General features: G+C 33.8%; 2 protein-coding genes and 1 non-coding gene across 4 annotated transcripts in view; 1 reads left to right on the top strand and 2 right to left on the bottom strand.

The window, feature by feature from the left end:
- Positions 1-35,993: 35,993 nt before the first annotated feature.
- On the bottom strand, positions 35,994-39,182 carry LOC105781400 (uncharacterized). The gene is made up of 3 exons (XM_012605941.1): positions 38,585-39,182; positions 36,237-36,532; positions 35,994-36,065 (listed from the first exon to the last, which is right to left on the bottom strand). Exons 1-3 carry the CDS (start codon positions 39,180-39,182, stop codon positions 35,994-35,996), a joined length of 966 nt encoding a protein of 321 aa, XP_012461395.1.
- Positions 39,183-40,298: 1,116 nt separating this feature from the next.
- On the top strand, positions 40,299-40,405 carry LOC128036248 (small nucleolar RNA R71). Its single transcript, XR_008193046.1, has one exon. It is a non-coding gene; the product is annotated as a small nucleolar RNA R71 (small nucleolar RNA).
- A 31,401-nt stretch (positions 40,406-71,806) lies between these two features.
- Positions 71,807-72,089, bottom strand: part of LOC105783455 (PLASMODESMATA CALLOSE-BINDING PROTEIN 3) — a 1,954-nt gene continuing 1,671 nt past the window's right edge. For both annotated transcript variants that reach the window (XM_052626817.1, XM_012608930.2), the window contains exon 4: positions 71,807-72,089. This exon is cut by the window's right edge. The gene's annotated coding sequence lies outside the window, so the exon portion shown is untranslated.

Below are 72,089 nucleotides of genomic sequence, written 5' to 3'. Positions count from 1 at the left end.
AGCCTCTCCATTTTTACTTTTTCATTTTCATTTTATCATTTTTCATTTTCATTTTTTTGACTCAAAGTGTCCTTTGCGGGTTTTCACCTCGGTCCTTTCTTCTTCTTTAAACGAAGTATTTCTTGATTGGATCCGAGTTTATAGGATTAACGATCTCGCTCAGGATCAGTGCTCCTCTGAAAAAGGTCTTCTTTACAACATAGGGACATTCTCGGTTTGGCATTCATTTCCCTCTAGAATCCTTTCGTTGAGGAAGGATCTTTTTCAACATCTAACCCTCTCGCAGAATTCTCTGGGATGACCTTGTTTATTATGGGCTCGTATCATTTGTTTCTGGTACATCCGACCCTGATGAATAGCTTTTAACCCTTTTCCTAGGTCCAACTGATCACATCGCGATTAGATCCCTCCAACTCTAGCTCAACTAATACCTAGAAAGAGGGGTGTTCAATAGGTAAAACTACCTCAATCCCGTAAACCAAAGAGAAAGGTGTTGTCCCAGTCGAAGTCTCGATAACCGTTCGAAAAACAAGGAGGGCAAATGGTAATTTCACATGCCAGCTCTTGTAAGTCTCAATTATTTTCCTAACTCATTTGTGGGCGATACAGCGACGAACCGTGGTGTCTGGTCTTAAATTGATTACAGACCTCAGCTATCGTGCTATCATTCAAGTTCAATGCATTTTCCAATACCATCTTTTCTGGAATTTTATATCAGCATATGGTGACATTGGCGTATAAAATAGCCTTTACCCGTTTGCTAAAGTAATTAATGATCTCAACAGTGAAGCAATGCCCATTAGAAGCCTCCGATAATGATGTCCAAGGCCCATTTGCTCAAAATTTGAGTCGCCCTTTTCGGGTTTTTAACTCAAAACCACATTTGGTCACAAAGCGCCCTTTGCGGGTTTTTGCCTTGGCCTCTCATTTTCTGCTTTTTTCTTTTCTTTTTCTTTTTATCATTTTTATATTTTTTATTTTAACTTTGATTTTTCCCTTTTTGTTTTTGTTCTCTTTTTTTTTTGAATTGGATCTGAACTCTTGGGATTAGGCAAGTCCTTGTTATCCTTTTCGAAGAATCTTTTTTGATATCAGATTTCTTCCATAGAGCCTTCTGGGGCGAAGCTACGATAGAAAACTTTTGATCTTCCTCTTCAATCAGGATAAAATCCAACAAAACTTAAAGAGATGGAAACTCGACTTCCAATGGGCAAAGCTATACTGAGTCAACAAGAAAGGCATTGCCCCGGGCAAGAATTTTCATTGCATCATTCCTATTGTTAATCTTGAACATACTACAAATTTCTGGCGTCGTGCTGTTGTTCAGATTATAATATCAGTGTTTAACCCGGGCATAGCCTGGTATGATCATACAAAGACATATTTGAACTCTAGAGGTAACTCAACAAGGTCTTGCGTTGTCTTTGCGGTCATGTCAATTTGAATCTTCACCCAGCTCATAATTTCTAATGACTCCTGGTGAGGTAGGATATGTCTGTTCTCTTGTCCTACCATCCTCAACAAGTCCGGAGATAGGCTACAATCCATGTTATTTTGAAAGTCATGGGATCCCTCTAAAAACATATGTCGCTCAAAAAGAGATTCAAAGTTTGCAGCAGTGTCACTCATGTCGTTGATATCTGGGGACTCATAATAAGTACCAAAGATTATACAAAAGAATGTATAAATTTATGGATAATTATTTGTACAATATGATTATGAATGAATGAATAACGTGGAAGAAAATCCAAAAGAATGAAATAATCAAAAATAATTATTCAAAAAGAATGAAAGAACATTGACTCAAAAGTGATCGCAAAGATGTATTTCATTAGAATAATAACGTTTAGACATTAGCCTATTTCACAAAGGAATTTCTATCACTTTTGGGCTAAAAACAACAAAAATGTTTTGAACATTACTCTAAATAAACTCTAAAAACTACAGGGATTTCTTTTGTAGTCCAATTGCTTTGAACACTCTCAAATTTATAAGGGCGGATATCTAACGAGGATCCTTTTCAGTTGTCTCCATGCACGGCATTGATGTGAACGCTTCCTAACACTTCTTGATACATTGCATTCACCTCATCATCAATGTAATTGGGTAGCGGATTTTCTGCACTGTATGAATCATCGAATTTGACAACGCCTACATTGATGAGTCTTTCAACTAGCTTTTTGAAGGCAATGCAATTCTCTACTAAGTGCCCCGTGATTCCCACGTGATAATCACATTGTGTGTTTATATCATACCATTTAGGGTACGGAGGTTGTAGGGATTTTGAGTAGAAAGGGGAAACAATATGCGCATCGAATAAGCTTTGATATAGCTCCTTATACGACATCGGAATTGGTGTGAACTGGAGCTTCTCAGTACCTGGTTTCACTCCAAATTCTTACTTTAAAGGGCTCTGATGGCTAATGATTTTTGACTTCGGCCTGCCCACAGTGATTGGTTTTAAGTGGCCCTTGTTATATCCGTCTGCATTATCTTTTTTATTCCCCTTCTTCCTTGGGGCCTTTATAGTATCTGGGTACTCTGCCATCGACTGTTTCATTTCTGCTGGTTTAACAAGAGCAACAGGAAAATTGTTCCTCAAATTGGATCTTAGGTCTGTTAGGCAATTCACTGGTGTCGATGTACCAGTCTGATAACGTTGGGATCTGACAGTAAAGAGTGCCCCTTGTGGACGTCCATCTGGCTAGACCTAGACACTTATCAGAGTACAATCTAAGGAATAAACCATATCCTTATTATCAACCCCAAAGTGGACTACCGAGCCTTCCACTTCTTCTAACTCTCCAACTAGTAATCGGTTGAACTGGCTCATCATGGTTCTCTATAATTCTAGCATCTAATGTCTCATTTCCTGTTGAAATTTGGTCAGTTGCTCTTGTATTTGTATTTGCATTCGCTCTAATTTCTCTAACCTTTATTCCATTTCTCTAATCTTTGCTTGGATACCGTAAGGGTGTTGGTGTTCCAAATTAACTGAAATAAATTTACTCCATTAGACTCTTTCAATGGATTTTAATACATATGATGTCGTGTAATGCAGATGCATGAAATGAATGCCTAAAGAGACATTGATTCTAATTCAATTACATTTAGGAAACTTTTCTAGAAAGCAAATCCCTTTACATAAAGCAGATGCATGTACGGCCTCACCCTTATATTTCAAGAGACAACATCGATCTTTCCTTCATCCGCATGCTGGAGATAATCTCACCAATTTCCAATAGATGCTAGCTCCTTTTCTTGATCTTGGTCACGGTCCATCATCTGTCCATCCTCATAAGGCTCGTCAGCTTCTTTAAGGGAGTTGGAACGTCGAAGGCTCTTAGACAATCGCCTTGAATCCTCAGGCCACGAAGTAAGGTCACGAATTCTTTCATCACTCTTCTTGTGTTTCTCGGAATATATTCAGGCAGCTATATTGTTTTCCAATTTATCAAGGAATCCGTATTCCATGACAAGCTTTCTAACTTAGTAATTGGACTTGAATCAATATCTCTTTCCTAAGATGCAAATGCAATGCAATCACAATCAAAACACAACGAGAGGGGTTAGTACAAAACAGAAGTAAACAAGGAAAACAAAAGTACCTAATCAGGTAACCACTAGGGATTTGAAGTGGCTCTACCTAAGATGGGTTCCTAGGTCTTCTATATGTGGTTTGGATCTAAAGTTAAGGTACCCGAACCAGCATATTCCTCGATCTTCACCCTTTATAGGCTCATACAGACCGAGTTCGGTTCAGGGGGATACATTTCCCTATGGCTGCACAGAGATGAAAATCTCACGAAGACATAGGTACGGATGTATCCCGAAAGTGATCTACTATCCTGCACGAAGGTGAAAACCTCACGAAGGAGTAGCTTCTCACTCCCACTTAAAAGGGTAAGACTAAATAGTCTTTATGCAATATAATGCCAATGAATAAAAACACAATCTATAATAATCATACAAACATATGCAATGAGAGGATCGTAATTTTTCAAATCAAATTTTCAATTTTCGATTATAAGACAGGAAACAATCATTTTACGGCTTGACTCTTTTAAGTCCCCAACGGAGTCGCCAAGCTGTTGGCACCATTTTTTTGATAAAACGGGTCAACTTGGGTTTTGAAAATGAAAACAGAAATAGGAGTCGCCACCAATCTTTTTTGATAAGGTGTGATTGGGCCACCTTGAAAAGTGGTTGTTTTTAATAAACAATTTAATTTTATTAAAACAACAATTTTGGTCTACGAAATTCAGAAAAACGGGTTCGGGAGTCGATTACGTACGAGGAAGGGTTAGCACCCTCGTAACGCCCAAAATTGGTACCTAGTTGATTAGTTGATGTCTTAATGTCGAAAATTAAAAATTTTGAAGAATTTTAAAAATACGGTCCTTATATTAAAATGTTGAAAATTTTTGGGAAACGAAGCATATCACGTTAATCGAAAAAAATCACATCCAGTAAGTTAGGACACCATGCCTCGAATTCTCGATACGCGAATGAATGCTAAAAATTTACTTATTTAAAAAGATATTTAATTATCTCGAGTTTAAAAAAGAGATCATGCCCAGTAAGTTAGGACACAACCTTTTCTTAATTCCCGAGATCGTTTAAAACTTGAGTTTGAAAGGATTCGTGTATTTAGATTTATTGTGAAAATCGAGACCCAGTAAGTTAGGGTACGACCTTCTCAAATCTAAACACGAGATTTTGCTTATTCAAAAATCGTAATTTATGCATTGAAATAAATTAATCTAACATGAAATAATAGAAATAAAACACGATGTTAATATTCGTAACAAGGCGATATTGAATACAATAGTGCAAAAATAATACGAGCAATTGCAACAAAAATAAGATAAATAAAAAGTACAAATCAATAACATACAAAATAGCAATGTATACAAGCAAATAAAATTAAAACATTCATTCAAATCAATAACGAAAATGAAATAAATAAATAAATGAAGAAAATGAACAAAATTATAAAATGTAAAGTATGGATATATATATGTGTGTATTAAAAAATGTACGTAGATATATATAAATAGGCATATATAAATTATAAAATAAAAAATGTATATAAACATACATATATATATGTATATAAAATTATAAAATATAATATCAAAGATATGTACGTATACATATATAATTAAACCTAAAATTAAAAAGGTGTAAAAGAGTAAATAACAATAATAATAATAAGATTAAAAGATATTTAAAGTTAGATAAACAAATAAAATAGAAATATGATAGCAATAATAATGTAAAAATCATAACATAATATAATAATATAATAGTGAGAAATAAATAAATAAATTTAAAAAAACTGAGTTAATCAATAAAATAACAAAATAACAGAGAAAAGGACTAATTTGAATTCTAAGACAAAGATTCAGGGCAAAATCGAAAGTAAAATAAAATGGGAGGACCAAATGGGCAAAATGAACAAATTCGGACACGTGTCCACCTTCCAGTACGTCAGCGGGTCAAAGACCCAATCGAAAACCAAACAAAATTATGGGGGGCCAAATTTATAAAAATGAATAAATAAGCAACAGGACCAAATCAAAATAAATTGAAAATGCGGAAGGACCTGGGTCGCAAATAACCCATTTCGCGAAAATGCGCAGATCCTCCCTGGAGCAGGTCGGGTCGTGCGCGGGTCTAAGGGAAAATGGCACCGTTTTGGCTATTGGTGCTCAAGCCCAAAACGTCGTCATTTCATGGGCCCTATTTAAGTTAATTTTTTTAAAAAAAATTCATTCTTCATCCACTCCTAAAAAAAAGCTCTCTAAACTCTCTTAAGTCCTCTCCCCCTTTTGAAAATCCGGCCAGGAGTCCGGTCATCAGCCGTCGCTCTGGCCGCCGGCGACGGCGCCGCCGTCCGCGGTGGCTGAGAAAACAAAAATAATCCCTTTCGAAGCCCTTTACACATGGAGCGAGGATCTGAGGCCAAAACCCCCGTAAACCCGGCGAAGCAACGAAGAAACATGACGTTTCTTCTCCTTTTCCGGTGAGGCCATCGACGACGAGTGGATCAGCCGACGCAGATGAGTTTCTTTTCCTCTTCTTTTTTTTCCTTGTTTTCGTTTACAAAATAAAAAATAAAAAAATAGAAAGACTAAAATAAAAAAACAAAGAAATCACCTTTAAGTTTTTGTTTTCTTTTTTTTTCTAATATGTCTGTAAAGAGGAAGAAGCCGTTACAATCCATTTGAATGGCCTCTATATAGCCATTTTTACACAATTTTTATTTTATTATTGCTTCTACTGTCTTGTCCTTCTTTGCTTGCGTGTTCTCCTTTATTTCGCAGGTGGAGTAGGTGGTGCAAGTGGCGGTGGCAAAGGGAAGGTGGCTGCGGCGGCAGAGGGCCAAAGGTCAAAAGATGCGGCGCTAGGGTTTCAGAAAGTCTGAAACCCTAGTTTGATTAAACTTTCTGGGTCTGATTTGATTTTTGGGCCATACGAGTTTTTGGCCATTGTAAGGGTTATTTGGGTTAGTTTTAGGTGGGTTTGGCATTTGGGCTTGTAATGGACTGGACTTTAGCTTATTTTGGTTTTATTTATTTTTGGTTTAATTGGGCCTGGGCAAATTTGGGCTTCTACACTTGAGATTTACGTTTAATCATATAAACCCAGGTAAACCGACTACACATGTCAATAAACGAAACATAATACAGATTACCCCCACAGTCAACAAAAGCTGGTCCCCACAAATCAAAGACAACCAATTCAAATAATTCCATATATTCATTAGTAGAGTGTGAAAAGGGCAATTTACGTGATTTCCCTTTCTGGTAGGCAACACAAACATTATCAAGACATTTTTTATTGGAAACAATTCGACACTTGTCAAGAACAAGTTTAACAATCGTAAGAGAAGGGTGACTAAGCTTTTTATGCCACAGTGTAAAGACATCATCATCCAAATGACAATCTTGGATCCCAGTGTTGTTAATAGAGGGAATTGTATTAGAAAGGATAGATGAACCGACCGAAAATTGATAGTGACCATCACGAACTTGGCCTTGCAGTAAAATTTTCTGTGTCTAAATGTCCTTAATAACACAATAAGAGGGGTGAAATTCAAAAAAATACATTGTTATCAATAGCAAATTGAGAGACAGACATAAGATTTTTTTGGATGCTTGGCACGCACAAAACATTAGAAAGATGTAATAACTTCTTCTTTGTTGGTAGAACAGTATTCCCAATAGATGAAATTTTAGTGGGAGCCTCATTTCCCATTAAAAGAGAAGAAATACCGATATATGGAGTGGAGGCATTTAAACTAGATGCATTCTGATAGACATGATGAGTGGCCCCTGAATCTGGATACCATGATGAGGTTCCTATCGGCACAGGAACATATGAGTTAGTATTATCAAAGTTGGAATCATACTACTTGGCATTCGTAAAATTAGACGCATGAAAATCAGGGATTCAGGGTAGCTGAACACACTGTGAGGAGTCAAAATCAAATACACGTGCTCGTGGTTTAGTCCGTCACGAAACTTCAGGATCATTATTTTGCATATAGCCTTCAAGATCAACATAATTAGTATTAGCCCCAAGTGAACTCAGTCCAAATTTTTTTGCTAGCATTGGCCTGCCCACTATTCGGCCCACTAAACTGTCCACTAGCAGGCCCAAGAGACTAGCCTACATTCGGCCCAACATACTGCCCACTATTCTGTCCGCTAGTAGGCCCAAGAGACTGACCTGCATCCAGTCCAAGGTACTACCCACTATTATGCCCACTATTGTGCACCACAACAGATGGGCCAACACGGTGCTGGCCCAAATCACGCCCTAGCTCATGTCCCACATCACACTACATGTCATGTCCTATGGATGGTCTAGCATATGGACCATAAACATCAGGTGGGCCACTAGCAGACCCAAACCAAGCATTTTTGATCCACCGTAAGCCCAATTCCATGACCAGTTTCATTAGGGTAAGAATAGTAAAAAGGAGTAGCCCTAGCTTGCGGCAAATAATAACCACGATTTTGAAAGTGTGGCCAGCCTCTCCAAAAATTACCACCAAATCCAGAACCACCAAAAAAACTAGAACGGCCAGAGAACTCATCACCTTGTATCCCTTGTCCATCATGCGCAGAAGAAAATCGCGTCATGGTGGAAGCATTCGGGCCACCGTAGTTGCGATTGAAACGATAGAAGCAGCGCTGCGCCAAATGACTGAATCAGTTGCATATTTGACACTGTATTCGTGGCTGAAATCCATGCCCACGTGAACCTACCTAAGAATGCTCGCCACGTACATCGCATGAAACTGAGTCGACCACCGCAACAACCAAAGGTTTTTCAATTAGATGGGCATGCATTGGAACCTCACACGCTGCTCGCATCTGTCGACTTTCAAACTCCATGAGGATGTCGACTAATTACTGGAAGGGAAGAGGCTTCATCGAGAACGAGGCCAAGGTCAACACTGCGTCAAAATCCGACGAGAGGCTAGCAAAAGTAACTTCCACCTTTTCGACTTCTGAAACCGCCGATCCTGAAGTTGCAAGTAACGCACAAATAATTTCTATTTTTGCGATATATTCTTTTACAGTTAAATCACCCTTCTTTGTAGAGTGCATGTCATGTTTAATACGGGAGACTTTCACACCAATTGAAGTAGCGAAAAGATGATATGCTGTGATCCATATTTCGCATTCAGATTTAACAGATGTAAAGCATGATAAAAGATATGAACTAATTGTAGAGAGGAGCCAAGAGAATAACAACTTATCTTGTTGATTAAACAAAGAAACATCTGGAAAATGATGGACTCGTATGATCAGCAGAGGTAGAATCGGTTGATGGTGCCATAATGCGGAAGTGGAAGCATGTACCAGGACTAGGCAAGTGATACCATGTTAGATACTATGCAAAAAATGTATGAATCGAAAGATAAACTACAAAGTAATTCTTTAATCAATATTCCTTATCTATTGAATGAACACATTGATAAAGTTTATATACTCATATGGGAATAACTGCTCCTAACCAACTAATTAACAGGTTTGATAACAGACTAACAATCTTAACAATCTTTATGCTATTGTTTAACACTCTAGGAGGTAGGGAGGTCTTCATTAAATCGATACTTCAAGCCATACCTCTTTATGCGATGTTGAAATCTTTTTGTGGAGAGTTAGAGGCGGTAATTAGCAAGTTTTGGTGGCAAAATTCTTATGATAAAAGAGGGATTTATTGGTGCTCTTGATCGAAATTATGCGCGCTTAAAGATGATGGGTGTATGGTGCAAAGATCTTGCAAAGTTTAATTTTGTGTTATTGGCAAAACAAGTTTGGAGGCTTGTTAGTAATGCTGGTTCGTTGGTGAGTTGAGTATTGAACGCTAAGTATTATCCCAATACAAATTTTATCAGAGTTGAGTTAGGTTTACAACCTTCTCTTAATTGGCGCAGCATTTGGAGTGCTCGTGATCTTTTGGAAACCGGTCTTCGTTGGCAAGTTGGTACGGGCAGCAACATTTCTATCTGGAAGGACAGATGGATCCCGCATGATAAGCCCTACAGAGTGCAATCAACCATGGTAAGTGATGTGTCTTGGGTGTCTGACTTGATAGGAGTCATGAACATGGAAGATGGATGTGCTAAGTCACTTTTTTAGTAGTTAGGAGATGAATTGTATTTGTTGTATTCCTATTTCGAGATCACCGCTTGAGGATATCTTTTGGTATGAGGCATGGAGAACACGGGGCAGAATAGTGTTAGGAGTGGGTATAATCCCCTAATGCAAGGGATTGGCAGCAGTGAGTATAATGGCAGCCCTAGGATTTCGAATGATGGGAGGCGGCTAAGCAAATGTGGGAATGCACAGTGCCTGCTAAAGTGCGAATCACAGTGTGGAGATTTTACAGAATTTTGTTCCGAGTAAACTTAATTTGCTGATTATATGACTTATATCGGACGCTGTTTGCCCAAGGTGTCAATGTGCTGTTGAGGATTTGCTACATGTTGTGCAAGATTGTCGTGTTGCGAGTCAACTTTGGAGTAAACTAGAGGTGATTTGGCCAACAGATGATTCAGGGAACGATATGCAGGAGTGGCTGGGGTCTGTCTTCACAAAATTCACACTATCGGAAATGCAAAATGTAATCCTGGTATCAATCTGGGCACTTTGGTTCGACAGAAACAAACTTTTACATGAAGGAGACGATCAGTCGATGACTTTTATACCTTTATTAAGGGATAGTGTCAGGACTTGAATCGGATCCAAAAGGAATGACGGTTTTTGAATGCCGAAGCCAAACTCGTTGGGTGGTGTCGTCATCTCAGTACGTAAAAGTGAATTCTGATACAAGCTACAAGGGCGAGAACCAAAGATCAGTTTCTGGGATAGTTTTTTTTTTTTTGACCTATAAAATACATATTTGTAGTTATTCGCAACTTTGAGGGACTAATAATGGGAGCTCGCCAACAATTATATATCTAGCTCTTTTGCAGCTGAGGCTGTTGCAGCATTGCAAGCGCTTAATTTGGCTCGGGACTTGGGTTTTTCAAATATAATGCTGGAAGGAGACTCCTTGTCTATGATTACAAAGCTTAGAACAAAGGAGGATGACACATAGTAAGTGTGTATATCAGAGATGCAAAACTTGTTGCCCAAAATTTTCAACAATGTCAGTATAGTCTCGTACCGAGGCAAGGGAATATGGCAGCTCATGTTCTGGACAATGGAGGATGACCAACAACAATTTGATCTATCCAACTCTAATCACCATGCTGTTCCAATTTCGTATGTTTTACCTTTAATACAAATTTTATTAAAAAAATCAATTTTAGTTTAATGAATCCTTTTTGTCTTTAATTTAATATCTTCCAATTTTTAAGGACAACCTTCCTCAAAGAAAAGGTAATATAAAACTTACAATCTTAATACTAATATTTTGAAATTTTCATTTCAATTTTTGTTATTAACTTTGATTGAAAAAAAATCTGTTGATTCACTTTGCAATTTGCATTGTAGTTAATTCAATTCTGGAAATAAAATTAACTATTAATATTTAGTGCTTGATCACTAAAGACTATACAAATAAACTCGAAAAATATGTTGATGTCAGAAACAAATGGGATAATGAAACTAAATTTTTTTCCCGCAGAATAAATATTATTTGTGTAATAAATCATAGATATCATGTATATAATATATATATATATATATATATAAGAAGGAACACAAACATAACGGAAACATTAAGTTTTGAGTTAATTTTTAAGTTTGAAAATATTTCCTATTTTTAATTATATTAAAATTGAGTCCCATTTCTAAATTAACTTTTGAGTATGATTAAGTGAGTCCTATTTTAATATTTTTAATATATATATATTAATTATATTTAAAATTTGAAATTATGTTTTAAATATTATTATATGGGTCCCATTTTTAATATATATTTATAACATAAAAAGGAATAAAAATATGTATGTAAACATTAAGTTTTAGGTTAGTTTTTAATACTTCTTTTAGTTATATTTAAAGTGATTCTACTTTTAATAATAAACTATATTAATCATATATATAATAAACCAAATATTAGTTTTTTTGCATTATTCGTGTTCATTTTACAGTTTATATTTGAGGTTTGTAATAATGTTGTCTCTAAAGTTCGAACAGACGTTTTCGCTTAGGACTATAATGTGCCTCACCATTGACATTTTTTAAAACAAGAAAATATATTATTATACATCATTTTAGCTTAGAAAAAAATAATGTATAATCTTGAGTAAAAATAGAATCTGTTGCGTGTCAATTTCATTTTAATAATTTACAAGATTAAAATAATAAAACATATAAATTTATATTATTATCTATTTAATTTTGTAATTAATGGCGTTTCAATATAAATTTACAATATTAATATACATCCGTTCTCATATATATTTTAATCAATTAAATTTATGAATTTATGGAATAAAAATAACATCATCTTTGTTTATTTAGATTATAATTTTTTATCCATTTCATGTTGCAGTAATACTTTTGACTTTTTATGAACTAGAATTTATATTTTGTTTTTAAATCATTTTAATATTATATATCCAAGGAAACAGACCATTTATGTTATTATATCTTTTTAAATTTTAAGCAAAATGCTACAATTTAAAAATATTTTAATTAATCAACATTGGTATAAAATAAGGTACGGGAGCATATATGGAAATATTGAGTACTTGATTAGTTCATTGAGTTTCAAAGTATTTTCTTTTTAGTTATATTTAAAGTAGGTCTCGTTTTTATAATTAAGTTTTAAATATGATTTTCTTGCCATTTTAATTAGAACTTATTTGCAATTTTTGTGATTGTGTATAATTATATTAATGAGAAGTTTAAATATATCAATTTTAAACCTATAATTCTCTTTACTTTTATTAACGCATTAAACAACACCTCAATCGATAATAATAATTAATTTTTCTTTATTGATAATATATGAAAGGCTTAAATATAAAAGTGGTACCTGAATTTGTCCACTTCTCCTAAATTGGTACCCGAATTTTTTTCCTTCAACTAAATTGGTACCCGCCTCTAATGTTGTTAGTTTTTTTGATGACGTGGTAGCGCTAGCCAATCGCGCATTGCCACGTGGTGTCTTATTTGGCAACTGACGGGACCTTTTTAAAATCTCATTAATTAAATTTGCCTTTAAAAAATCCCTTAAAAAATTTTCCATTTAATTTCTTTCCTTTCTCCAGATTTCTTAACATTCAAACATTTCCATAAACTTCTTCCTTTTCCATCTGTTCATCCTTTTCATTAACATTCTCTTAGGGTTTATCTTTATAAAATACATATTTCCATAGCTAGAGTTCAAGAACCAAAGAAGGGAAAATATCTTCATTAACTAATAGAAAATTTAAAATAAGAAGCGTTTTGTATTGCCATTGCGGGTTAAGGGTTCTAGTTTGCAAGGCGAATACTCCACGGAACAAAGGGAGAAAATTCTTTGGGTGTGCTAACTTTAAGGAGGTAAAAGTTTGAATTTTAATTCCGGGTTGAAGGAAAATTCTCTGGGTTGTGTATTATCATTGTTGGGTGTGTGAAAAACAAAGGGTTTTGTGATTTTAGTTGAAGATTTTGTACATTTTATGGTTAACGACATGTTTTGGAAATGGGTTTGAAATATTTTGCTTTGAAATTGGAAATATATAAATTTTACCTTAATTACAAGTATATATTCTATTTTTTTGTTCTATTAGTGATGATCGGCGATTGTGATTTTTTTCGGTGGGTTGAAGGTAACAGTGACAACACGAATTCAACTGGAGAAGAACAACGATGCAAAATTGATGAAATAATGCTTCAAAATAAGATGTTATGAATAGAGAAAAAGTGATAAAGAGTTGAGAAAAATGAACTCAATATTGACTAAATGCAAAGAATGTGTCTGAAGGTAACTTGTTTGGAAGAGAAGATCATATTCTACAAGACTAAAATGTCAAGGAGTAACAAAGTAATATTTTCTTATAAGATGTTGTTAATTGTATCATGGATGGTGTTTTTGGGTTATCTTGCTTATGGATGGTGATTTTTGTCTATGTAGGAAGTTTGTTTTTCCTATTTGAAATAAACCACTACAACTCAATAAGGGTTCTACCTTCCTTTCCTTTAAATAGATGACACTAGTAGAGCTATTAACACAACTTGAAGAGATTGCTACTCTGCCGAAAAATAAAGAGAACTTATTCTCAACTATCAAATATATTTTTCCAGAATAACAATTCTACCAGTTTCTATTAAGAAGAGATTTTTCACTTTTACCCTAAATAAGAGTGTGACAACTTTTTATAATTCTGTGTTTCGATTCAATTGGTTCAAGCCCACACTCAAAGAAATTTATGGTACGAGAATAGCAGAGAAGATCATTTGGTTAAAAGCTAGGAACAACAAACGTCTGCTAGCCAAAAACAAATGTGTGAATTCAATTGGGATTTATTGCTATAAATATCATAAATCAGGTCAGTTTTCAAAATTTTAATTTTCCGCCATGCAAGAAAGTAGTTTTCAAACCGGGTTTTTTTCCAACAGTTTCCTAATACAAGATGGTAAAGTAGTTACATATGAGTCTCGATAGTAAAAAATGCATGAATGTAATTATTCAATGCATGAGTTAGAGATGACCACTGTGGTCTTTGCTTGAAGGATCTAAAAGCATTATTCTTATGGTGAGAAGTGTCATATCTATACAGATCACGAGAGTCTCAAATACCTTCTCTCCTAAAAGGAGTTGAATCTAAGATAATGTCGTTAGATTAAGATGCTGAAAGATTATGATTGTATAATTAATTACCATCCTGAGAAATCAAATGTTTTAGTTGATGCTTTAAGTAGAAAGATAGGAATTGAATTGCGAGCAAGGTTTGCTCATATCAACATTTGTGTTGAGGTTTAAGCATGTGTTGTTTGAATGAATAAAAGAGGTGCAGTTTGTCGATGCTAAGTTACTTGAGAAAAAGAAGCTTGTTCTGTAATCGGATCTGTGTTCTTGATGATGCTGAATTAAAAGAATTGATTTTGCATGAGGCTTATGATGGTTCCTTTGCTATGCATCCTAGTGTTGTAAAAATGTACCGTGACCTACGAGAATAGTATTCGTGGCCCAAAATGAAAAGGGAGTTTGTCAAATATGTCGGTAAATGTTTGAACTGTTAGTAGGTGAAGGTTAAGTACCAAGTTTCTACTGGGTTGTTACAGCCTACATCTATTCCGAAATTGAGATGAGAACGAATTGCAATGGACTTTGTAGCTGGTCTGCCAACTTCGCTAAACAAAAGAAATACGATTTGGGTGATAGTGGAAATGGTTGACAAAATCTATTCATTTTTTGGCGGTTAGAACTTATTGGTCACTCTCAAAGCTGGATGAAGTGTATATTCGAGAGATAGTTAGACTCCACGGCGTGCCTATGTCTATTATCTTTGAGCAAGACCTTCGTTTTACCTCGAGATTCTGAAAACAGTTGCACTAATGTTTAGGTACGAGGTTAAATTTTAGCATAGCTTCCCATCCTCAACTGATGGCCAATTAGAATGAGTTATTCAGGTGTTGGAAGATATGCTGCAAGCCTATGTTACTGGTCCTGAATATGGCTGGGAATGCTATTTACTGCTGGTGGAATTTGTGTATAACAATAATTTTTAATGGTGTTGAAAATAGTGATTTTGAGATCACAATTTTGACGCATGATTCTATAAATATTATTTAATTAATATTTACGAGGTTATTAGAGTGTCGTATTAAATTTTGGTCTAATAATTTTGATGTTTGAATTGTTAATTAAAGAAAAGGATTAAATTGTGAAAAATGGTGAAAGTCAATTGTTATGGATTTTATTTAGTTAAAATAGTTACATGGTTAAAGTGGAAGGATTAACATGGTAATTAGACCATAAGGAGTGGTAATGGACGATTATGACCTATGAATTAGTCAAATTAAAGTTTTAACTTAAGGTTAATTTGGTAATTAAGAAATTCTGTTAACTTTAACAAAAAGATACAAGCATCATCATCTTCACTTTGCTTTCTTTATCACCGAAAACTCTATTGTTGATTAAGGGAGAATCGACCAAGCTTTATTTCTCATGCATGGTATGTAAATTGAGCATGCTTCTTGTAATTTTTACGTTTTTGAGATCGCTATAGCTTAATCTAACTAGTGTAGGGACTATTTTGAAATACTGTTAAAGTTTTGAAAAGTCACCAATAATGTTCTTGAAGCTTTTTAGATGTTAATGGTTAAGTTTGAAGCTTGGTGATGAAACAGGACTATATTGTAAAGTGATTTTGTAACGCCCCAAAATTTTTAATTTCGTTATTGTGAAAATATGACACAAATATCTGTCAGCTTTAGTGGTTATGTGTTCTGGGAGTGTTTGGGAGGTCTCAAGTTCAAGCCTTCGCTTGGGCAAATTTTGGTATTTTGAATGAATTAGGCCTTACTCTTGTTTAGTAGGCTTTTATTTGATTGTTGGGTAAATTATATCAGAATGGGTCTGCTGGTCTGGTGGTTTAATGGTGTGTTATTATGGTGTAGGTCTTGTGTTCGAATCCCTATGCAGGCAAGAATATTATTTTTTTTGCTCAGATTTTGGGATAGAGTTGTGTAATAGGGGGATTCTGAGTAGTGGATGTGTAGTAAGAATTAGGGGAGAAGATTAAGAGATTTTGGGGGTTATCAGGATTTTATTTTATTTTTTCCTATAACCAAATTTTGACTCTCTTTTCTAAAAAAAATTCTACCATCTATTCTTCTCCCTCTCCTCTTGCCGAAATTCTCTGAGTTTTTCCATCTTTCTCTTTTTTTTCTTCTTCTTGATTTTTCCCTAATCCATTTATTTTCCTTTGTTTTCACACGCGGTTAGTGCTCGTTTAGTTTTAGTAAGTGTTTCTCCTTGTTTCTGTCATGAACCTCTTAATGACTGAAGTGGTAATGTTTTTTCTCTACAATTTGGGCGTAGGGGGAGGCTGGGACTGGTGAATTCAGTGTTCTCGTCTTAATAATAGTTAAACAGAGGGTTATCGTTGGTGGTAAGTTGGGTTTCTATTCATTCTTGGTTGCCAATTCACTTGTAAATCCATTAAATTGATGTTGAGTATCTTTATTATAGGCTTTGGAGTGCTCGAGGATTGTTTTAGCATCAAACAAAACTAGGTGTGTACCCGAAATGCAAGAAAAAGGGATTCGGCGAAAAGCCAAAATTGTTTGCTGTTTGGATAGCAGCAGTAGGCTAAATTTGAAAAATCATCATTAATTGTGGAAATCGAATTAGAGAATGAAGAAATTATAGAATTAAAGCTTATTGAGTCTACTTTCTCATTGAAAAAATGGTGTAAGTAATGGAATTGTAAATCGTGAAGTATAATAAACTTTGTGAGACAAAGTTAGATTGAACTTGGGTTCCCATGTTCTGACTTTTGAAAATCATCAAAAATTGGAGAAAAATAATTAGGGGTTAAAATTTATATGTTTAAATTATTAATGAGTATATTTTCTATAGAAACAAATTATATACTAAGAGATAATTAATATTTAGCAAAGAAGGGAAGAAGCTGTCAGACAGCAAAACAAAGGTAAGTTTGAAGATTTTACTATACTTATTGGCTGAACCAAAAATTTTGAAAATTTTATAGTAGAAAGGTATTTGAGTTTAGTTTCAAAGACATCAAACGGATCTTAATTCGAAATTCTGTAGCTCAGGATATAAATAATTTAGTAACAGTGACACAAGTAGACAACTTTGAAGGAACATATAAGTAAATAGTGAAAACATATATGAATAATTAACTAGCACGGGTTACATTAAAAATGGATCACGTGGCCAAGGAAAATTTGGGCCGAGTGGGCCACATGGGCGTGTGAGCCCATTTTTCTGAAAAGTTCTGTAAGGTTGCACGAGTCGCCAAAGTCGACTGTGGACCTATTGTAGGGTCAGTAAGCTTTACTTAGACCCCTATATGTGTGATCTGTCTGTCTAATTTCTATACCGAGCATGACTTATGATATCTGAATGTATGTACTATTAATTGCATAATGGCATGACATATTTTGTATGTTGCATTACATTGGGGTGGGTTGATGATATTTGGTGGAAGTGTCTGAAAGGCTATTAAGCCTGTTATCTAGCAGCTCAGCTGCAACCTTTTGATTATGTGCCGCATTTCGGTACAGGATGGTGTGTAGGGTTGGACGGAGATGGTGTGTAAAGACTGGTGGGTAGGATTATGATTTACTGTATCTGCATTTTGTATTTGATGTGGGCCATGGCCCTAATGTATTTCTAAGACTGTATCTGAATGAGCTAAGGATTAAACTGATTCTATGATGGGCACGGGCCCCAGACTGTATCTAACTAAATTTTGTTAATTATCTGTATGCATGTTTTCTGTAGGGATTACACACTAAGTTTGTGAAAACTCACCCTTTTTCTGTTTAATCTGTACAGGTAATCCCCAGACTTGACGAGTCGGTGCAGCGGAGTACTTAACGGTGGCCACACGTAAATTTTAGACTGTTTTTCGTTAATGCCTAGAATTTATTACTTATTTGGGGTTTTTGATGTATCTTCTGGACTATGGACTTGTTGGCTTTAAATTTGAGACTTTATACTATTTTTTATGGATTTTTTTAAAACTGCAACTCCACAAAACATGGCTTGTTTTAAAAAACTAAGGTTTTTCGTAAATAGAAATGATTTTCCCTAAATTAATTGGTTACAAAAGCTTCCGCTAAGAGACAAGTTTTAAAGCAAATCAACTAGTTTTTTTTGAATTAAATAAAAGCTAACTTACTGTAACGGTTTTTATACTCGACAATCTTGTCTTCAAATCCCTTTCCATGTGACATCGCCAGATTCGACCATAACATCTAGGCCGATTTTGGGGTACTACAAATTTTGATTAGTTTTGAGTTTAGGGACTAAAGTGATAAAATGTTGAAATTGGCTTGGTTTTCTTGTAAAATTTCAGTTCTTGAAGGTTGTGTAGGGATGTTAATGAATTTGGCACTATGATTTAAGGTTAAATTGTGAAAATAAGGGTAACACGCCAAACCAGACCCTATGATAAGATCCAATTTTGATATGTCACTACTCAAAATGTGACTAGCTTATAGCAAAACAAAATGGTGGAAGCTTTATAAAATAATTACAAAGTTATACATATAATGTAATAGCTCGATTTTCAGTGGTGTCGAAAATAGTAGTTCGAGACCACCAAATCCGGCGAGTAAGCTCGTAAATTTTATTATTTAATATTTATGAATCAAATATGGTTTTAAAAATATTTTTGAATTAATAATTTATGTCTTATAGTGAATTATTAGATGCGAGTGATAAAACCCTAGTTCAAGTGGTTTTGAAAAATGAGGTATTAGGACCTCGTTTCTATAAACTGAACCGTAAATATTTTTATAAATATTTATGGAGTGTCAATAAGGTGGTATTAAAGTTTTGTTGAAAATTTTTAACGTTTCGATAGTTAATTAATTAAAAGAACTACATTGAAAAATGTGCAAAACTTGCTAATTATAATATTTAAGAGATTAAATGGCTTGATTAATAAAAGATGAAGGACTTAAGAAGAAAATATACCTAAACTAAAATGATGAGACGACATAAGCATGGAAAATAATAAAATAAAAAGAAATAATGGTGAAATTGTAATTTAATGGAAATTAAAATGAAACAAATTTAATTTAAAGCTTTCTAGACACTTTCTTCTCAAAGTTTCGGTTAAAAATAGACATGGGAGAGAGTTTAAGCTGGTTTTCATAGTTTTGTTGCAGGTAAGTTCAATTTAGCCCCGTTTTCAATAATTTTTATGTTTTTGAGATCGTTACAATTAGGTCTATCTAACCCGTACCTTCAGTTTTGAAACTGTTAAAGATTTTGAATGTTGCCATTGATGAATCTATATTATTTGTCATGTTAAATGATGAATTTGAGATATTAGTTGTTAATTAAAAGTATTTTGTTAAGTAATTTTAATGAATTTCCCGATTAGGGACGAAATTGTTGAAATAGTAAAAACACGAGTTTCTTGAGAAAATTATTGCAAAACTGGGCTGTATTGGATGCCATGAATATTTGGATAACTTTAATTTGTATTAAATATGGTTAATTTGCATGTTTTGAGTTCAGGGACTAAATTTAATAAAAGTAAAACTTTAAGGGTAATTTTGTAAAAATTTCAAAATACCAAATTACAGGAAATGAATTTTTTTTTATTTTATAAACTAATAAATTGAATGAAATTATTAATTTAGATGAAGATTGGGTGGAAAATCGAGGAAAATGGAAAATTACCAAAATGCCCCTGAATCTTAGTATTTCTGCAATTTAGCCAGGTAAGTTCGTGTAACTGAATTGTGTATATTTATATGTTTGAATTGAATGTTGTATATGTAAATTATATAAATGACATATGTATGAAATTGATCACATATCCTATAATACCCGATAAATAATAAGTCTCGTTTGAATAAATAAAATTCGATTGGATATAGGGTTCCCGAAATGGTTGTGATTCCTGCGTATGTTGCGGACACACCATAGCTCTTACGAGAATCCTGTTATAAGCCCTCTCGAGCTTCTTTTTATATGGTTCCTACTAGCATCCCGATCGGTATTGATCTTGCATGTGTTGCGGACATACCGCAGCTCTTTGTGAGCGTCCTGTTATATGATCGGTATTGATCCTGCATGTATTACAGACATACCGTAGCTCTTAATGAGCGTCCCGATATTTGTCTCTTCATGATCTACCTGTTATGGCTCGCTTAAACTTCCTGGTATATGACTATCCGAAGCTTTCTGATAATAGCTCTTCGGAGTTACCCGTTAAGCTCACATGAGCTTTCTGTTTTAAGCTCTTTTGAGCTTCCTGTTATTAAGCCCGGATAAGCTTCCTGTTACATGGCTCACATGAGCTTCCTGTTATATGGCTCGAGAGAGGACTTCCCGATTATGAATTAACGGATTATGGATTCGTACACTTCATGTGTATTACCGTATATCCATCGATATTTCAAATGGTTTAACGGACAAAGTTCTGATATAAGTTAAGATGAATTCTGAATGAGATACTACCTGTATACACCTGAAATACATCGAAATGATATTTATTTGATATATTGAAACATGACGTGGAAAATACATGTATATGAAACTTGCCCGATAATTATGTATATTCATGGTTATGAACTGTTATCGGAATAAATATACATGAAAATCATGAAAATGATGGTACATGAAATATTGATATAATGAAATGAATGATATATGTTTATGAAGAAACGACAAGAGAATGATATTTATCATGACATGTAAATATTTGACTATCTTTGATATGTTGATACAAATAAATTATGTATGTTGAGATGAGTAATAAACTCAAGTGTGAATGTTGAGAAAATAAGTTTATTAATGTTGAATTTATATGTAATATGTGCAAGTACGCTAACCAGTGTTGTTGCTTGATACTTAGGCAAGTGCCAAGCTATTGGTTGAATGGTAATATGTTTATTTATATGATGCATTGAATTGGTAAGTATTTAAGTGAAAATATGCTATTGCTCATGAAAGAGTGGTAAGGTTTAAATTATGCAATTTCTTATGAAATGACTTATCATGTGATCAATTCGAAAAAGGCTTTGGTTAAATGCACTAGCTTGTGACCATGGTTGAATGATATGTTTATGACTTGTGTGTCATGCATATGGAATAAGTGTGGAAAGTAAAGAAAAACAAATAAAAATAAATAAATTTGGAAGAGTTAAAGTTATATAAAATCCTACTAAGCTTGGGATAATATGTAGAAGTGATGCTGTGGATTTATTCACCTTATGAGTTGATGAATATAACTTTATGAATATTGTGGTATTAATATTGGATTATTCTTGATATGTACAGATTTCATATTTGAAATGAATTAATATGATTAAAGATTACACGAGCTTACTAAGCATTCATTGCTTACATATTTGTTTATATTTACCCTACAGATTATCAGAAGCTCGAATGGGATGGAAGCTTGTCGGAGTTATATCACACTATCCGTTGGTTCTATCGGTAATTTTGGATGATTTGAATCTGGTTGTAATGGCATTCATAAGTTAATTTGGCCAATGTTGGCTTATTAATGTTTTGTTATATCTAGCCGTAGGGATGGCTTGTGATGAACATGTTTTGATGTGCATATGAGAGGCTAGATCATGTTAGATGTGAGTGTTTGGTATAGTTGATTGATGATAATCTTATAGGTATATTATTTTTTGTATTTTGATAACATTTTATTAAATTTTGTATATTGTGAATGTGAATGAAAGTTTGGAAGTTACAATTGGTACAAGGTGAGAAAAATGGACTGAAATAGGAATTATTATACTGGTATATGTATCGTGCCCGAATGAATATAGGATAGGATACAATTGGCATGCCAATAGGTTATTTTGTGCACTGTATGAGATTGGTACGTGATGAAATGATGATATATGAATTGTTATTATATACTGAATATACCAGAGTCCAACATTTATTGCGTATTACTGAGTTATATTCACATTGATTCTGGCATGTTCCTGAGGGTGGATGTAACGCCTACGAGTTTGGCACTTGGTGCTCAGACATTCTTTTGGAGGGATGTTAGCCTACGGGCTAGACACTTGGTGCCCAAGCGTGTTCTTGGTTGGATTAGCTCGGTTGAGCATTCTGGCGTGTTTTGGGTGGATAATCACATATTCGTATCTGTTTATATAGTTCATCGGGCTGGATGTTGATGGTTTAATGATACAATGATGTGTATCTGAAACTTAGAAATAATGCTTTGGTGAATGATTCGTAAATTTTTTCACATTTTTTAATTTTATATCGTGACTTGGTATTGAATGATCTTGTACTGTTTGAATAGTTTTATAATTGGCGCATATAAAGATCTCACTCGTTAACATGGTTGTGATGACTTGATTTTGTTAAATTATTAATGTGATCATAAGGTATGTATACTATTTTCGACCTATTAACTTACTAAGCTCAATTGAAGCTTATTCATGTCGTTTTCCTATTTCTTTGTAGATATCATTTTGTAGAATCGGGCAATTGGATCATCTTGAAGATCACACTATCCAGCCACCCTTTTGGTAGGCTTTGAAACCATTATAATTCGATTTTGTGGCATGTAATAGGAGTGTTTTATATATGTACATATGTGTTTATAAAAGTATATATGTTTTGATTGATAAATGGTAAGGTTTTTCATACTCTATAAATGAAAACTTGAATGCAAATTATGTCTGGTATATGATAGAATTAGATGAAATGTTGATATGTGGAAATTTTTGATAGAAGGAATGATTAATGATAGCTTCGTTGGATGTTGTGGTAATATGGTTGGATATAGAATTTGAATGTCATGAATATGATATTTGCATTGGCTCTTTTGTTGGTAAATCAATTAGTGAATGTGATTTGGTTCATGGATATTAGTTGATGAAAGAAATTGTGGCATTTGACACTTCACATGACATTGTTTAGGCAAGCTTGAATTTGATAGAAAATGGAATTGAGTTTTAGGTTTGAATGTTGTATGTGATGGTGCCTTATGGCATATTGGTTAGAACTAGACAAATGACATACTGTGGTATGATGTTGATGTGTTTTGAGTTGATTTAATGAATGGCTATTGGTATGCTTGGGACTTAAGTAAACCATTGGAGCATGTTTTGCATTTCAAGGTACAATTTAGCACACATGGGCTTCACACGAGCTGTTACACAGTCGTGTGTCACATATGGGTAAGTGACACAACTGTGTGCTCTTTTTGATTTTGGTGACTTTAGGTACACACGATCACAGTCTATTACATATCCTAGTGACACGATCATGTAACCCTTTTATACATGGCATCAGTCTGTTGCACGATTTGGGGACACAACTATGTGATATTGCATCACACGGTTGTGTGACCCTTGTTTTCTATTTTTACCTTGCTTTTATGTTATATTTTGAATTTGTCCCTACTTGTTCATGAATTGATCCTACAACTTCGTATGCTCAATTTAAGCCTTATTTTTGTATGAATAACATGAACATTAAAAGATTATTTGTTTATAATTGTTTCAAAAGTAGATTTTGAATTGAAATTGTATGTTCTTGTCCTGTTAATTCTTGCAGCATCCTGTAACCCTAATCTGACGATGGCGACGGATGAAAGGTGTTACACGAGTATTCAGACGGCTCCATATGAAGCATTATATGGATGATGATGTAGAACGCTTTGTGTTTATTTGAAATTGAGTGAAAAAAAGGTTGTAGGGCCAGAATTAATTAAAGAAGCGAAAGATGTAGTTACGTTGACAAGGAATAGATTGAAAGCGACTTTAGATAAGCATAAATCATATGTTGATATGAAACGAATGGATATTGGCTATGTTGTGGGTGATGAGGTATTCTTGAAGGTTTCTCCATTGGAAAAGATCTTGCACTTTGGTCACAAGGGAAAGTTGAGTCCCAAGTATATTGGGCTTTATGAAATTATTGAGAAAGTGGACCAGATGCTTATCATCTAGCTTTATCGTTAGAATTGTAAAAAAATCATGAAGTATTCCATGTGTCTATTCTCCGATGATATCGGTTCGATCCATCTCATATTATATCAATTGAGGCAATTAAGATTCAGTCTAATTTGTCGTCCGAAGAAGAATCGGTAGAAATTTTAGCTTGAGAAGTGAAAGGGTTGAGAAATAAGTGCATACCATTGGTGAAAGTCTTGTGGCACAGTCATAGCATTGGAGAAGCAACCTGGGAACAAAAAGAGACAATGAAATCCTAGTATCCTCACCTCTTTCAAGGACGAAATTTCATAAGGGGGAGAAGTGTAATGACCTAGTTTCCTATAGTGTTAAAAAATGTAGTTTTGGAGCCCCATTTTTATAAACAGAGTATGTAAATATTAAATAAGGATATTTATGGAGTTGGTATATAAATTAATTGAAATTCAATTAAGTAATTCAGTTGAAATTGTGGTTAATTAAGGCTTAGGGACTAAATTGTAAAATGTTAATGATTCTAGATTTTTAATTAGATAAAAGCTTGGGGACTTAAATAACAATCATCTAAAGGGCTAAAATGGTTAATAAAGCATCTTAAAATGGAAGTTAGTGCAAGATGATGATAAATACCATTAATTTAGTTTAATTATAATTAAATTTAATTAAAACATGATTAATTAGGTAAATTAAGCTTAATTAAATTATAATCCTAATATGTATATGAAATTAGTGGAAGGATAGATGCAATTTAATCTGTTCCAACTGGCCAAAACAAAGAAACAAAAGAGAGGACGCCATTTTTGGGTTTTAAACTAGTTGGTCATTAATTCAAGTCCCTAACCATTGTTCTTTGATTTTTATGGAAATTGAATCATGGCAGCTTGATTTAGCTACCCCATGTACTAATTTGCGAAAATGTTAAATTTTTAGAAAGTTTCCATTGTTGATTTATTGAATAATTAGGTGCGGAATTGATAGAAATTAAGCTTAGTTGATGAAAAAAGCTAAATTGTAAAACTTAATCGTTAGTCTCATACATTAGGGACCAAATTAAATGAAATGAAAAATGTTATGAAATTTTGATAGGAGCAGAAAGTAGTAGGTCCCTAATGAATATATGTGAAATCATATTTTAATCTAAAGCTCTAGATTGAAAGTTAAGCTTGTTCTAGTGTTAGGGACTAAATTGAATAAATTGTAAAATATGCTTGATATTGTATTTGATTGTGATTTGAATGGAAATTAATGGTGTTATATGTTTGTGATTATATTTAGCTAATGTCAACGCGAAACCTTTAAGAGGGAAAGGAAAAATAAAAGTTGTCGGCAAGTGACTCGAAAATTTAGTTTGTATTTCTATGATTTAACATCTATTTAATTATTGTATATTCATGAAATTTTGCATTATATGGTGTTGGGGTGTGTTTTTAATGGTTATTTGAACTAAACTGTTATGATTGAGATTAAATATCGAGATAAGGACTAAATTGAATACAATAGGAAGTAGTATGTTTTAATTGATATATGCTATTTGGTATAAAATTTTGTTGAACATTTTATATGATGTGTTGAAATGATGATAAACCAAGAATGGAGGAATTTGAATTGAACTATATGTAATGAATTGATAATTTGGTTACCTTATTAGTAGTTCGGACCGTGTCGGATATAATTGGCATGTCATAGGGTCAGGTTATTGATTGAAAATCATCGTTGTCGGGCAACCTAGGGTGGTAGATTGTGTAACACCCTTACTCGAGCTAAAATCTAAATATGGGTATGGAGTGTTACAATTGACCAAATTGGTCCTAACCACCAATTTCAAACCTAGCTATTTAAAATAGCATACTTCCTTACTTAATAATAACTAGTCCTACATCAGAAGCCTTAAATTAAAATTAAAATTTATATCTCTAATTTCAAACTCTAAGGAAAATGTTAATTACATTATATTCGACCCCTAGGCGAAGTCTCTAAAGGTACCCCTTCCTATGTGCATGACACCAAACTAATGATTGCTCATTGATCTATCTCAGCCTGGCTTGGTCCCTCCTCAAGATCCTCAATCAACCAACGATTCTATAACCATAGGTCAACATTTTGTAAGTTCGTAAGAACTAAGTGAGTTTCTTTTTTGCAATACTTAAAAATAGACCTCGTCTTATAGGAGTAGTAAATGAAAAGAGACTAGGAACATTTAAATCATTGATCATTTAAGGGCGACTTCTCTAATTTGGAATTGCGAAATCTGATATCCTTTTCGAGGTTATCTATTGATAGATGTACTGTCAGGTAATCTGCACCTGGTCCTTTCTTTAACCATTCAACTAGCTTTGGTAGTTCCTTAAGTGTCTTCCCTAACCGTGATCTTTGTTCTTTCCTTACATACATTCTTCCTCTATTTATCCTCTGTCCAGGATATCCGTCTACTCGTAGCATATAGCCCTTAATCACATAATTTGGTGGTTGGTTACCAATGTGGATTCTCTTTTGCAATATAACTTATGAGGTAGTTCCTCCTGCCTACCATCCTAAGGACTCTTTTATTATGCCTCCCTTGGCAATCATCGCAAGTTTGAAAAGTCTTCGACGGACTTTATTTTCTTACTTCAATCTTGTATGTCTTGCTTACATCCCACTAGTAGGTTTTGCTAAATGAGGACACACGCCACTCTGGTAGACTAGATCCCATTTCACACTTCATTTATGTTGCAAAGTTGTTTGGGTTACTCCATTGTGAATAACTTTAATGGTGATACCTTGCTTTTAAGTCGCATGTCTTTTTGTTATGGACAACTTTGGTCTACAGTGATTCCACAAATTGTCATTTAAGTGACCATTCGAGTTTACTATTACTCTCATATTTTGGGTACCTATAGAACTAGCCCTTCGGCAGATATTTTCTTAATAGTTTCCCCTAAAGAGGAATAGTCTTTACAGACATATATGTCACTCAGTTATACCTTCTTAGTACCTCTTTTCTGTCATTGGATTCTAACAAATCCCTCTTTACCAGTTAGTCGATCTGGGGTACATACGATTACAGCTCCCCACGCCAACCATAGGTTCAACAAGCCTTATATTGGGAAAATAACTCCCAATAACCTTCCAAGGTTCTCCTTTAAAATATAGAGCTTCTTTGAACCCTACTTGGCAGATCCTTACCCGCGATCTATGAATAGATCCCCTTCCATTGCTTATTTACAAGGTATTTATGACATATCTTTTCCCCAATAGATCTTAGTTGGGTTACCACCATACACCATACTGGCTCTCATGTTTACCATTGGGTGGAATTTTCCAATTTTTATTACTTTTGTTCCTTTCTGGCAATTTTTCTTAAATCTGTTGGTTAGCCATTGCCTATAATTACTTGCAATTCTTTTCGTTCACATGACTTTTCGTATTCATAGTCTTGGTGGACTACCTGTGTTTATCGTCCTAGCAGACTATCCCATGTTTAATATCCTGGTGAACTCTCTATGTTGTCATAGTCGAGCCATGGTCTTACAGAATATATCTCATATTTAATGTCCAGTAGACGTCTCCGTGTTTACTATCCCGGTAAAATACCATGTGTTTACTGTTTTGACGGACTATACTGGTTGCCATAGCTGAGCTATGGTCTTACACTTTACACCTCTTTTAAGGCGTCGCCCCATAGGACCTTACCATTGTTGCGGTGTCACCCTATAAAGCTTGCGAACTGCCATTGTAGTGGTTCTCTATCGAACCTAATTACCATCGTCACAATGTCACCTTGAAGGACCTATTTCATATTTCAGTAGATATATGAGCATGAAAACATAATACCATGGAGCACAACAAACTTATCTATGTGTTACTTCAACCATTTTATGCATACCGACACACTTGCAAATACTCAATTACCTATTCAACTATGTGCATACATAGCACTCTCAAACAACAAAGATCATATAACTCATTCTGGACTCGACTTAGATTCATGCCAGTCATGCAACATCCCAGAAATGGAGTTTAGAAACTTACCTGATTCTTTTTTTCCTTCTTAGCTTAGCTTTTCCGATTGTCAGAGCTTCCGTACTCTTGGTAGCTAAGCATTACAACCAAGGTCATAGTTAAACACAACATTTTCAACTTAAAACTCAGTTTTCCAAAACATGTAGAACCTCTAAAAGGGTTCCTAAAAATCCTTAACTTCATTTTCTAAATCTTACGTATATCCAAGGATTTGGAGCCTTACTAGCTTACTAGATTCTTTACTTTTCCAGACTCAAACCTCATGATCATCGTTCCATGCAGAGCTTCCCATGAATGTCTATCCTTTGGAGCAACCAAAGAAGAATATGAAGAAGAGAAGAGAATGATATATAATTGAAAGGATTTCACTTGAGCTCATGCACAATCTTCAACTTTATAAAAACTATCCATTGCTAATCATTTTGTCTCCCACTAAAGAACCAATTGGTTTTAATCCAACCGAACTAGTGTTGTATTTCAACCATGTCCAAACCAGTTACTAACTTTTCTTGATTTTTCAGTAGAGGCTGCCAACTTACGACTTTTTTCAATTTAACCCCCAGTTGTTCCTAATTTTAAGACTTAAAGGAAACTGGGTGTGCCAACTCTTCCCCCTTAAAAAATTTCATTAGAAATTTCCTTTTACGCTTTGCCTTGGAGGCGAACTTAGGAAAGCCCTTCCCAACTTTGCCCTCGCAGGGTTCCACAGAAGTGATCACTTTTCATTCTTACTGAGACCTTCAACTTGGTTACCTTTTTGTATATTCTCTTTATACCTACTTTATCTAGCTTGCGAATCCCTCAACACTTAATGAAATATAAGTATTGTCTTGTTGGTGAGTATTTGGCCTTTTTGTTTTTAGATACGCTCCAATCCATAGATTCTTCTTACAATCTTAATTTGTTAACACTCTAAGGCGAACATCGCTTGACTGATAGCTTCTTTATTTTAATCCTGGTGGATAATTCTACAAATCCTAGATTTATTCACATGTTAACTTAGCCTTTTTAGCGGGCCAATTTCCTTCTCGTTCTGAGTCAGCTATGTTCGCCCAAAAAATATTTTTACTACTATCTAAGCGGAGTACCAGGGTTACTAATCTAATTCTAGAGTTCCACCCAAATAGTAACAACGGCTTTTCAACCCCACTAGAAAAGGGTTGTCATTGAACGGACTTATGATTTGCTTTAATGCGTATCGGTTGGAAGATATTCCCATCTTGGCAATGCCGAAGGATTCTTCCTTCCCCCGATGCAAATATGTGTCCTACATGCATTGATGGACTTGAACAGTTCATTACTATTCATTTAATTATCCATTACTTCCCACGTACTTCTTTGGTTATAAATAAACTAGAAAGCTAAAGGGAAGTTCACAACTTCACAAACCTTTTGCTTGACTAACTTTGCTAATACCTCTCACTTCTCTTCTCCCTATCTTTCTTTTTCTCATCTAATTACATTACTAGGGTGCAATTTCCTGGCTATTACTGACACTAAAATCTCGAAAATAAGTCATTTAGTTTTTCCCTTCCTTACCTACTCACTGACTAAATCATCAATAGAAGGCATAGGTAAGGCAAAGGTTCCTAGTTTATAGGGACAGACCCACCGGATATAATATGGTGGTTTAATTGTTACCCCTGAAAATTTGTTTTCCCTAGTTTTTATTCTTAGTGTGAATCAAGGGAAGCTTTGACTAGGTGACGCCAATGGCTACCTCATCTTACCCTGGTGAGGATGTTTCATCGCAAAAGGTTATACATTGTGTCTTTCGTAAATTTAGAATAAGGCAAAGTTCTGCCTCAAAATTGGGTAATTTATTTTCCTTAACCTCCTTGTTACATTGTTTTGCTCCACTCATTATGACTCCTACTATAGCATCATGGGGAAACCACATCAGCATCTCTCACCTCTCCATCTTGGAGGTTTAAATTCAAGCCTTTGAAGGCTTGCGAATAAACGGTGGGTGAGAGCTGCATCCAAACAAAAAGGTGTAGTTGCAACATAGGGAGTTTCCTAGCCCCCGATTGATACCAAGTCTAGCATCCAAGCGTGCCTTTCTTCTAATTTTTTCATGTCTAATCTCCATTCAATCTTGACACAAGGGCCTTCCTTTTCAGGCTTCAAACCCGCAGCTTAGTATATCCGCTACTATGGATCCTTCCAATATGAATCTCGCCACTCCTCTTGTACGTGAAAACTTGCCTATGTTGTCCTTGAATTCGACATTCCCACTCCTCTAGTTCTAATAAAGAGATTATCAGAGGAGACAAAAAGGATCTGAAGACTTTTTTTTTCCAAGAATCAAGCGTAGTCATTCCTACTCTTCTGTAACGACTATCCAAGAGGAAGTGGAGACTCAATTGGGGCAGGATATTACCTGACGACTAGAATTGCTTAATTTCCTTTGTGTCCTTTCTTTAATGAAATTTTCTTTTCTTCATCACTTGTACCTTTCTTTTCATTTTATCTTTTTCTTCATTATTCTATTTTTACTTTCATTTCCATCTACCAATTTAGGTGAATATAAATTAATAAAATAAGGACTCGAAGAACTTAGCCAGATTGAACATCATGCACATAAGAGGTACTCGATCCAATTCCTATCTCTAAAGGAATTACAAAATTAGGCTCTAATACCACTAAATTTGTAACACCTTTACCCGACCTAAAAGTCAAATACGGGTATCGAGTGTCACAATTGACCAGATTAGTCCTACCCACAAATTTTAAACCTAACTATTTTAAAGAGCAAACTTCCTTAATAATAAGTATTTCTACATCAGAAACCTTAAATTAAAATAAAAATGTATATATCTAATTTCAAACTCTATGGAAATTTTTGATTACATTATATTCAACCCTATGCGAATTTTATGAAGGTACCCCCTATGTGCATGACACAAAACTAATGATTGCTTCTTGATCTATCTAGGTATGGTTTGGTCCCTCCTTAAGATCCTCAATCAACCAACGATTCCTACAACCACAGGTCAATATTCTGTAAGTTCATAAGAACTTAGTGAGTTTCTTTTGTGCAACACTCAAAAATAGACCCCATCTTGCAAAGGTAGTAAATGAAAAGAGACTAAGCACGTTTAACTCCTTGATCGTTTAAAGGCGACTTCTTTAATCTGTAATGACGGGCTCCAATTTTCTTTTCAAGCTTATCTATTGATAGATGTACTATCAAGAAATCTACCACTAGTCCTTCCTAAAGTTAATCGACCAGCTTTGGTAGTTCCTCAAGTGTCTCGCCTTAACCACGATCTTTGTTCTTTCCTTAAGTACATTCTTCCACTATCTATCCCTTATCTAAGATATTTGTTTACTCGTAGGTTTTAATTCTTAATTGCATAATTTGGTGGTCAGTTACCAATGTGGATTCTCCTTTCTACCATAACTTATGAGGTAGTTGTTCTTGCCTACCATCCTAAGAAACTTTTCATTATGCCTCCTTTGGTGATTATTGCAAGTTTGACTAGTCCTTGGTGGACTTTATTTTCTTACTTCAATCTTGTAGGTCTTACTTACATCCCACTAGTAGGTTTGGCTAAATGAGGACACATGCCACTTTGGTGGCCTAGATCTCATTTCACCCTTCATTCAGAATGCAATGTTGTTTGGGCTACTCCCTTGTGAGCCACCGTAACGGCGATACCTTGCATTTAAGGAGCATACATTTCTGTTGTGGACCACTTTGGACAATAGTTATTCGGTAAATTGTCCTTTGAGTGACCATTCAAGTTTACTATTTCTCTCATATGTTAGTTCCTTACAGAACTAGCCTTTTCGCTAGTACTTTCTCAATAGTTTCCCCTTAAAGAGGAATTATCTTGACAGACAAATTTTTCACTCGGTTATACCTTCTTAATACCTCTTTTCTTTTAATAGGTTCTAGCTAACCCCTTTTTGCCGATTAGTTGATCTGGGGTACACATGATTAACCTTCTTTGTGCCAACCATGGGTTCAACAAAACTTATATCAGGAACGTAACTCCCAATAACCTAACAAGGTTCTCCCTTACACACAGAGCTTCCTTAAACCCTACCTGGCGATTTTTAATGGTGGATCCTTACCCTGCAAATAGCTCTTTTTTCCATTGCCTATCTACAAGGCATTTATGGCATATCTTTTCCCCAAATGAACTTAGCTAGGTTATCACCAAACGCCCTATTGGCCCCTTTTTTACCACTGGGCAGTCTTTTCCCTTTTTTATTACTTTTGTTCCTTTCTAGCAATTTTTCTAAAATCCGCTAGTTGGCTATCGCCTATGATTACTTGTAATTCCCCTCGTTTATGTGACTTTTTGTATTCATAGTCCTAGCGAACTACCTGTGTTTATTGTCCTAGCGAATTATCGCATGTTTAATATCCTAGTAGACTCACCATGTTGCCATAGCTGAGCCATGGTCTTACATAATATATCCCATATTTAATGTCTGGGCAAACGTCCCCGTGTTTACTATACTAGGGGACTATCTAATGTTTATTGTTCTGAAAGACTATATTGGTTGTCATAGTTGAGCTGAGCTATGGTTTTACACTTTAGACATCTTTTGAGGTGTCACCCCGTAAGACTTACTATCATTGAGTGTCACCCTATAGAGCTTGCTGACCATCTTCGCAGTGTTGCTCTATAAAACCTAATTATCATCATCATGTGTCACCTCAAAGGGCCTGTTTCACATTTCACATTAATACTCAAACACTGAAATGTCCCTCTCCCCCACAAGGCCCAGAGCTTCCAACATCACAATTTGCACTCAATACCACTCTATGAAAGAATCTTACCAGATATTCCATTTTCCCTATCCATCCGACCATTCCTCCATTTCACCAAACTAACCTTGATGCTTGAACACCGTAGTGTCCCCTCCATAAGGCCCGTAGCTTTCCACATCATGAGTTGCACTTAGCAACACCATATGGCGATATTTAACTTAAATTCCCATTCCATCCTAGCTTCAATTATCCCGTCAATACTTTCTTTTTATTCTCAATAATTTTAAAATACGCAAGCATAGACATATGAGCATGAAAACATAATAACATGGAGCAAGACAAACTTAGCTATGTGTTACCTCAAAATTTTTACGCATACCAACACACTTGCAAATACTCAATTAACTATTTAACTATGTGCATACATAACACTCTCAAACAACAGAGATCATAGAACTCATTATGAACTCAGCTTAGATTCATGCCAGTTATAAACACCCCATAAATGAAGTTTAGAAACTTACTTGATGCTTCTTTGCCTCTTCAGCTTAGCTTTTCTAATTTCCAGAGCTTCTATTCTCCTGGTAGCTAATCATGACAACCAAGGTTATAGTTAAACTCAACAATTTCAACTTAAAAATTAGTTTTCTAGAACATTCAGGACCCCTACAAAGGTTCTTGAAAATCCTTAACTTCATTTTCAAAATCTTAAGTATATCCAAGGACTTAGAGCCTTACCAACTTACTAGATTCTCTACTTTTTCCAACTCAAACCTCATGATCATTGTTCCATGCATAGCTTCCTGTGAATGTCTCTCCTTCGGAGCAACTAAAAAAGAAGAAGAAAAGAAGAGAATGAAATATAATTGAGAGGAATTCACCAGGAAATTCACTTCTTAGCTATTTATAGTCCTTCATACACGATCTTCAACCATATAAAAACTATCAATTTCTAATCATTTTGTCTCCCACTAAAGAATCGATTGGTTTTATTTAATTTAACCTTTAATTACACATTTACGTTTTTAACCTTTAATTAACATCAAAATTTCAATAAAATCTTGCTGAATATCCACTAACTATAGAAATGGTCTAATTACATCTAAGACTACTCACTTTAAAGTTTTATAGCCATTTGGCCCTTTTAACAAATAGAACTCCACTTTTGCACCTTTTACGATTTAGTCCTTTCACTTAATTAATCATGCAAACATCAAAATTTCTTAATGAAATTTTAATACGACCTTACTAACACCCCATAAACATTAAAATAATAATAAAATAATAATTTACTAGTCAAATTTGTGGTCCCAAAACCACTATTCCTATTTCACAGGAAATGGGTTATTACAGATAACTTGTACATGTCCATGTTTTATTTAAATCATGTCTCTAATGGACCTCCTACATAGTGAAAAATACATACATTAATAAATTAACATGAATTAATATAAAATATGCATGAAAATCATGTAATTAAGCATAATTTCACATACTTTCTAAATTAATGTCTAAAATTACTATTTAAGTAAAATTAACTTATTTCAATAATAATTGCTCAAGATAAACACATTTATTAAGTAAAAATATGGTAAAAATATACAGAAAAACCCTATATAATTTTCAGTTTACACATCGCCAAAGTTAAATCATTGCTTGTCTCGAGTAATGTTCATGCACAACCCAAGTTTTGCTAAGGCAAATTTGAAAAATGATAAAGCAACATCAATATTCACACATAATCATGCATCAATAAAATCATGTTCAAAAATATTTTTTTATTAATAAGTAGCTCGAATGCAAATATTATTTCTAAATTTATACTAAGTGCATCATAATGTCAACATGAATCATAGTTTGCATGCATTTTCAAAGACATACATAACATTCACCAATCAATATGCTTTCCTTATCAACTAAACATAGCAATCCCAAGTTTTAATTAGTGTCTTCATATGTTGAACTTAGTAATTCTTTTCCACTAATGTAGTCGATATAATCATCCAATCAATAGGTCTTTTATTAGGTTGTAATGGGGTTAGGCTAAAAGTAGGGATAAAGAGAAGTGAATTTTAAGGTTCAATCATCTTAACCAAATTTTGTCTTGGATATTTCCATGTCACAACCTTCATAAAATTAGGTCTTTGGAACACCCCCAAACTTATTTCAAGCTCATACTCAACCTTTAGTATTTTTTAGACTATGAACAAACTTTGCTCTTTATTTTTGAGATTCAGAACAATCTTTTCTTTGCTTTTTATTCTTCAAACTTACATTCACCCTTTTTTGTGAAAAATGTGAAGAGCATGTACATCGTTTTATATTTTGCTCAACTTTATTCACCAAGAAAAATTTTGGTTAAGATAGGTGCAAAAGAATAGGATAAAAATCAAAAAGATGATAGTGTGGCTTATAATGTAGGTAATTTGCAATAAACAGGCCATTCAAAAATTAAGTTTTAAAGGTTAAATTCATAAGGTCGGCTTCAAAGGCTCAAAAGATCCAAAGAAAGTGTGCCTATATCATATTAGATTTTTATACCTCCTAGGATCTCGCCTCAAGAAAGTTACTAAGACAATTCTAAAGACTTAAACCTTCATACATGTCTATTTCTAAAGAAAACAAATGTTCATGGCAATTCCTACATAAGATTAAGATCACACAAGCATTCCATCACTCAAGATAACATACGAATAACTTAGATAAAATCACAAATCTTGCTTGCATTTGAACATACTTATGAACAAGAATTCTTTCTGAACACTCATTTATTTCAGCTTATTTAAGTAAAAAGATTGAAACATATTTTAAAATTCATGCGAAATACCTTATTAAAAATTCATGTGAAATGCCTTACCTCCCTTTAAAAAGAAGCAATGTCCTCATTGTGAAAACAAAGTAATGAATGAAAATTGAACACCAGGTAGGGTTGCAAGAAAAGAAATGTGAGTAATAAAGACTGCTTAAGTATCAAGTCTTTCTCCATAATCCAATCCTAGACATGTTCATTCCCATTACCACATCACATTATTTTTTCTATTGAAGAGGCATTGAGCTTATTTTATCCATGCTTGCTATTTTTATTATGCGAAAGCAAAAATTCTAACTAGGAAATAAAACAAAACACCTAAAAAGAAATAAAAACCAAAGACAAGAAATTCCCCCTTTTATTTATTTGACTCATCCTCTTCGTCTTCTTCCTTTGATGTTTCATCCTCGCTTACATTCTCATATTCCTTCTATGAATTGAAGATATAATCTGAGGACTTAGGAACAAAACTGTTAGAGATGTTTTTAAAAGTATTTCTTACAGAATCATCTTTAATATTTGCATATTTCCAATAAATCTATTGTTGGTTATGCATAAATTTCATCTTATTCATCATAATTGACAATTTTGATTTCTTCACAGTATTTGAAGAAGTGGGAATAGGAATAGTCAACTCAGGACCAACACTTGGTTCAACTAGCTCATCAGCATTCGTCTCCTTTCCTGGTTTAAAGACTTTTAGTTTTTTTATCGGTTTAAGATCATTTGGTTCTTCCTCAGATTCTACCTCTTCTACCTCAATAATTGAGTTAGCCTCAGTTTCAGATTTATTCAATGACTTATCAATTTCCGGTTCTATTGGTTCACTAAGTTCAAGTGGGTTTAGTTCATGGATATTCTCCACTAACCTTTCAAGATCATGGGTTGTGATGCAACCTTCAACATATAGGCCCTTCAAGTTTTTTCTTTAACTTGGGCCCTTAAGCAAAGTGAAGTTATCAATGATAGGAAATAAGCACTTTCACTCTTCTTTCTAGCACAATCATGGATCTCCTTAAGAATAATCTTCCCGTTCATTGATAGACCTTTCTGCTATAATTGCATACAACAAAAGTATTCACTCCATCAATATGGTGGAACTGTGTGAGATAGGCATGAAACTATATCGAACAAAGTAAAACCATACCTTAGCTAATGGTTTTCGATATTCCCTTCGGCAAGAATGACTACTGTACTTTCTTATAATCCATTGGGATCTCGAATTTGCCACAACATTAAGCACTTGTTGAATAAAATCTCAATTTATATTTGTCATCATGGAAAAGTATTCATGTTCTTCAAAATCAAGTAAGTTCAAAAAATCATGGCAAAGTATTCATCTTCTTACGAATAAGATCTTCAGTAGCATCCGACTTAGTCAAAATGGCATAGAACTCCCAAACTAACTCCTCATTGCGTAATGATCATGCATAGCAAAAATAATTGTAATTGAGGGCATCAATTGTCTTTCAAATCGGCAAAGGCACAACCATCTTATCATTGCTTTCCAAGTTGAAACATTTTTCCAGCATCATAGGTTGATTCTTGAATATGTAATCAAACCTTTCTTTCACTTCCTTATCTTAAATCACAATGGGATTTTCATCATAGGTCTTGGAAGATCTAGTTCTTCTGCGAGACGTGGTGATTTTTCTTGAAAAATAGGAAAAATTTTGGCAAAGGATGAAACAAGGTGTTTTGCGATGACGATAGGCGTGCGGTAGCAATAAGCTAGGGTTTTGCGATAATAGGAGAAATTTTGGGAGCTTTTTTGGGATTTAGGCCAACGACTAAGAGGGAAAAGAATGAATGGCTAGGGTTTAAGCTAATTGCTTGAAAGGTTGTGAAAAATATGGTTGGTAGTGGAGAGAGGTTTATATAGTGATGAATTAAGGCAAACTTGTTGCAAAATTTTAGCTACTTAAGTGAATTGGGCAGCAAGTATAGATGGAGGGAAAAGTGGTAGCAAAAATTAGGGTTTTAGGGAACCCTTATGGATGACAATGTGGGTGAATTCCTCCTCTTTGTTGTTTCAGGCCTTGAGCCCAAACTGTATTTACAAACTAGACTGCTTAAGATAAAATAAACTGATTAGTTTTTGGGCCAAATTGATCCCCTTATTGAAAATAAAAATAAAATGAAAATGAAAATGAAAATTTTCTTTCGGGCTACTTAGAAAATTCTCAGAAAAGGTTACAAAGGTCACAAATGGTCCTGCTTAAGTTCTAATCTCCTTAGATAGAATTAATTTGAATTATTAATTCAATAAAAATAATTTCTAAGCATGTCATTTATTCAAATGAAAGAGAAATAAAACTGATAATAAATTAACGACAGAGAGAGTGAAGAGGACTCCCTCAATGTTATTGATGATTGTCACTGACAAAAGCGATACCGAACGACCATTTATCATACCAACCGTATCCATCTAGAAAGAATAAGTAATGTTGCCTAGCAATTATATTCAATATTTGCTAAAAAATAGCAGCATGAAATCGTCTTTCTATTTTTCTTTACTCGACTTTCTGTCATTCGTACAAATTTGCCTACCCATGATGATCCTTAACGAAATCAGCTCATTTTCCATTATACCTTCTTTCTTTGCTACAATTCCCACCCACTGAATTTCATAGATGGGATTCATGATCATTGCTTTTAACCATTGAGATTTGAGTTTCCAAGGATCAAATACTCGAGATTGATTCAAAATCTTCTATCCTTTGACATATCCCTTTTCAGTATTTGTAATAGTCCACTCAATACCTTTCTAATGTCTTTTCAAAAAAATTAAGTCTAACTCAGATGACTCTTCTCTTCATGGGTTGGGTTGCTTGTACTCATATAATGATAGCTCTAATCACTCAAACTAAACTTTTGAAATGATTTCTTCCAAGCTAGCTTTCAAACATGTATCATCCTCATCTCGATGTGAGGATTCATATGAAATACCTTTCAATAGATCATTGGGAATCAATAGATCTTCCATGGAGACAGTAACACAATCTTTAACCTCATTAGGAGATCTTAGGGCCTTGAGTACATTAAAGGTTACTTGTTCATCTTGAACTTGCATGGTGAGTTTACCTTTCTGTACAACGACTCTCATTCTACCAGTTTCCAAGAAAGGTCTTCCTAGGATGATTGGTACTACTTTATCTACTTCAAAACCTAAGAGAATAAAGTCAGCAGGATTTATGAATTTATCAACACGTACCAAGACATCATCAATCTTTCCTTCGGGGTATTCTAAAGATTGATCCACCAATTGGAGTGTAATTGTAGTCAGTTTGGCCCTACCAATACCTAATTGTTTAAACACAGATGTAAGCATTAAGTTGATACTCGATCCCAAATCGCATAAAGCCTTACCATAATAGGATTCTCCAATATTACAAGGTATGATGAAACTTCCTAGATCCTTCAAATTAGGAGGCAACTTATTCTGAAAAAATAGGCTACATTCTGTAGTCAGGGCTATAGTTTCAAATTCTCCAAACCTTCTATTTTTACACAGAAATTCCTTCATGGCTTTCGCATAGTTCGGCATTTGCTCCAAAGCTTCTACCAATGGGATGTTGATAAGTATTTTTTTCAACATGTCCAAAATTCTCTTAAATTGTGTATCCTATTTTTGTTGCTGGAGTCTTTGAGGATATGGAGGTTGTGGAGGTTATAGAACTTTGGCTTGGATTAGACAGCTCTTCCAAGGTAATATTTTTGCATCTAATAAAGAGGTTAGCTTATCAAAATTTACTAGGTTAGATTTTACCATTTTATAATTTGTAGAATTTGGCTTCTTTGGTGAAGGAATTTCAACTATTGATTGATTTTCCTCTTTCTGGGGAGGTTCATCTTCAACCTCAACCTTATTGGGTTCAAAAGTCCTTTCGCTTCATAAATTGACTGCTTTGCAATTCTTATTACTCAATTTTCTTACGTTTTCCATGTCACTGGGCAAAGCTCCTTGTAGTCCATTTCAAAGTTCGTTGGCTAGCTACCCCATTTGGTTCTCGAAATTTCTCGAAGTTACATCATTCTTTGCCATGTATGCTCTTAATAAGTTCTCAAGATGAGAAAACTTGGCTAACATTGGATTTTCTATGTTGTTTGGTACAACACCTTGAGGTTCGTATCTAAACTCATTAGCTAATTGTCCCACTTGATTTTCCATATTCTCCAATGTTGTTGCTTGGCCTTGAACCAATGAATCATTTTTAACAATGTATGCCTTCAACAAGTTCTCCAAATTATTAGAAGGATCAACTTACGGTGGGTTTTGAACTTGTTGATTGAAACCAAGACGTTGAGTCGGTCTATGCTTCATGTAAGTGTTGTTTGGTCCACCTTCTTGGTAGTGGATTGGTGGCTGAGCTGCAACATGATTTAAACCATTAGTAGTAAACTATTTCAATATTGAAGAGATAGAAGATACCTAAACTGAGAGTGAAGAAAGGGCATCTGCTTCATGCACTTCTACAACTCATCTTCCTAAAGCTGCTTGATTTGTTGGCCACTGGTAGTTTTTATTGGCTATTCTCTCAATGATTTCTTAAGCCTCATTATAAGACTTCGATAAGAGAGCACCATTTCCAGAAGTATCTACCACCAACCTTGTGTGTGCGTTGAGACCATTATAAAACATCTCAATTGAATGCAATATGGAATCCCATGATGAGGGCATCTACATAGTAACTCCTTGAATCTTTCTCATGCCTCGTATAAGAACTCGTCATCCAGTTGTTGAAAAGTGGTGATCTCATTCCGCAACTTAGCATTTTTGCTAGGTGGGAAATACTTTACCAAAAAGCATTTAACTAATTCTTGCCAAGTAGATATTGAGTTGCATGGTAATGAATTAAGCTATACTCGTGTTCGATCTTGCAACGAGTATGGAAACAACTTCAAACTTAGTGCATTTTCAGTTACACCAGCTATCTTGAAGGAATCGCTCACCTCCATAAATAATTGAAGGTGAAAATGTGGATCTTTTGTGGGCATTTCATTGAATTGGCCTATTGTTTGAAGCATTTGAAACATCACAGGCTTCAACTCAAACTGTGGTGCCTCGATCTTCGATCTTTTAATTCCCAATTTTAGTTCGTTAAGAAGTGGCATAGCATACTGTATTATGAGTCGATCCTTATCATCAGCAATAAGGATTGGATTTTTAGCATTAGCAGCTCTATTCCCTTGAACATCATTTTGATTCTCAAGGTCCATTTTTACGGCTTGTCTCTGGGCTAATTTTTCTCGTCTTCTTTGTCTAAATGCCCGCTCGATTTCAAGATCTACAGGGAGTAAATCGATGATTCAATCTATGCTCATAACGACCTAAAAAATCATAAAAAAACTAAATAATAAAGAATAAAATAATAATGATAATAAAGGGACAGAGAAAAAAATTGAAGAATTAATTAGTAAAATTAGAAATAAAAATAAAATAAAAACCAAATTGCAAAGAATAATTTTACAAAAATGAATTAAGGCAACAGTCTCTGGAAATGGGGCCAAAAACTTGTAACGAGAAATATGCGTAACTGTACACAGTCGTTCAAGTAATAAGTATGTAAAATAAGTTATCGTCTCCACAGGGACTGTATAAGCTTAATCAATTAATTGCAAAATTATAAATTCACAATTTGATGTAAAAACTCAATAATTTGGATGGTGATGATTAAACTAAATAAAATTAATTAGATGCAAAGATTGATCCCTATGTAATTCTAATCTAGATGACCCTATGTAATTCTAATCTAGATGAAATTTACCTAAATGTATGAATGAATGGCTTTAGCAGCAAAAATATCAGCATTAAATGGTCTAGGATAATTATATTAATCAATTCAATTTACTTTATCATGCTTAACAATGTTCAGAAATACTTCCACTGCAACTCGATCTTTCATGAGTTTGGAAACCAAATTAAGTCATTTCGGAGTCTTTTAATTAGTTAAATATGCATTTTACTGATCATATTAACTAACAGTTTCTTATCATTTATGTAAGGTCACAGGGACATTTACGTTTGCAACAGTTTAATTACATAAACATAAAAACTATGCAAGACAATAGAGCTAACTAAAGATATTACGAACCTCAACTTAGTAGGGTTTAAGGATATAAATTGAGCATTGCACTTTTCAATTATGTGTCTACTAGCCATCGTCTGGTTAGGATCGCTCAACTAATTTGAGTGCACCCAATCACGTATGAATAAAATGCATCATGATATTAATTGAAAACATGATTGGCTAAGGCCTAAACATGTTAAACAAGAATAAAATAGATCTTGTTGAATTAACATAATCATCCTACCAAATAGGATTTAAAATATCATTGTTGATGTCAAAAACAATAAACTCAAAGAAAACATAATTAAAATAAATAACAAGAGGAAAGAGTAAACTATATTCAGTTAAGTAGCCTTTTAGATCTATTCTGGTTGATTCAGTTTAGCAGCCTTTCAGATCTATTCTGACTGATGTGCTCCTCTGTTCTACTCGATGCTTCTTTTCCTAATAAGTTCCTAATGTATTCGGCCAAAGAATGCTTTTAACAAAGCTTTTGTGGCTAAAGGAAATGGGCGGCTATGCAAGGGAAGGAAAAGGGAAATAAAATGTGGATAAAATGCTAATGAGATAAGATAAATGAGTTGTGAAGGATGAGGGATGACAAGGTATTTATAGGTGAAGGCAAGGGTTTGAGTTTACTAAAAATAGGTTTAAATTTCCTTCCTTTTGTAACACCCTAAACTCGGCCCAAACATTATGGCCGAATCTGGCGTGTCACATCAAAACGTCGTTCAAAAACTGAGTTTTTCGTTAAAAGTTCATTTCTATGTTTAAAACCTCTTGCTCGAGTTTATCAAGCCATCTCGACAAAAACGTTTACTTAATTCCTGACATTGATACTTTAGGTTATTCTAATCGCAGAAGCTACTAAAGTTTGAAATGTAAAAATGTCTGTTTTTAAATGTTTTTGGAAAATAGTTGTTAATATTGAAAATTCGTGTTTAGCAGTTTTAAATAAGGAAATCTAAAGCCCATTTAAACATTTAATCCCTCAAAGGCCTTATAACAAAATTAAAACCCAAAATATAAAATTCAAATAAAAAGCTACAGCAAAGCGTCAGCGGACGTGTGGCCACCTCTGACTCTCTCGCGGCTCCAAATTGCCTAAGGCTGGGGATTACCTGCACAGTTCAGAGGAGAGGGTGAGTTTACGAAAACTCAGTGTGTAATCCCTTATCAAACAGTCGGTATACAGAACATAATCAGTCTAGGCCAGAGCCCTTTAATAGTAACAGTAAAGTGTGGGCCTTAGCCCAATACAAAAACAGTGTAGGCCTAAGCTCGATACAGTATCAGTATTGTGCAAGTATGCAAACACATCCCAATCCAGCCAACACACCACCCGTACTAACCCAACACACCATGTGGGGACAGAGTTGACCCACCCAACCCTCAAACCAATATCGTAGCATAGCTACTAGTAGGAATAATGTAGTAGAGTTGCCAGTAGTCAGAATGGCTAAGAGCCGTAAACAAGATAGCTATAAGCTATAAACAGAATGACTACAAGCCATAAGTACAGTAATGTGATTAGCACAAAGCCATCAGTAGCAATGATATGATCGGCACACAACCATCAATAACGGTAACATGACCGGCACAAAGCCATCAGTAGCAGTGATATGATTGGCACACAGCCATCACTAACAGTGAAATGATCGGCACAAAGCCATCAGCAATGGTATTATGATCGGCACAAAGCCATCAGTAATGGTACAATGATCGGCACAAAGCCATCAGTAGCATCGCAGTAAAGCTGCCAGCAACAGTATTGCAACAAAGCTACCAGTAATAGTATATGTGGCCAAGCCACCAGTAACAGTGATTGTGGTAGAGCCACTAGTACAGTACTTCCTCCGTAACAGTATCCCAACCCTATCTAGTATGTCGTGTATGCATAATGCCCTACTCAAAATTAGTCATTCAAATCACAAACAAATTAGTCATACCAAACACAGACATATCAGTCACTTAACCACAAACAAAACAATCATTTGACCTCAAGGGGCAAAAATTGTCATTTACCCACCAGGGCATTACGATCATTTTACCCTACAAGGGTATTACGTTCCTTTTACCCTATAGGGGCATTACGGTCATTTTACCCTACGAGGGCATTACGGTCATTTTACCCTACAGGGATTTACGGTCATTTTACCCTACAGGGGTATTATGTTCATTTTACCCTACAGGGGTATTATGGTCATTTTACCTGCATTACGGTTATTTTACCATACAGGGGTATTACGGTTATTTTACTCTATGAGGGTATTTCGATCATTTTACCCTACATGGGCATTGCGGTTATTTTACCCTATAGGGGTATTACAGTCATTTTACCCTACAGGGACATTACGATCATTTTACCCTTCAGGGGTATTAAAGTCATTTTACCTTACAGGGGTATTACAATCATTTTACCCTATGGGGGTATTTTAGTATTCTACCCTACGAGGGTATTTCGATCATTTTACCCTATGGGGGCATTTCGGTTCAGATATCGACCTCTTGAAAGATCCGCAGTCGCCTCGAGCGACTCAGGTAACCTAATTAGTCACAACAGTGTAAATGGGCCCAAGATTTTACCACGGCTATGAGATCTAAATAGCCCAGTCTAGTATTTGCCACAAATAGTTGGTTTCATCCGTGTGGGGCCCACAAGCCCATTGAGCCCACATGACCCAACATGGCCCATTACGGCCTAAGCCCATGAAAAAGCTCATGGAGGCTTCCACAGTTTATCGCTCATGATTCGTATGTTCAGCTTTCCACACAAGCGATCGCACGCTCGTGTGGTCTTAAACGTCGTATTTCAGCTTTTCAGCTTTTCGGCTTTTGCCGTTCTACAGTTACAGTGGGGAGTTTACACACCTGATGCGATTTGCAGATTCCCTTCGATCCAAACACTCTTATTCCGCAAATCAATGATCATCGCACCCTTGGTTCCCAGGCAATGTGTCAATCAACCTCGACCACCACCAGTTAGGAATGAAAGCAATATAGGTTGGAGAAAGCGACGAATACCTTAAAAGCCTCACCTATCTCCCCTCATCCAGAATAAGGAACAAATGAGATGATGATATATAGCTCTCCACAACAACAACCTCCCCAAATCCCAATATTCTCTCCTCAAATCTCTCCAAATATCCTTCCTTGATATCCTCCATAACAACCTCCAAGACCCATTCAAACTCTCACCCAAAAGAGTTCGAAACCACCTCAAACTCGTGTCGCCTCATGCTAGAAAAATAAACATCTTTTTTGCTTACAATGGGATTCGAACCCAAGCCCCCCTCAATAACTCAACACGCCACTTGCCTCCTTGTCACAAGCTCTTTTGTGTCACATTTTGTCTTCAATTAACTAAAAGGTCTAAAGGCCAAAGTCCAAGTTCCTTTAAAAGAAAAACCAAAATAAATTGCAAGAGTCAAAACCTGAACCTAGGCTCTCTTACAACCTTAATGACACCACAACCACTACACAACATGAGTCCTTATGACATTTTTTTAACACAATAATTTAAAAGGCCTACATCCAAGCATCCAGGGTTTTATCCACTTAAAACCAAAATTTTTGGTAAAGCCCAGGCTTGAACCCAGGACTTTTCCAACTCCTCTCAGGACCCTTAACCACTAAAGCAGACATACTTTTGTACAAAGTTTCCAAACCTTTCTCTTGCTCAAGGACCAGTACTTCTAGGCCCAAATTCCGGGGCGTTACACCTTCCCTCTCTCATGTGGCCGGCCATGCTTTAAGGAATAAGGGATGACCAAGTCTTCTCTATTTGAATTTTAAATTCAATCTAAAAATGCCTATAGAGTGGACGGTTTCAATAAAGAAGTTGTTGGGTTGAATTTTGATTATTTTTCAACTGTAAGGACCTTCTATTAATTATCCCAAAATATATTTTGGGCAGCCACCTTTAAGTGCCAAATTTGGGCTCTTAGTTCCCCTTGTTGGATGGTTCTTCAGTCCAAAAACTTAGCAGACATGCCCATCTTTCATCACTTTCTTTATTAGGTCAAGTAATCAACCTCATGCCCCAAATTGCATAGTCTTGCTATCCACATGGATAACTTGTAAATGTCCATATTTTGTTTAAATCATGTCTCCAATGGACTTTCTACATCGTGAAAAATACATACATTAATAAATTAACATGAATTAATATAAAATATGCATGAAAATAATGTAATTAAGCATAATTTCACATACTTTCTAAATTTATGTTTAAAATTACTAATTAACTAAAATTTTCTTATTTCCATAATAATTGCTTAAGATAAACATATTTATTAAGTAAAAAGGTGGTAAAAATATATCGAAAAATTTTATATAATTTCAAGTTTACGAGGGCTATTTTGGGATTTGTTTTTCTTTTTGTTTTTGGGCCAGATTCAGCCATTTTGGGCTTCTCTTTTTTGGGGGTAGTTTGGGCTTGCTAGGTTTGGGTTGGGTGTTGGGTTGGTTATGTGAAGAAAAGGGAAAAATAGGGTTTTTTTCATAAATAATATAAAATAAATAAAGAAATATCATATAGGATAAGGGGATTAGTGTTTACGGGAATAGGCTGATGTAACAGTGAAATATCAGTGTCACCTAACCAATCGGCGGCACCTATATTTAACACCAAAAATACGAGTTTTTTAAATAGTATACGAAAAAATAAATAATATTTTTTGTTGGTGTCACCGATGTGTCAGCCGGCACCCAAATATTTTTTTAAAAAAAATTGTAAGCTAGAACGGTAAAAAAAAACTGGTATAATAATTTTTTTCGAGTATTGGAACCCGGGCTCGTGACCGACGAGTCACATCCACGACAGGCCATCAGGCCGGTGCCGCCTGTCCAATACCAGAAAAAAATCATTATACTAATTTTTTTTTTACCATTTCAATTTTAAAAAATATAATAAAAATATTTTTTTAAGTATAAAAGGGGGTTGGTTTGGTCCCCCAACCCCCACACAAAAATTTTGAAGCTGAAGGTCCCCTTCCCCTACCACCACCAAATGTAAGTTTCAATTTCCCTTCCTTTTTTTAATTTAATTATTATTTTTAATACTAGTTTAATATTTTTAAAGTAGATTATATTTTATTAAGAAGTTAGTATTTAATTTATTATCTCCGAAAATTAAATAAAAATATTTTATTAAGAAGTTAGTATCTTTTAATTTTTTTTATATTACAAACTTTTGGATGATTCTTTCTTTCCTCCTCTCTCACTAAAGATCTCCCAAAAGAAATCGTATTTATTTTTGTTATTATTATAATTATTATTAATAGTTTAAAATTTGTCTTAAAAGTTTTTTTATTCTTTTAAATATGTAGTTATTTTATATTTCATATTTTTATCGGTTGATATTATTTTTAAGGTAAATTTAGATAAAATTAATAATTTAAGTATTAGTATAAAGAATTAGTTTTTATATTGTTTATTTGTTAAGTCGAATAAGAAAATTTTAATTATTTTTGCAGATATCGATATGAGTTCTTTAGTTACTGTAGAATATCACACAGTTAGGCCGATCCATTTATCGGTAAGAGAATGTTCTAATGTTATGAGACGCACACCTTTCATTTACCGTGTGGGGGAATGCACCATCATATTGGAGGATGTCATAATGCAATTAAGGCTCCCCATGGACAGTGATGCAGTAACTGGTACAAGCGGCATAACAGATCCTGCGACTTTTTGCTATGACTTGCTTGGACACTCTCCCAGTGATGGTATCGATAAATTTATGAGTTTAAAAATTTCATTGCTAAAGGAAAATTATGAAACATTTTCAGATTATTCGACTGATATGGAAAATATATAGGCTGCTCGGGCCTATATACTACAGCTTATTAGGGGTACTTATGCCGGATCCAATAATAATAGAGTCCACTTGATGTATCTGCCTTTACTTAGTAATTTGCAAGGTGCTCGTTCATACAGTTGGGGTTCGACAGTACTAGCTATGCTATATCGTGTGCTTTGTCGGGTGACAAACCATATAACTGTCGATATAGGTGGCTACCTAATACTACTACAATCTTGGACACTATATAGGATGCTATTTCTGGCATCAGTGGGTCACTAAGTACATGTGTTCCCACTTGTGAATAGGCAAATAAAATTTAAACTTGGGTTAAGATTTTTTTCATGAAAATATTTTCTAACAAGTTTGGTTTATATTTTTAGATGGTATAGTTGTCCGAACATCGAAAAGTCAGAAACACTCATTATATACTGACAGATGATCGAGGGATACGTCAGGGATGGGGTAATTTATTTTCAAAAAATTAAACTATATTAATGTCTTGTAAGCTTATTTATTAAATTACATTGTAATTATTATTCTAACTAGGTGTTTAATTATGCAGTTCATGTGGATATCATATATCGCGCTGGATGTTACTTTCGTCATTCCTCTATCGACTAAAGTACATGCAACCGTGTGGTGTGCCAACGCACCCATTATAAATTTTTAAACAGTGGAATGGTATGCTACGATTGGGTGCTTCGTTAATTCGGGTGTAGTCAACATATTCCGGACATTCCTATACAATTGCGAAAAGATCTCCATGAAATTGACAAGAAAGGGAAACATGCAAAGAATTGGGCGTTAGAGCATCAACCATATATTGTGTTGTGGAACGCCCGGTTGGAGAAAAGGCCCTATTTAGTGTCATGTTATCCTAATTTCACTCCCTTGAGGGACTACCAAGAGTGGTACGTAAAGAATGGGTTGCCCTACTTATACGATGGTCGATTGATGTTAGTCCCTCCACATATGGAATAATGAGGCCCTCTACAACCCGTTCCTCGTCAGCAATCTCCTCCACCACCCAAGCCCAAGGCCCAACCCGATCTGACACCTTTGATGTCATACATACACTCGAGCGGTAGTTCCTATCATCTAGAGATGGGGGGGTTGGCCCCTGTCTGAGTCGACACTTTCATTATCATACACACACTCGACTGGTAGTTCCTATCACCCGGAGATGGGGGGTTGCAGTTTTGCCCTAAAGTACTCAAGTTATGCAATAGACCCGGAGATGGGCGGTTGTAGTTCCTATCATTAGCCGATCTCACCAATAATGTTTAACATGTTTAACCTATCCCCACCTCAGTACTACACCTCTCATGAGCAAAAGCTTGTGAGCAATGATTTTTCGAGTTTCCTTAGTACACCCCAAGGATCGCCTATGGGTAATGACACTATAGTTTCGAGTGAGACAGACATTGACCATAGGGAGCACCCGCAACATCAAAGAAAGCCATTGCAGGGATACACCCCGCGAACAACCTCGTTAAACCATAGATTTTGATGGTTTTAATTCAACTAATTCGGTTTATTATAATGTTTCGTTTATTTAAAATTTGACATATTTTATTCCAAGCTAAAGTTTGTCTCATATTAATGAAATGTCTGAAACAAGTTCATGTAAATATACGTGGCCGTCAAGTAGCTAAAGTTCATTCAAATATTTTACATATTCATCTATGAAGTTGATAAAGAATGAAAATTCAATAAAAAAAATAGAAACATAATGCAAATATATGTAAATAATTTAAGTTGATACAAGAATGAAAATACAATAAGAAAATAGAAACATAAAGCAAATATATGTAAATAATTTAAGTTGATTCAAGAATGAAAATTCAATACATAAATCACATTCTACTCGGCCAAGACAACTCTGCCGGGTGGTAGCCTCTATGCGGGCATTTGCTTCTATTATGACCCGCTCATTTGCATACGCCACAATGTTTAATGTCGACCCTTTCCCTTATGTCCATGTCATTTCTTATCCGATGCGGGTGACCTCTGGGCTTCCTACGGAGATTGCGATCTGGGACCAACTCGAAAGTCGGCGGGGGAACTTCCCACATTGACACATCCCGCATTGTTAGGAACGCGTTTCCTCAAATACGTAACGTGCATTCTTGTGTGTATACCTCATCGATATATTGTTCAACATTTATAAAGGCATCAACGCATGCTGTAACGACGTGCACACACGGGTAATGAAATGTCTGGAATATCCCACAATCGCATCGCCTATTTAGGAGATCAACTCCGTATGACCTAGGCTGGATACCCAGTCAACAATCGATGGTGTCTGTCACCCAAAATGTTTCATAATGTCGAGAATATAATTGAATGCTCATAGTTCTCGCTTTTCTGCTGTTGACCGCCATTTTATTCCTAACATGATCGACGTACACAAACCCCGCACTCATTTAATTTACTTTTCTAAGCCCATTTCTCAGTATCAGTATGGCCATCCAGTAGAAAGTAACTGAGAACATAGATGCAATCGGGAGATGTCATGTACGCCACAATATCGCGTTAATGGCCTCTACTAGATTGGTGGTCATATGACCATATCTCGAATCGTTATTGAAACTTCGAGCCCATTGTTAGGGCTCTATACTCGAAAACCACTACTATAATGTAGTAGTCGTTTGACCATGCATATCAACTTCAAGGTCAGCCCATCTTCGTTTGAATCGATGTGGCTCCACTTTATACCCTTAACTGTTACAACATGTTATGTGTCATTTGGCAAACTCTAAACATATGGGAAATAAAAATGAGACAGATAATTACCCATATTCACAACTTGTCTTCGCCAATCTGTAATTTTGAATTTCTTGTGGAAGTTCACCACAATGTGCCTGATGCAGTAGGCAGATCTTCACGGAATATCAGAACACCTAATTGCGAAAACTAGCCCCTTTGAGTGACAACATATCTCCGCAAGTTCTCCATAAAAATTGCCACAACTCCAAGTTCTCTCCTTCGACAATGGCAAAGGCTTGGTTCCCATCTCGTGCAACTATAATGAGAAGGATTTACGTATATTTCTCGTACAGCCATGTCTCATCTACCTGCAAAAACAACTTATAGTAGGGAAATGCCCAAATGTCCAAAATATACTGTGAAAATCTCTTTTTCTCGAATGTAGTTGGTTGCCCTGGTCGTGATAAGGCAACTTCTACAACTCAATGACAGTCCCTGGAATGTACTCTCGCATTGCGGCAATCAACCCTTGGAGTTCATTATCGAAGCATCCCAATCTCTGTACAATTTATCCATGACCATCTATTTAGCCAACCATGCCTTCCAGTATGAAACTCAGTAGTGGAACCGTTTTTGCATTTTGGTAATCAGCACCGATACAGTAATGGTGGGGTTATCTTTAACCATTGCCAATATGCAGTTGTAGATAGTTTTTGAGTTCAGCTTTCGGTGGTCCTACATCATATGAGCAGAAGTGCATGTATGAGGCCTAACATATTTCCGTATCTCCCACTTCTGGGACCTTTGAATAAATGCAGCTTGTACCCGCCACTTGCACCCTTCTGTCAACTTCCAACATTCACCAACATAGATCGTCAGTTTAGAGTCAGCCACCCTATAGTCGACAGAAACCTTCAAACTATAGCGTTTGATGGCATCGACACACTAATCTTTGCTCGCGAATCTTTGACCCACGAACAACTCTTCTGATTCAAGATCTTCTAACATCAGGTGACAAGGTATGATGTCCAGGTACTCAGGGAACTCAAAAGCATGTGCCGCATTGGGATCGACGATCGACATATGGGCCCCGGAATCATTGCGTATGATGATTCCATGACTCAAGTTTCTGACCGAAGGGGCGTGATCATTTGCACCATATGGTCCTTTGTCATCGATATCGTCTGGGACATCATCCAAATCAGGGTCACTAAAATCTTCACATTTATGATCAGAACAATCATTATCATTGAATCAATCTTCACCAAGCGCATCAATTTCAATAACAACTGGATGTATTTGTAATCCACCACCGTACTGATTTGAATATCCAACATTAAGATCGATGTCAAACCCATACACAGACAACCTGGAAACCTCTGTACGCAAGTCTTCAAGTCCATATTAAATGTGTTACACTTTCAACGGGTTCTGCATCTTCTAACTCAGCAAATAACTGAATCGGTTCAGTGTTCAACCTCCCTAGCGGGCAATACAATGCGACCATTGTTTCAACGTCATCATCGTCCAGAAGTTCCATCTCAGTAAATTTGATAGGATTTAAAAAAACTGGAATTTTGTAGAATAGTTTCGTCATCTTCCTTCCACAACGCTGAGAAATTTTTTCACTGACCTTCTCTTTCTTATCACTGATGGGCACATTCTTATCGAATCTCATCCCAATTTTTTAACGAGTTTCAAAAATACAACCAACGATTGTTTCTAGAATAACACCATCAAAATGATTTGCTGCAAAAATATTGATTCTCCATTTTTTTAAACAGCAAAAACAAAATAAAAAATTTAATAAAATAACAATAAAAAATATAATAATTAAACTATAGAAAATAAAATAAATTGTAATATAAAAAATTTAAAATGTCAAAACAATTAGTGAAGAAACTTAACTAATAGGAGAGGGGAGAAACTTCAGATTTTTTTTTCTCATTGCAATGGATGTTTAGGGTTGGAGATCAAACCAACCCCCTTTTATAATACATAATAATATAATAATCAAACATCTTTTAACGGTTTAAAAAATTGGTATAATAAATTTTTCGAATCACATCCGCGACATGCAATCAGGTTGGTGTTATTGATCTGTCAGGCGGGACATGCCTGACGGCCTGACGCAGACATGACTGGTCGGTCATGGGCCCGAGTTCCAATACTCAAAAAAATTTATTATACAAGTTTTTTTTATTGTTTCAGCTTAAAAAAATTAAAAATATTTGGGTGCCGCCTGACACATCGGCTGCACCAATAAATAATTTTTTTTATTTTTTTATCATTTTAGCTAAAAAAATTTAAAATATTTGGGTGCCGCCTAAGACATCGGCGGCACCAATAAAAATTATTATTTTCATTTTTTCGTATACTATTTAAAAAATCGTATTTTTTGGTGTTAAATACGGGTGCCGTCGATTGGTCAGGCTGCACCCGAAAAAATAATATTTTTTAAAATTAAAGTGGTGCCGTCGATTAGTCAGGTGGCACCGATATATCATTTTTGCATTTGCATATTCTCGTAAATATTAATCCTCTTATTTTATTATGATATTTATTTATTTTATATTATTTATGAAAAAAACCAAAAAAAAATAATAGCACTGAACATGGCGTGCCTACGCTATGATTGAAATCCGATTTTTGGATGAAAAATGACAGCTTCCACTAACGTTCCTAGGAAACAACACGTTAAATGGAGTAAATAATAATATTTTTTTTTCAACCTAAATTAAACTGAATTCAAAATTAAATAAATTGAAATAAATATGGTTCCCTTCCAAAAAGCGCTTTTGTTTAACGTCATTGGCTCGACAACCTGAAATTTATTCGTTTGGCTCCTCGAGAATTAATTCTTTCACCACATGCACTTGGAAGTTCTCGTATGTAACACCCCTAACCCGTATCCGTGGCCAGATTAGGGTTACGAGGTATTAATAGACATAGCACAATTGAATACAATTAAAACAAAGTCATAATTCACAAAGTGATTTAAAGAAATAAATATATTTTACTTCATAAAATACATCAACCGAAAATGCAAAGTCAAACATCATTTTAATCTCAAAATATTATAGACACAAAACCAATTTTTTTTTATCAAATTTATTTATAAATACCAAAATCGTATATACTTATTCAAAATTATTTATACAAAAACTATTTACAAAAGTTTTTCATTTTATTATCATATAACAATGCATTTCATAGCACATTTTAAACACATATATAATTGAACATTCATTTAATCTACTTTTAATATGTTAGTAAAATAATTCCAAAATTTCAGATAAATACTTTCATTTATAAGTATAATATATATACTTATATATATTAATCATATAGAACTAACTCAAACATACCACATAACCATGCATCAATATAACAAGTCTCATATAATACCAAACCACAACCACAATATGCCTAATTTATCAATCAAACCAAAACCAACTAAAACAACTAATTTAGCCACATTACATGGCTTTAATATAGATATACTAACAAAATAACAAATTCAACTAGTCTTAGACTATACATGCCATAGACTCAAAAGGAACTTCAACTTAAAATACCATTATCTATCGATAGTGTTATAAGCTTTTCTGACAATCCCCAATCTCGTATCAACTTCAAAAACCTATAAAACAAAGAAAATAAACAGAAGCAAACATAAATAGTAAGCCATCGATAGCTCAATAAGTTATTAGCAATTAAATTAAAGAATTATAAAATTTTCTAAGCCAATTTATTTTAAACACAAATACCACATATGTTCACTATTTAAACATGTACTTACTATAATCATTTTATTGATAATCAAATATTTACATATACTCCTCGAATGCTTATAACCAAATATTTATATTCATCAAGAACATATAACCGAATGTATATATATTACTCACAAATATATTTAACCTAACTTGTATTCACATCAACGCATATGTCCAAATGCATACATATATTTATCAAACTCTTATATTCAAATGCATATACTCATTCAAGGTATATATATATATATATCACCCAAAACATATGTACTTATCAAATACTTTTAGCCGAATACACATATACATCAAAATATAGAACCGAATACTCACAACCACAATTTTTTTTTGTATTTTATTACAGTTTATCAATGTGATCATCTAATTTCAATTGAGATATAAATATCACTTATTCAAAATTATTCGCCAACGTATAGTCTGCTAAGCTTGAAGCTTTACTCAGAACACCGGCATTAAGCCTGCTAGACATTAAGTCTGTAAAGTTCACCGGCATTAAGCCTGCTAGACATTAAGTCTGAAAAATTCGCCGGCATTAAGTCTGCTAGGCACAGAACCTGAATATCACAAATACGAAAATAATTTCTCATATAACTCTTACTAGCAATACACATGTTCAAAACATCTATGTATAATTCATGTAACATTAATCTCACGTCAAGAAATTGGCAAACCATAGTCGAATTATATCAAGATTTTAAAATTCATACTTTTAACTCAACTCAAGTAATTGTATATAGATTTATATCCATTCAACCACACACATTCATATATATATATAGTTCATATCTTAAATTCATTTCAAGAATTTATATATGTACATACAACTATGTTTAACCTCATACATTTTCATGTATGTTTTTCACATCTTTAATTTAAATCGAAAACTTATACTTGTATATATACATTTATAACATACATACCTTTAAATCAATTCCAAAATTCATGCAAACATATACATATATATGTTGGGACTTCAGATATATAAATTTATAACTTCTATACTTCAATTAAATTCAAGAACTTATATATGTGTATACATATATATTCGAACAATATGTATATATATATGATTCACACTTTAATTAAATTCAATCTATGTACTTTTTATCACAGCTCATTAAGAATACAATAAATATACATGTATATATACTGATCTAAAAATATTAAATTACTAATAGACTTACCTTGGACAGTGTAAAAATCGAAATCAGACAATTAGTCGACGACTTTAACTTTTCCCCGATCAAACTCTGATTTCTTTGGTTCTTGATCTAAATATATTCAAAATGAGCTAGTTTAAATATTATTACATTTAATTTAGTCCAAAAACACATAAATAGGTAAATTACCATTTTGTCCCTGACATTTACACTTTTGCAATTTAGTCCCTATTGCATAAAACACAAAATACACAAAATTTGCCCACACTCTGCTAGGGCTGAATGTTCATATACTTCATACTAGTCCACACATTTCTTTTATTTCACATTTTAGTTCCTCAAAAATTTATTTTCACAATTTAACCCTATTTATTCAATTTCACCAAAAATTCAACGACAAAACATATTAATCTAACACCTATATTTCATATTTCATCAACTAATATCATAAAACTCAAACATTCATCAATGGCATATTCCAAAATCATCATCAATTCACAAAATTGAAACATGGGTTTTGAAGAACACAAAGCAATGATCTCAAAAACGTAAAAATTATCAAAAACCGAACAAAGAACTAACCTCAATCAAGCTTCAATATTGCCGAATGAAACTATGTTTTCTTTCTTTTTCTCTTGTTTAGTTTCGGCTAAGGAAGAAAAATAATAACCATGGCTTTGTTTAATTTTATTATAACATATATATTAACAATTTATTAGTTTACTAACTTAACCTTTAATATAAAATATATATAACATATAATTCAAGGACATTCTTGACCATTGCCACCCACTACCAATAAAATGGTCTAATTGCCACATAAAGCCTCCATTTTATAAAGTCAACAACAATTAAGTACTTTCTTATTTAACCATCAAATTTTTATTTTACGCGATTAAGCCCCCTTTTTTTTCAAATTAAGCACACAAACAATAAAATAAATTCACGAAACTTTCACACATGCAAATTCACACATAATTAACACATAAAAATATTAAAATATTTTTGAACTCGGATTTGTGGTCCCAAAACCACTATTCTGATTAGGGTCAAAATCGGGTTGTTACAACTCTCCCCCCTTTAGGGATTTTTGTCCCCGAAAATCTTACTGGTGAATAGGTGTGGGTAACGTTCTTTCATTGTATCCTCTGGCTCCCAGGTTGCTTCCTCAACTCTGTGTTTGCCACAGTACTTTAACTAACGTAATTTTCTTATTTCGTAACTCTTTAACCTCACGAGCCAGAATGCAAATCGGTTCTTCTTCATATGACATATCAGATCTAATCTCAATCTCTGACGGACTAATCACATGTGTAGGATCGGATCGGTATCTACGAAGCATTGAAACATGGAATATATTGTGAATCTTTTCTAGCTCAGGTGGCAACATCAATCTATAAGCAACCAGTCCGACACACTTTATAATCTCATACGGTCTAATGAATCTCGGACTCAATTTGCCTTTACGACTGAATCTGATTATTTTCTTCCATGGTGAGACTTTCAGGAAGACTTTATCTCCAATCTGAAACTCTATATCTTTTCTCTTCAAGACTGCATATGATCTCTGACGATTCGATGTTGTTTTCAGACTATCCCGAATCACTTTCACTTTCTGCTCAATTTCTTTAATCAAATCAACCCCATGTATCTTATTTTCACTAAGCTCGGTCCAATACAATGGTGTACGACATTTACGACCGTACAAAGCCTCGTAAGGTGCCATTTTGGTACTAGATTGAAAGCTATTATTATACGTAAATTCAATCAAAGGCAAGTATCGTTCCCATGTATCTTCAAACTCAAGAATGCAACATCTCAACATATCCTCTAGTACTTGAATGATTCGTTCAGACTGACCATCTGTTTGCGGATGGAAAGCTGTGCTAAAGTGCAGTTTCGTTCCTAAAGCATCTTGCAGTTTCTTCCAAAACTGCGATGTGAATCTCGGGTCTCTGTCCGAAACAATAGAAATAGGTACACCATGCAACCTCACAATCTGAGACACATATAATTTAGCTAGCTTATCAAGCGAATAATCTGTGTGAACTGGAAGAAAATGTGTCGATTTAGTCAATCTATCCACAATAACCCAAATTGCATCTTTCTTGTACTACCTGGATAATCGACTATTATGAGCTTCATTCAAGATCATCTAAATTAATTTTGAATTTTTCAGAATGCATAATCGGTTTTTAAATCTCAAACAATCCTCATCATCAACTAGAAACTCTGAATCAACATCCAAGTCACACTGAACCCGTTTTGCAATTAAATCATCATTGGCTTTCTAAGCTTCACAGATCTGTTGAACAAATAGTGGTTTTGCTTTTAACTCAACTATTATCGCACCATCATCAGACATAGCTATATGCGCTTTCATTGCAGTCAAAGCAAATAGTGATTTTCGACTTAGGGTATCAGCAACAACATTAGCTTTTCCTGGATGATAATCAATCACAAGCTCGTAATCTTTTAGCAACTCTAACCACCGTCGCTGTCTCAAATTCAGATCTTTCTATGTCATCAAGTATTTCAAACTCTTATGATCAGAGTAAACATGACATCTCTCACTGAACAAATAATGGCGCCATATCTTTAATGCAAATACAATAGCTGCCAACTCTAGATCATGTGTCGGATAATTCTTTTCGTGCGGTTTTAGCTGTCTCGAGGCATAAGCTATGACCTGACCTTCCTGCATCAATACACAACCCAGACCATTCAAATATACATCACTATAAATAACAAATTATTTTCCTGATTAAGGCTGAACTAATACTGGAGCTTCAGTCAACAAGGCTTTCAACTGGTTGAAGTTTTCCTAACACTTTTCTGACCACTCAAATTTAACATCTTTCTGTAACAACTTCGTCATCAGAGTCGCAATCATAGAAAAACCTTTCACAAACCGTCTATAGTAGCCAGATAGTCCCAAAAAACTTTGAAATTCAGAGACATTTCTCAGAGGTTTGCAATCAAGTATAGCTGAAACTTTACTCGGATCAACTCTAATACCCGATGCTAATACAACATGACTTAGAAAACTGACTTCATGTAACCAGAACTCACATTTACTGAAATTTTCATATAACTGTTTATCTCATAAAGTCTGTAACACAAGTCTCAAATGTTCAGCATGCTCGGTTTCATCACGAGAGTAGATCAAAATGTCATCTATGAATACTACCACAAACTGATCCAGATACTGTCTAAAGATCCAATTTATCAAATCCATGAAAACAACAGGTACATTAGTAAGTCCGAAGGCATAACCAGGAACTTGTAATGTTCGTACCTCGTTCGGAAAGCTGTCGTTGGCCCATTAGAGTCTTTAACTCACAACTGATAGTAACCCGATCTCAAATCTATCCTCAAAAACACTGAAGCCCCTTTTAGCTGATCGAACAAATCGTCAATACGCGGCAACAGATATTTATCCTTTATAGTCAACTTATTGAGCTGTCTGTAATTAATGCACATTCTCATCGTTCCATCTTTCTTTTTCACAAATAGAACTAGAGCACCCCAGGGAGAGAAACTCGATCGTGCGAAACTTCTATCTGTCAACTCTTGCAACTGTGCTTTCAACTCTTTTAATTCAGTCGGTGCCATACAGTACGGAGCTATCAAAATCGGAGTCGTCCCAGGTACTAACTCAATACCAAACTCTACCTCTTGAATAGGTGGCAAACCCCGTAATTCTTCGAGAAACACATCCGAATACTCACAAACAATTGGTACAGATTCAATCTTCTTTTCAGTCACTTTACTATCAAGAACATATGAAAAGTAAGCTTCACAACCTTTTCTTACATATTTCTGAGCCAACATCGAGGATATCACTGCCGATAAACCATTCAGATCATTAGATTCAATCCGAATAATCTCGTCATTCTAGCATCTTAAACAATAATCTTTCTTTTGCAGTTAACCACAGCATCGTGTAAAGTCAACCAGCCCATACCCAGAATAATACAAACTCGTCGAATGGAAACAACATCAAGTCAGCTGGAAAACACGAATCTCGAATCATCAACGGACAATTCTTACACACTTTGTCAACCAAAACACACCGGCCTAGGGGGTTTGATACTCTAATCACAAACTCTGTAGACTCAACAGGCAAAGTCTTACTGGATACTAAAGTCTCACACACATATGAATGAGTCGAACCAGGATCAATCAATGAAATAACATTAGTATCATAAAGAGTGAAAGTACCAGTAATGACATCTAGGGAAAAAGCCTCCTCACGAGCGCGGATGGCATATGCTCTGGCAAGTGCACAAGCCTCAGATCGAACTGCCGTGTCTTTTGTCCCTCTTTGGCTACCACTGACATTACATGTATGTCTAGGTGGTCTACCTCGTACTGACACATTACTCAGTCTAGTACTCTAAACAATGTTTTTCTCGGCTAACATCGAACACTCCCGAATAAAATGATCCTTCGATCCACACTTAAAACAAGACCGATCATGCAATCTGCAATCGTCAAAGTGATTAGGTTCTGATGAAACGTCAAACTTCACAATTTCCATTTTAATGAACCTTTCGACCAACTTTTTAAATGTAGTGCAGTTTTCGATTGAGTGACCCGTTATTCCCACGTGGTACTCGCATTGGGCATTCTCATTATACCATTTTGGGAACGGAGTTTGCACGAGTTCTAAGTAGGACGGAGACACCATCAAAAAAATTCTAATACAACTCCTTATATGTAATAGGGATGGGTGTGAACTGGAGCCTTTCTGTATTTGGCCTCCAGTTGGATTCCTGCCTTGAAGAGCCTTGATAGCTAATGGTTACAGTCCTCAGCTGACCTACAGTGACTGATTTGGAATGCTTGGTGCTCAAGTTATTCACTTCATTTTCCCTATTTCTCGTGGTTGATATTTTGACGCTTTCTCCTATGTCTATCTTCTCACTCCTTATTGCATTTTCGATTATCTCACCAGACATTACCATAACTGAAAAGCTCATGGTAGCGTTTTCCAACATGTGGTTGATGAACGGGGCTTTCAGAGTATTGATGAAACGCATCGTCATTTCTTTCTCCAAAAGTGGTAGCTGGACTTGTGTTGCTACCTCTCTCCATCTTTGGGCATATTGCCTAAAGTTCTCACCTTGCTTCTTTTTCATATTCTGTAAAGTAATTCTGTCAGGTGTCATGTTTGTTGCATGATTATACTACTTCATAAAAGCTTGTGCTAAGTTTTTCTATGAATTGATTTTAGCACGGCTCAATTGGTTGTACCATTTTGCTACTGACCCGATCAGACTGTCTTGGAAGCAATGTATTAATAACTGGTCATTATTAACATATCCTATCATCATTCGACAGAACATCGTGATGTGAGCTTCAGAACAACTAGTCCCGTTGTACTTTTCAAACTCTAGAGTTTTGAACTTTGGCGGGAGTACTAGATTTGGGACCAGGCTTAAGTCCTTAGCTCAACCCCTCAATGGTAGTCAGCATTTTCCATTACTTTAAATTTTTCTTCCAGCCATCTGCATTGATTCTTAAGTTTTTTCGATAGATCTACCCTTGCCTTTTCTATTTCTGCCACCTCATCGAGATCAAGAACAACAGGATTAGTTGGGTTATTCCCTGAATTAAAAACTGAGCGTATAGAGGTACCGGCCTGATATTGTTGAGGCCTGATCGTAACAGATGGTCCTCGTGGGTACACCTCAGGTTGTGTCTGAGCATTTATCGGGGTGAAACCCGGAGGTTCGTCAATATCATCTCCAGATTTGACCATAGGGCTTTTCCCTTTTTCTAGCCCCCTGATTAATAATTGGGTCAATTAATCCATCATATTCTTTTGGGACTCTAACATTTGGCCCTTCACATCTTGCTGAATTTTGGTCAATTGCTCCTGCATTTGCATTTGCAATTGGTCTTGCATTTCACTTTGAATATGTTCTAACATTTCCAATCTTTGGTCCATTACTTTTGTTCTTGCACGAGTACTGTAACGATGCTTAGTCGATAGACTTTTTTTTGGGTTTCCAAGTTAACTGAAATAATTTTACCTAATTAGGGTCCTTTTGTGAAAATCTAATGCATATGATGCACTGTAATGCAGATGCATGGAATGAATGGAAAAAGAAAGAGAGGCATTGATTCTGAATTCAATTCCATTAGAACAATCTTTCTAAAAAACAAATTTCTTTACATAAAACGGATTACATATGTTGCTTTGCCCTCATATTCCAGGTGAAGACATCGGTCTTTTTCTTCATATCTGGATGCTAGGATCAAATCTTGCGAATTTTCCAAAATCTGTCTCTTCTATCTCTTTTTTGTTTGATTCAAGCCACGACCCATTGCTCACCCCGCGATGCTCTTTAGTTTCTTTGAGACGTGACAGCTCTCGAATAATCTTTGTCAATTTGAATCCTCAGGCAGCAAAGCATAATTGTATATTCCTCCACGAACTTCTAGCCTTCTCTCGTTGTGTTTAATTAGACCATATTTGGACAGTCGCATTATATTCCACTTTATCAAGAAATTCATTTTCCATGACAAACTTTTTTTATTTAGTAATTAAATTTGAATCAACACCTCTTTTCTATGATGAAAATGCAAAGCAATCATAAACAAAACAAAACAAAATACGTCAGTACAGAAGAAATAAACAACAGAATAGAACACTTATCTGGGTAACCACTAGGGTTTGGCGCGACTTTACCTAAGGTAGGTTCTTAGGGCTCTCTATATGCGGTTCGGTTCTAAGGCAAGGGTACCTAAACTAGCAGATTCCTCAATCATCACCTATTATAGGCTCATATGGATTGAGTTCAATTCAGGGGAATATTTCCCTATGTCTGCATGGAGATGAAAATTGCACGAAGACATAGGTACGGATGTATCCCGGAAGCGATCCACTATCCTGTACGGAGGTGAAAACCTCACGAAGGAGTAGCTTCTCACTTCTACTTAAAAGGGTGTGACCAACGGTCATGCAATGCAATGTGTGGAGATATAAAAATTTAAAATACAAAACATGATGAAAACTATAACTCAAAACAGATGAAATGCAATGAGAGGATCATATGTTAAAAACCAAAGTTTCAACTTTCGACAAAAAAAAATTAATCAATTTATAGCTTGACTCTCTTATGGTCCCCAGCGGAGTCGCCAAGCTGTTGAAACCATTTTTATTTTGAAAAATGGGGTCGACTTTTAAAACGAAAATGGAGTCGCCACCAATCTTTTTTTGAGGTGTGATCGGGTCACCTTGAGATTAATCATTTTAATAAAATATTTTGATTTATTAAAATAATGATTTTGGTCTACAAAATTCGAGAAAACAGGCTCGGGAGTCGGTTACGCACGAGGAAGGATTAGCACCCTCGTAACGCCCAAAAATTGGTACCTAATTGATTCATTAACGTCCTAATGTCGAAAATTTGAAAAGATTTTAAAATACAATCCTGTTTAAAAACCTGAATAAATCGAATTTGATGTTAAGACCTCCTTGTCCCGAAGTAATAAGATGTCACATCCAATAAGTTAGGATACGGCATTTTAACCCTCGAAACTAAGCTTGTCTCATGCATTAAAGTTTAAAAAGGATATTCGGTTATTTAGATAAAAAAAATTGAAACCCAGTAAGTTAGGGCACGATTTTCTCAAACTCCAAAGTACCGAATATTGCCTTATTTTTAAAAGTTTTCTTTTTTAAAATTGGGGAAAATTGATGCAATATTAAAACGATGCGTAAAAACTTTGATAAAAAAACGGCAATATGAAAATATAAATAAACAATTTATAAAACACATAATGGCAATTATTTAAATACTAGCATCAATAATCAAAGACCAATGAATTTAAAACAAAGAGTATAAAAATATATATAAGGTAAAATAAAATGTAAATAAATTTAAAAATAATGAATTTGAAAATGAATAATAAGGAAAAAGAAATTTGAAATAAACAATATACAAATCAATAAATAAATTATATATATAAAAAAGGTAATATATGTATAAGTTTGGAATAAATAATATATACAAAATGAAAATATGTAATATATAAAGTAATAATATATAAATGAGTTTAAAAATAAATATTGTGTAATAAGGAATTTAGAACAATTTATACACAAAACATCTTAAAAATAAATGGTATATAAAATAGATAGTATAAAATAAAATTTACAATTGATAATATATGGAAAAAAGTTTAAAGCAAATAATCAAACAATTTAAAATGGATGATTTATAACACGAGTTTTAAAAATAAACAACATGTGTGACATAATATTAAAACAAATAAAGTATATAATTAATGAAAGAAAATAAAATAATGATAAGAATGGTTAAATGAATAAACAATATGTAAATAAGAAAGTTGTTAGATAAATAAACGAATAAAAGTAAAAGAATAATTAATGATTAAACAATTAAATGGATAAATAAAAAAAGTTAAAAAAAAACGCTTAGGTCAGCCTAACTCTCACAATATGAAGATTCAACGAAATTCCTCCACCAAAATCCAACTCAAATGAAAGAAACTTAAAAAGAAACGAAGATGAACGAAGAACAAAATAAGAACAAGACGTAAGAGAGGGAGAAATTTGAGTGAATACTCTTAAGAATTATTATTGCTCCAAACTCAAGTGTTTTACAATGAAGGGAGAGGCCTCTATTTATAGTTGAGCCTCCCCAAATCCAACGGTACAGATCAATTACATCAACGGCTAAGATTAAAGGGTATCTATAAATTAAATCTCTAATATTACAAAATCATATCTTCTAAGATTGCATATCATATCTAAGATTGCATATCCTTGAAGATTATGTTTCCATATGTGTCAAGCTTGTAGATAGACCTTCAACCTTTTCAAGTAATGGATCATTCCGATCGGGCCAAATGATATAATTTTAGACTGGACTTGGACTTTGTTTTATTATTTTGAGTTTTTTTTTTGTGAGCCCGGGCTAAATTGGCCTATTACACTATTTATAGAACTAAACTTAAATTTTAATTGAAATATATCTTCAAAATTTTTTCTATATTATGCTTAGGATTATATTCAAATTAAAACTTTGAATTTGAAGCAATCTATACATATAGCAACTTCAAATAATTCAAGTTTTGTATGATATAAAATTTATATTTTCATATATATTATATTTACTCCTCCTTTATCAACAACTTATATATTATAAAATATTATATTATTAATAAACTTATGAATTATTATACCAAAGACACTAATTCAGAATTCGATACAAAAATATTTCATAAATATATATATTATTATAAAGACAATATATTATTATATTTAAAAACTAATTATTTTAAATTATATTATATTTATATTTTAATTTTAATTTAGTAACATGATAGAAAATGAGAGGATATTCTCGTTGATTCAAAAGTGTTTCTAAACTCATGCTTTTATATATATATATATATATATATATATATATATATATATATATAGATATATATGTTATATTTAAAGAGAGCCTCATTTTTAAACTAAGTTTTAAATATGATTTTCTTGCCATTAATAATAAGCAACTTTAAACAAGTACTTTCTTTTTAAATTTCTAATATCATGCTTTTATGAAATTTGCATAAATTTTTTAAAAAATTAAAAATTTTAAAACGATTTAACATGAATATTTTAAAATAAATTGTTTAATTTTTCAAAATTTATAAAAGTTTATATAAATGTTTTAAAAATAGGTAAAAATATGTTAAAACACATTACGCTTGCTAATTAAACATGTATAAAATTAAATACATTTTCATTGTAGTTTAATTATATAAAAATTGATTTAAAATTTATTTAAATGAAAATTTTAAAATTATTTTAAGAAATTTTAAAACTCAATTAAAAATTTTAAAATTATTAAATATATTTTAGTTTATAACTATAATATAAACACATGCATTGCAGGATATAAAAACTAATATCATATATATAGCAACATATTCTTTCATTTTTAGTAACTTTAAATTGTGAATGAGTTATATATTTGTTAAGTGTGACTAGTTAAACATTTACAATAATTTCAATTGCAAATTTTATCAATCCTTTGAACTCAATAGAAAAAGGTTCAATTAGAGCATGAAATTTTCCATTCCACAAAATCCCGTTAAATTTTAAAAGATTAAGTTTTTTTTATAGGAGAAATAATTGTATGAAACTGTGGTTTTACGTTATTCTTGTCACTTTCTAATAAGAGAATAACAACTCAAATCTAAACTATAAATAGTAAAATTCAGGAGGAAAAATATGATTTGTCATTCTCATATTAAAATGGAATAAAAATTATGTAAAATTACAATTTCATCTAATCCTTCTTTTTTAACGCATGTAAATTTTCGTAAATTACGGTTACATCGCATTGGTTTCGGTATTTTCAAACTTCATTTATGCCTTTGAAATTCGGTGGAATTATATTGCCAATTTTATCAATCTAATTATCCTATTTTTATAATCTAATTTTAATATTTTCCATACTCGCAAAATTTGCTTATCACAATTTTTGGTATCATAGATATTTCCAATATCCATAAATTAAGTCATAGGTCAATTGTATAATTATGGTAAGTAATGACATTAACTATTAAGCAATAATGTTGAATATTCCCATAAAGGAAATAATAAGTTGAATATGATAATAATAGTAATTTGACTCGTAACTAATAAATAATAAATAATTGTAGAATTTAGGTTAAAACAATTTGAATACATTAACTTCAATTTTATCATTTACTTTGGATTTGTTTGGACAAGTACAAAATAATTGAATGAAAGTATAATTATTGGGTAGTAATTACATTTTCTTATAATAATAAAGAAATGTAATTCTCTAAATGTGTTTGGCTTATATCGTAATTTCTTATGTTATGTTTTATAGTACAAATTGTAATTATACAATTGTATCATTTATATTTTTAAAATATTAATTATTATAAAAATTATTAGTATGATAAAGATAATTTCTAAACAAGTAACAAAAATTATTAGTCTAAAATGTTGTTGACAACAATAACGAGAAAAATAAGCATCATATTTAATTTTATCTAATTGTTCTAGTGCATATTTGTTGGGTTATTGCATCTTTAATATTTAACATATTCTCCTTATAATAATCTATTGGTTCTTGACCGATTTCATCATCATCTGAATTTGAATTTGCATAATTAAGATCATTAAGATCTCCTTCTTTCATGTACTTTTGAAGTATGAATAATCTCAATTCCAACTATGATTGAAGTTATGAAATATTCAACATGTTAGTACTATCCAACCTTTTTTTTTTTGGCTATACTAAGATAATGTTGTTAATATAGAAAATATTTACCAAGAAACCCAGAATCTAAAAGTTTCCTCATTGTTTCCCTTCAACTAACCCTAAAACATAAAACCCTAGGTCCCTATAAATAATCATGAAAATAACTTGAGTTTCATCAGTATTTACCAAGTACCAGCGTTGGTGAAGTTTGTTGAATACAGTGAAGTCGATCCTTCAGGCAAGTTTTAGTTCTCGAGTCTTTCCGGGAAAATGCAGAGAAAGTTTTTTGAGAGAAAAATTAAGTCTACCAAAGAAAGCACAAAACTTGATCAGGAAGCCAATGCTGGTTTTATACAAGTGCACACGAAAGGAAAGCTTAGTGGGCAAGTTTATCCTCCCACTAGCCTTTCTTCAATACCCCTGACTAATAACATTCTCTCTCATCTTAAATGCATGTCACTTCAATTTCAAAAGCCCTATCTCATACTAACTAGTACTCTTTAGGCCAACTAAATGGTTCCAAATAAAATAATAATAAAGTCGGCCATTCTTTTAAACTAAAGGCTTAGCACTTAAGGAATAAACATTAACGTCTATCAACTGGGGTGGCATATACCCTGTAAGGGAGTCCATTAGACCACCAAACTCACTTTAATAAATACTTCACCCAAAGGCGCATTCTATTGTCTTCGAGCACTTAGTCATATCTAGTAACATATTCACTCGAAACATGTTTTATAAGTCTTACTTCTAATAACAATACTCGAATACTGTGGCTTTGATGGGCGGGATGTTACACAATACATCTTCATATCTCAATTTCTATATTCACAATGCTTCTGTTCAAATCGTACCCAATAGCAATATAATCCACTCCATAATCATGAATTTATTCATTTTGGTACTTGTCTCAATATTCAATTGTAAATATCCCAAATTGTTTCACTCGTCACCAAACAGTTGATCATAGTAGTATACAATATATAATATCGTAAAAATAAAAAGATTAAATAATTGTTAAACCATAGAAACACTTACTGAAACTTGAACTACTCATCGTGGATTTTAGCTTTCCCCGTTCCTTTTAATGTGCCTATATCATTTTTAGCTACGATTAATAATTTCAGAAAGAAATATAAAATCAAACTCTAGCTCGATTCACAATTAATTACAAAATCACCTGAATTTTTTATTTTATTCAATTTAGTCCTTAAAACCGAAATGATCATTACTTTCACATTTAAACCTCATTTTTCAATTCATTTTCAAATACATCCTTATTTAATTCTCTATAAACAATATTTATAGAATTTTCTTATCAATATCTACATAATTACATTTTAGTCCTTACGTTCAAACCTAACAAATTTCACTTTATAATTTAGTCCTACTAAACATCCAAACCTAACATGCAACCATTTAACACCAAAAGATTCAAAAGTCATCAATGGTTGCATTTCAAAACTTTAACATTTATGAAAAATAATACAGGGGTCAGCTTGGTTAAGCTCTCGGGATGTCAAAAGCATAAAAATTACAAGAAAAAGACTAAATTGCACTAACCAATTGAAGCTTTAAAGTTAGAAACCCTTGGACCGATTTCGTTCTTCTTTTCTTTCTCTTGTATATGGTTTTAAAGGCTTGGAGAAGATGTAGCCTTCTGCCTCCTTCCACTAATCTTTTATCATTTCATTATTTTTTTATGTTTTGTTTTATTGTTTTAATTAAGCTAAAATTTTATAATGAAAATACATATAACTTAGTTTATAACCGGCCACTATGGATTACTAGATGATATAATTACTTAGTGGTCCCTATTTTATTTCTAATTGATAAAAATCTTTAGTATTTAAACTTTCACCACTTTTGCAATTGAATCCCTGTACCTTAATTAATCACTAATTCAGTTACTTATCAAAATTTCAATTCACCAACAATATAACTTCATTAGTATTTAATAAAAGTATTTACGATCCCGGTCTACGAGAATGAGGTCCCGAAATCATGTTTTCTAACACCACTGACTTTCAGATCGTTACAATATCATTCCAAATAAACCAACCAAACCATTCAATTATCAATCTTTACCTAAGTCAAGTCATATAAAATCATGCCATTTCATTTCCATTTCAAGCACTTAAACATATATGCACATATATTCATTCAACTTACCATTTTTTCAATACTAAACTTTTAGCATATCTAATGACATATTCAAGTTTAAAATCATCACCCAAACCACATCAAACATTAGCTAATTCATACACCATTTGGTACATACCAACTTTTCAACAACTCAATATTTGCCACAAGTATCAAACATACCAAATGATCAAAAGATAGTGACCAATTTCTTAACATCCAATCCCTATATACATGCCACAATCCCAAAACTCAAAGTGATAAAAAAAGCTACCCATTTGATGATAGGATAGTGCGAGCTTCGAGTTGATCCCGCTTGACGCGTTCTGCAAGGTAACGATCTATAAGGGAAAAGGAAAACAAACAGGGTAAGCATATAGAATGCTTAGTAAGCTTATAGGCATTGAACAAAAGCTTACTTTAGTTTTCAATTAAGCACAATAAGTTATTAGCTTAACATAGATAGTCTAGATATGGCAAATCACAATAACAACGAGGTGAGATTTAACATGAAATAAAACCATATAATATCTTATTCACTTATCAAACCAATTCATGTCATATTGTGCAATAATTTTTCAATTTCATTCAATCAAGGTATAATGAAATCACATATGTTCATAACATTAATCCAATGAAATATTCAAGTTCAATTCCACATTTCTATATATGAACATCAAGGTCATTATATCCCATTTTCCATTTCTCATTTCATATGAACTATATCACTCGATGAACTCTAGTAAACAGACTCGGATAGTTAGGTATCTACATCACAGCAGTTGCTCATCTGAGCTAAGCATATTCGTGTCAAGTTACCAGTCCAGGCTAAAATTTTATATGACACATTCGATTGCTTTTCCAAGTTGAGAACATACATGTCAAGTTACCTATCCAGGCTAAACCTTTAAAATGACATTAGGTTGCAAGTCCAAACTAAACCTATGTCACATGTATCTTCGAGTCCGCAAGAAATGCTTGATCTCGGTAATATTTGTAACCAATCTCGTACAAGCGTGCAGAAAACTTATTGGCATGCCAATCGTATCATAACCTTTACTCAGTTCAAACGAGCATCTATTACACAAATTGACATTTCTTTACAATTTAGTCCAAATATCACCTTTCATGGCAATTTACCATCAATTAACTCACAAACAATTATACCTATACAAACTAAACACATGATTATTTAACCACATAAATACCATATGAACTTACTTGGTCAAAACAGCAAGCAAATTGAATTTTCAAGGACTAATAGACAATTTTGGCTTTTTCCCAATTATCTCTGATTTGACCTAATTCTTAATCTATTCAATTATTTTAGACAATTCATCAATACCAAATATTTTTATATCATTCCATGATATGCATAAACCTATTTAATTTTATTTTTAATGCCCTTAAGTTTTTCATTTTATTCAATAAATAGCAATATCTTTTAATTTTGAGCTTCAGTTTGAAAATAGATCTCACCACATCCCTTAGGGACCCTCTACTATATATTATTATGGAATTTTCACATCAATTTCATAATTTAGTCACTTTAGTCCTTATGTACAAAAACTAACAGTTAAACATTTTAATTTAATCATTTTTCATATCTAAGCTTAAAGTCTATCAATTTAACACCAATTTATTCAAGAAATCATCAATGGTAACTTTCAAAAATTATAACAGTTGTGAAAATTGGTACATAGGCTAGCTAAATCAAACTTTTATGACCTCGAAAACATAAAAATTACAAGAAAAGGACTTATAAAAGCTTACCAATTGACGACCGAATGCTAAATATTCAAAAATGATTTTTTCTTTAGGTTTTTAGACTTGGTTTGATTGAAGAAGAAGAAAATATGAGCATCCTCACTTATTTTTGTTATTTATACCTTAATCAATTAATTAACTTAAATTAATCAAGATTTATTAACTAAATCTTTCATTAAACAAAATAAATGGATTCTTCCATCACAAAACACTAACATATATTACAAAATAGTTTGTTTACCATTATGGACCTTTGGTTAATTGCAATTTAAGTCCCTAAGTCTTGGGCCAATTAAAAACTTATAGCAATAAGACTTTTACAATTTAGTCTCTATACTTCAATTAAGCAATTAATAGACAAAATTACCAGACTGAACTCTAATATTCTTTTATATCAACATCGTAAATATTTATATTTAATATTTAGACTCAGTTTATGAAAACGGAGTTCCAAAATCGCCTTTTCCAACACCACTGAAAATCAGATTGTTACAACTCTCCACTCCTTAAGAAATTTCGTCCTCGAAATTTACTTGAGATAAACTAAGGGTATTACGAATTCATAGTTTCTTTCGGCTCCCACGTCGCCTCTTTTGTATCGTGGCAATGCCACATTACTTTCATTAGTGCCACCCATTTGTTTCTCAATTCTTTTACTTCCCGAGCTAAAATCTTAACCAGTTTTTCACCATACGTCAAGTTAGGCTGTAACAACCTAACAATATCTATAATTCTTAATAACAATGATTTGAACAACATTAACACTAACTTACTTCAATGGCAACCATAAAAAAAAACACAATTCTTTATATCACACATAAAACATCTTAAACAATTTCCCAATATATAATATTGATAACGAAAACTAATACATTTATCATACCACTAATTTATGTATGATGGAAAAAAACACTTAACTGATTAGTTAAGTTATTGATCTTTACTTATTATGTGGAATGTTTCTAAAATGATTACGAATGAAATATTTTAAAAGAGTTGAATTTTGAATGAATTTTTACATTCCTTTTTCAATGAAACCATACAATGTAAAGGAAAGAGAAAGGGTTTAGGCCAACTTAAAGTTGACACATCATGTCACAAGATTGTTAAGAAATTGTTAGCAATATTGTAACACCTAAGCTAATGTCTTTACAGCTTCAACTGTCTTTACAGCATGAATTGATTGCACAATATATTTTGCACGTCTTCACAAAATGATTGCACAATAAATCTTGCACATACTAAAGAAAAACTCAACAATTGTAAAAACATACTTTAAAAGTAAATTTTAGGTACACCTAAAATGAGAAATAATATTTTATTTTGTTATTTATTAAAATTAAAACCCATAAATACAAGTATAGTTTTTATGAAGAAAATAGAAAAGAATTAAGAATACTTTATGGATAGCTATATAGGTAGCTCACAAGTCACAATCGGGAGCTCCAAACATAGTAAACAATTTTCATTAATTTATATAATCTACAATTAGGTCATGCATTAATTGCACATCAAATCTCAGTAAAATTTTGACGGTCCATACACCATTACACATCAATTCAACAAAGTACACTTACTTTTTTATTAACCAAGTTTCCATTAAAAAAAAAGTGCCCTCTCTACATATACAAAAAAAGAGTGAAAAAAAAAAAGAACAGAAAAAGTGCTAGTGGGGGGATTCGTCACTAATAGATGCTCCCATCATGCACACCACAGACACCAATGGTTAATATTT

The sequence above is a fragment of the Gossypium raimondii genome, chromosome 13, assembly GCF_025698545.1.
Source record: "Gossypium raimondii isolate GPD5lz chromosome 13, ASM2569854v1, whole genome shotgun sequence".
NCBI classification, from domain to species: Eukaryota; Viridiplantae; Streptophyta; class Magnoliopsida; order Malvales; family Malvaceae; genus Gossypium; species Gossypium raimondii.
Note: the sequence above shows the minus strand (reverse complement) of the source record. Positions and strands in the feature narration are given on the sequence as shown.

What these genes read in the sequence shown, in the direction of transcription:
- LOC105781400 (XM_012605941.1), bottom strand. Translation starts at nt 39,182, where the DNA reads ATGCCGAACTATGCGAAAGCCATGAAGGAATTTCTGTGTAAAAATAGA. An exon ending in TCCCAATGATCTATTGAAAG is followed by an intron (nt 36,533 to 38,584) that starts GTATTTCATATG and finishes TATATGTTGAAG; the next exon opens with GTTGCATCACAACCCATGAT. An exon ending in TTCCCACTTCTTCAAATACT is followed by an intron (nt 36,066 to 36,236) that starts GTGAAGAAATCA and finishes TTCAATTCATAG; the next exon opens with AAGGAATATGAGAATGTAAG.